The sequence below is a fragment of the Pinus tabuliformis genome, chromosome Q (assembly GCF_031772625.1).
Source record: "Pinus tabuliformis cultivar Carrire ecotype Pingquan chromosome Q, CPIR1, whole genome shotgun sequence".
In the NCBI taxonomy this organism is placed as follows: domain Eukaryota; kingdom Viridiplantae; phylum Streptophyta; class Pinopsida; order Pinales; family Pinaceae; genus Pinus; species Pinus tabuliformis.
In genome coordinates, this window is record NC_142296.1 from 1,301,115,416 (window position 1) to 1,301,187,326 (window position 71,911).

Sequence of the window (71,911 nt, forward strand, 5' to 3'; positions counted from 1 at the left end):
TACATGGGTGGGAATGTGAGCTGAGATCCATAAGCGAGAACAAGGAGATTCCCTAGGGGGAATGGGAGGATCTGGTTCTAGGCCAAGGAAATACCAGGAGCCACAATTCACTGTTTAATAAGTTGCTCCAACAGTATTGGATTATGAAGCACGTGGTAGCTCGAGCCATGGAAATGAACCAGGCAGTCCGGGAGGAAGAAGAGGAGGAAAGAAAGCAGAGAGAGGAGCAGCTAAGGAGCCAGACAATGGAAGAACTGGAAAATCTAAAGTCCATATTCCTGAAAGAAATAGCGGCCGTCCAGATTCAGGCAGCGAGCAATAATCTGATGCTGGGAAAAATGGAACAAATGATGCAGGAAATGAAATGGGTTCTGGAGCAGAAGAATGTGAATCCAGGGTCAAGTGCCATGGCGCCCACCCCAGTTAATTTGTCAGACGAGGAATGATGAAGCTAGGCCCTTGTATAGTTTTGTTTAATATGTTTTTAGAAATTAACTTTGTATGGTTGTTCCATTATAGACTAGTAGATAAAATAGTTAGCAGTATTCGAAAGCATAGATATGACAGTATTAAGGAGAAAAACATTTTTAAATTTTGGTCTGGGTATAACGCTGATAGGTGGCGGCCTGGTTTCTTGCGAGCAGGCCAGCCACCTGAACATAAGTTTGATGTAAGAATTTTGCTATCGTAATATAGAAAGAAGTAATGCCTAAGTTTACAAAAAAAAAAAAATCATATTTTTTTAGTTATTGAATTGAGGCTTCTATGATCCATAATATTTTAAGAAGAGTTTCAGCGTAAATCACATGTAGAAAACCTTTTTCGATGCGTTTCAAACCAACTAGTGTGGTTCATCGTCAGGACAAGTTGAGGACACAGATCATAGCTGTGAGTTAAATAGGGAGAGTAGATCTTCAAAACAACTAGGTGTGACCATTAACGGCTATATGAAAAAAAAACAACAACAACAACGGCTAAATTATATAATAATATTCTAATGTTAATTATGGGTCAATAATATAATATATAGTCAAAGTAACTCATTATATTCCTAATAAATAATTCAATAATTTATATAATATATTAAATAATTGAATCTTGTACTATTTCATTTCATTTTTTTTTTTTAAATTCAATAATTTATATATTATAATATATTATATATTTGAATTTTATACTATTTCATTTATCAATTTTATTGTTAATTAAATTAATTTAATTATTTAAGTTCAAACAGGATAAGATAAAGTCAATCAAGGTTAAGTAAAGGGGTATCCCTAACATTTTATTAAAAAATAAAATTATTTGGCTATTAGTTCATTTCATTCTTTTTAATATATTTAAATAATTAAATCCAATAGGGAAACCTAGAGTCAATCTAGGTCAAGTAAAAGGGTAATTTTTTTTTTTGGGAAATAATAAAAAATTATTAAATAGAATTAATAAAATATTTTTAATTGTTAGTTAAAAAAAAAATGTTTTTAATTGTTAGTTAAAAATAAATAAATAATAATTTTGGATTAAGGTAGGGGTAAAGAACATAAAATCAAAAATAATAAGAGAAGCCATCTAATAGATCTAGGGATGATAATATTAAGATAAGGTTTTCTACACGTGATTTACGCTAAAACTCTTCTTAAAAAAAATTAGTTTTTTTTTTTTTTTAATAATTTGAGTTTATTTTTGTTTTTTTAGTTTTTTTTAAATGTTTTTAATATTAATTTTAATAGTCTTGAATTTTTTTTCGGGTTAATTTTCTATTTTTGTGTAATTTAGTTTGTTTTTAATTTTTTTTTCCTATTTTTTTAATGTTTTTTTTAATTTTTCTATTTTTAGTTACTTAACTTTTTATATATATATATATATATAATTTTATTTTTTTTCCTAATTCTTTTATGGCTTATGAGATTAAAAAAAATGACAATTTTTATTTTTTTTGTTTGTCTTTTTTTATATATATTTTTATATTTGTTCTTTTTAACTAATCAACATTTAAAAAAATAAAAATAAAACAACTTGAAAATTCGTTAAGTAATCATAATTTAGAAAACAATTGGACATAATAAATTTTAAAGTGTGAAAAATAAGTCCTCTAAAAAAAAGGTATGCTGCATCAACACATTGCATCTACATGTTTTAAAATCAACGTGAAAATCACTAATATTTAAAAACAAATATTTATATTTGATACATAAGAAAATTTAAGATGTCAAAAATATACTTCCAACAAAAAGAAGTGTATTTTGCTTAACCACTTTTGAAAATCAGGTCAAATTTTTACTAACCCTACGAAACGGGTAATCATATCGGTTATTTAAAGTGCCAAAAACTATGCTCTAAAAAAAATATGTGTGTTCTGCATCGCCCCATTTCAAAATTGGGTCAATTTTTTGCTATCTCTACGAAACCGGTAATAGTATCAGTTCCCGTTTCAAAGTTTACGTTGTTCTTTACCTCCAGCTTTTCGACCTCCTCAGTTTCCTGCTCAACCTATGCCCAATCCTAACAATAATAAAGCAGTGCAAATGATCTATGTAACAAACCCACCTTTATTCAAGTACCAGTCTATTCTAGTTGGGGTTCATGATATTCAATTAAGATCGGGAAGGACTGTAACATCAGAAAATCAGAAGCAACCTAGAGTGATTGTTGAAGAGAAAGAAGAAGAGGAAACTCTTAATCATTCTCCGAAAGTTGTCACTAAGCAGCCCTTACCCTCTGAATCCTTGCCATCTTCTTCCAACCAGCCTCCCTTCCCAGAGAGACTAGTAATGGAAAGAAGTGAGCCTATTTCTGAGACTAGCTTGGCATCAGAGCTTCAGAATCTTTTCATTAAGATACCTCTGCTTCAAGCCATCAAAGAGATCCCCATTTGTACCAAGATTATTAAGGAGCTTTGTCTCAAGAAACCTGGGAGGAAGAGATTGGAACCCCAAACCATTCAATTTGTTGGTAGGGCAGCAGAGTTGATGATGGGATGTGTGTCTATGGAAAAATATACTGATCCTGGAAACCTTGTTGTCTCAGTTCAGATTGGTAATGTCCTTGTCTCTAATGTTCTTATAGACCTGGGGGCAACCATTAATGTCATGACTAAGCAAACCATGGATCAACTTCGGTTATCTCATCTTCGCCCTACTCCCACTATGCTTGAATTAGCAGATAGATCTAAAATTAATCCAGAAGGAGTATTGGACGATGTGATCATCTCATAAGATTCTTGGGAATATCCTATTGATTTCATTGTGCTTCAGCTAAAGAACCCAGTAGGAGGACATCCCTTGATCTTGGGTCGACCATGGCTTGCTACAGCCGATGCATATATTGGATGTCACTCCGGTGATATGTATATTTCGCATGGAGATTCTAGGAAGAAAGTTACCTTATACCCCCCTGCCAGATCCATTCAGGACCTTCGAGATACTTTATGGTTGGATCAAAGCAGTGATGAGGAGACTCAACCCATTTCCCTTATTCATCATTATATTGGGTCTTCACAAGAAGATGAGATTCAAGATTTCCTGAATAATCTAGACACTATGCCTAATTTTGAGCTATTGAGCTAGATTTTCAACCTAGATTTTCAAGATAATCATGATTCTCATTCTTTTGTACCACTGCATTTGACCACCCCCTTGAGTACTCCTGAGCCTGATACTACTCTTGTTGAGATTAGCCTCGGTAAATCCTTGTACATTAGTTCAGATTTGGACTTATCTCAGCAAGAGCAGCTTGTGAATTTGTTGCAAAACCATCTTATTGCCTTTGCATGGGGCTACGAAGATATGAAGGGTATTCCTCCTTAAACTTGTACACATCATACCTATATTCAAGAAGGAACTCGACCTGTCCGACAACTCCAAAGGCGAATGAATCCAACTCTAAGAGATATTGTGAAGGAAGAAGTAAACAAACTCTTGGATGTCGGTTTTATCTATCCTATTTCCAATAGTCAGTGGGTCTCTCCATTAGTGCTAGTACCTAAGAAAGATGGAAGATGGTGTATTTGTATTGATTATCGAGAATTAAACAAAGCCACTCTCAAAGATTACTTCCCTCTCCCTTTCATTGACCAAGTGCTTGATACCCTTGCAAGAAAGAAATATTTTTCCTTTTTGGATGGCTTCAATGGTTATAACTAGATACAGATTGCACCCGAAGATCAGGATAAAACTACTTTAACATGTCCATGGGGTACATTTGGTTATATAGTGCTTCCCTTTGGTTTATGTAATGCCCCGGCTACCTTTCAAAGGGCAGTCTTGGCCATTTTTGCTGATCTAGAATTTGTAGAAATTTATATGGATGACTTTTCTGTGTTTGGTGATTATTTTCAGGAAGCTCTCGAAAATCTGGAAAAATTACTTCTTCATTGTCAGGAATCCCATCTTGCCTTGAGTGACAAGAAATGTAGATTAATGTGCAAAGCAGAAGTGGTACTTGTCCATTTGATTTCTGGTAAAGGTATCCAGGTTGATCCAGCAAAGATAGAAGTCATTCTGCATCTTCCTGCACCCAAAACTCAAAGGGAAGTAAGAGGTTTTTTAGGACATGCTGGTTACTATAGGAGATTCATTGAAAATTTTTCTAAGATAGCTGCCCCTCTTTTCCGACTTCTAGCTAAGGATAGTGAGTTTTCTTGGACCACAACTTGCTAACAGTCTTTTGAAACATTGAAGGAAAAGTTAGTACATGCACCAGCTTTGAGAGGTCCTAACTGGTCCCTGCCTTTTCACATTTCCTCTGATGCTTCAGATTTGGCTATTGGCACAGCTTTAGGACAAGAGTAAAATAAACAATCCTATGCCATTTATTATATTAGTAAGAATTTGTCTTCCGCTGAATTAAAATATACAGTTACAGAGAAAGAGTTTTTCGCTATAATTTTTGCAATTAATAAGTTCAGACACTATATTACAGGATATGAAGTATTTGTACATACTGATTATTCCACAATCAAATATTTGATGAACAAGCCATTAACTAGTGGTAGAGTGACTAGGTGGTTACTATTGTTGCAGGAATTCAATATTACTATTGTTGATAGACTAGGAAAATCTAATGTTGTAGCAGATTTTTTGTCTAGATTAGATAATCCTGGTGAAGCAACTCCTGTTAATGATGATTTTCTAGATGAACATCTTTTTTCTATGTCAATAGATTCCCTGTGGTTTGTTGACATTGCTAATTATTTGGTTACTAGGAAAACACCACCCCACTTGTCCGCTCGTGAAAAGTGGAGTATTGTTCAAAAAATTGTTGCATATTCCTGGATTCAAGGAGATCCCTTTTACACTAGTCCAGCTCTGATCATCTGTAGGTGTGTAAGAGAGGAGGAAGCGTTTGACATATTGAAATCTGCTCATGATGAACCTTGTGGAGGCCACTTCGCTAATAAGCGGACTGCATATAAAGTATTACGTGTTGGTTACTTTTGGCCTTCCTTGTTTAAGGATGCCAAACAGTATGTCAAGCATTGTGATAGCTGTCAGTGAATGGGCCAGCCTAATCAAGCCAATGAAATGCCTTTATGCCCCCAAGTTATGATTGAGCCATTTGAAAAATGGGTTATTGATTTTATAGGGCCAATAAATCCAACATCATTAAGTAAAAAGTATATCTTGGTTTGTATAGATTTTTTACGAAATGGGTAGAAGCTAAAGCTGTTTCTTTTGCTACAAAAAAAGTTGTTGTTGATTTTCTTTTTACTAAACTCTTTACTAGATTTGGTGTGCCTATAGAAATTGTTTCTGACAATGGTCCACAGTTTATTTCTAATCTGGTACAGGGTGTGATGAAGCAATATAAGATCCGGCACAGGAAATCCACGTTGTATCACCCACAAGCAAATGGCCAGGTGGAATCCACGAACAAAGTGATCGAGTCCATTCTGACAAAGACAGTAAATATGCATCGAAAGGACTGGGCTGAAAGATTACCAGAAGCTTTGTGGGCATACAGAACCACTTGGAGAAATAGCACGGGACATACACCATATGAGCTGGTATATGGAAAATAGGTTCTGTTACCAATTGAATTCCAGATCAAAACTTTCAGAACTACAGTTCAATTAGGACTAGATCTCTCTGAGGCACAACAACAACGTCTTCTCCAATTAAATGAGTTAGATGAATTTTGTAGGGATGTTGTTCAGCAGAACATATTAATTCAACAGCAACGCAAAAGGTGGCATGACAAGTCTATTCAGAAAAAGTAATTCCAACCAGGTGATTGGGTGCTCCTTTATGATTCTAGATTTCAAATATTTAAAGGGAAATTCCACACACATTGGATGGGACTTTATGAAGTGACCCGAGTATTCGAGAATGGAGCAATAGAAGTTAAAACTATTGATGGATAGAATTCAGTATTCTTGGTAAATGGACATAGGTTAAAGAAGTAATTTCAGCCACTTACCAGGAAAGATTTTACACAACAAGTCCAACAGCAATTCGAGATGGTAGTGGTAAATGGTAATACCAACCTTTTGAAAACATGAATTCTTCTCCTTAAAAATAAAAAATTAAAAAAAAAAAAAGTAAAGAAAAAAAAACATTTTCCTGTAATTATGAAAATCAGTTCGCTGACATGATTACAGAAGGATCAACCTGAAAACCAGCTTGCTAGTAGGAAGATCAAAAATATCTAATAAAAATAAAATGTTTCTTGATCTTTAGATATGCTAGCGACCACCAAGTAAAAGCAGGTTTAGCAAAACCAACCTTTATACAATTGGGGTAATTAGCATGGATATTTTTGTTCAAGTAACGCTTAATTTTCGTTGCAGTTATTTTTTCTTGCACCAGTGCAGGCAGACCTTCTAGAAAATTTTCTGCCTTTCTTCATATTCCACTCCCATAATATTCCCTCAGTTTTCTTCTTCAATCCTAGAATGATTAACCTTCCCACATTCTTCTAAATTTACCCTGTCCGCTTCGAAAAAATCCCACTTTACCCTTGAATTTTTTTCCCTTATCCCACTTCTGTTTATTCCCTCTTTTGGTACTATTCCTGGAATCCCAGTAAAAAAATTCCTTCCCATTCTGAAATTTCCCGTTTCCCACTTCTTTATTCCCTCATGAATTCATTGCAGGATCTCGCACACAAAGAGCAAAAGGATATGCTCTGAAGCATTAAGAAAGGGCAAAGCAAATTTCCAGTATAAGTTGAGGAAGTCATGTCGAAGTCTAGCCTATATTTTATTTAAATTCTCTGTTTTTTTGATATTATGCTTGCACTAGTGCAAGCATGTTGTCCTATATGATAAAGCAAGAAAAATGGTACCAGCAGAATAGCATAATTTAAGCGGTGCAAGCAGACCAGTGCAAGCATGCACCCTGTCAGAAACATAGTACAATTTGTTCTTTTCATAGCATACGTCATAGGAAAGTGGTCATCATGAAAATTTATATGAAGTCCTTTCACTTAGCTAACGAGTACTTGTGCTATCATACTAACTAGGAGAAAATTATTTAAAGTACAAGGTGTTTTTAAGTTAGGAATCATGATCATTTTTTTAATGAATGCTAAGTTCTTTTTTTGAATTATGAAGGAATGTGGAAGTGTTTAACCATTGCTTGGACATAATTGCCCCCTTTCCGCCATAATCCTAGATGTCCTTCACTCATAATGATTACCTCACCTAGCCATTAAAACGCCACCACAAGTACCAATCCGGCCTGACCTCAAAGATGCCATGCATCTACGGCGAATGAACGGGTGATAAGATGGAAAGGATGGTGGACAGTTGGATCCCTATTTATAAGAACCGATTCTCTCAGTGTTGCATGTAAAATTCTCGACTGTTCATAGCTGTTAAGCAGCGATGCCACCTATTCGAAACGAACCCTCGTCTCTCAGTAGGGTAGAGAAAACTGCCGAGTATCGCAATAGTCTTGCACTATTGCAAGACTTGGGTTTTCTTCAGTTCTTGCAGAAGTTTGACGGGCACGATAAAGAAGTGGCTTTACAGTTTTCCAAAAGTTTCAGAAATGGCCGAGTGAAAATTAAACCTCTCAAATTTAAAGTCACGGAAGAATTTATATCAGTAACGACAAGTTTGGAAAATACTGGTGAGCAGTGATTTAAAAATCAGAAACTAGAAAGGAAGCAATGGCAGCGTTTTGTCATCAACAAGAAGATAGAGGTAGACTAGAACGTAGGAGTTCCACGCAGTGCCCTGCTGGGACAATGGAAAGACCTCCTTTTCAACCTACAGAAGTTTGTAACCTATGAGGGAAGATACACCCACACTTTGGTATATCATTTTAGGATGTTGCAGCATTTCGAAACTGGCCGGCACATCCAGTGGAGGATGAATTTCCAATATTTTCTGCTTAAGAGCTTGGAAAAAATGGCCAAAGGTGTGTAGGATGGACAGGCAGACTAGGTTGACATGAAGCTATACCACCACGGCCTGATAAAGATTTTGGTCCTGAAACAGCTAGAAGTTAAATGCATGACATAGGAGGCGTTGTTGAAACAGCTACATAAAAAGATAGTTGTGGGTAAGGAGACAAAGGACCCCGCCAGCACAAGCAAGGGCTCGAGTAAGAATGAAAAGGGGAGTCCTTCTTGCACCAATGCAAAAAAGAAACGATCGGAAAAAACAACAGAAGAAAAGGCCCCATCTTCAAATAAGAAGACAATTAGCGCACTTGTTGAAGAGACTCCTTCTACGTCACCACTACAGGCACAGACCCCCCAAAAATGACAACCTGTCAGTCCTTATGGATGCAGCAAAGTTTGCAGAGGTTGAAGATGATGATATGTTAGCCAATTTCATTAAAAAGCCCCAGAAAAAGAATAAAGTATCTGATGCAGACAAAGAACCACAGTCCTCATAGGGCATTGAATCCCCTCCTGCAACAGTACAAGAAGAAGCACCAGTACAGGAAGAAGAAGAAGAAGGAACAGAAGAAGAAGAAGCAGAAGAAGAAGAAGAGACAGAAGAAGAAGAAGCAGAAGAAGAAGAAGAAGCAGGAGGAGAAGAACTCACAGAAGAAGAAGCAGAAGAAGGAGAGGCAAGAGAAGAAGAACCAGAAGAAGAAGAATTGGAGGAGGAAGAACCAGAAGAAGAGGGACCAAAGGAAGAAGAATTTCCTGATGTAACCATGAGGGATATTGAGGTCCCTGAGGAAGACACAGCCCCTACCAAAATAGAAAAAGAAAAAGATTTGGTAACTCCTGTTGCTCGGGTAGTTGAACTAGAGCTTCAAGTGCAGAACTTAGAACAGCTTATAGCTAAAGCGCATGAGGATAAAGAACAGAGTAGAGGAGAATTGACGATGGAGATCCAAAAAAAGAAAAGAGAAGTTAAAGTCTGGAAGTACCGAGCTGCGCAATGTTTCAAGTGACTTAAAAAGGTGACAAAGAAACTAAAGAACATCAGAAAGAAGAAGTCTGAAACATTGCAAGTTGATGACAATATGCCAGAGCAGGATTGAGCTGGAATGCTCAAAGTTTTGAAGTTTTTTGCAGAGGTAAAGAGTTGTGTGAGGACACAAAACAGTTTAGGGATGGGAGGATGTTAGCCCCCTAATTTGCTCTGTTTTTTCCATTTTCGCCTTCCTAAATCATAACCATTTACCGTTGTTTTACCTCTCTTATACGCCCTCATCTTGCACCAGTCCAAGAACGGTGACATATTTCATATGCCCTTTATTTTTCATATTTTTAACTTAACTTAGCATTAATTAATCTTTTATTACATGATTTCTTGCTTATAATCACTCTTTGTAACTTATCGATATCTCCAATGTTTATTTGATAGTCAAAGTACTTACCGAGACCATTGATCCTAGTGCAGGATCGAATCTTGCACTGATGCCAGCACAACAAATCCTTGCAACAGATCTGAACCTCCTTGTTCACCGCCTCATTTTGAGCAACTTCAACCACGACAACAAGATCAATCTAAAGGCAACTGAGCTTCAACCACGACAGCAATATCGATTCAAAGGCAGTTGAGATCGAATTTATGATGAACGAACAACTAGAGATTGGCTACGACCAGTTTTGTTAAACTGTCTGATTTTGAAAGCCGAAAGTTAAATTCTGCATTTGGTTATGTAATTGGTTAAACGATCTATTTTGGCATTTGGCCAAAGATCTATAAAATGAAGAATGTAAATAGGACGAGATAGTTTTTGGATAGAAGTTTTTTATAGAACATAGATACAGCCAGAGAGGTGGTAGCAGGTTACTGTATTTTTTATCGCCCGAATCTGGGCTGGACTATGTATTCACGCATGTATTTGCCTCAGTGAATTAATAAGAAGGGAGCTCCGCCTCATGTTTTATAAATTGCATTTCTGTGTTTGAAGCTGATGAATTGATTAAAGTACTGAGCAGCGTTTTCATTTGAAAGGGAAACGCATTGGTTGGCTAGGGCCCAACCAACCCAGCACGTTTACCCTATTTCGTGTTTCTTGTAATTTGTGTTTATGTTGTCAAGTGTGATTTAATTTCAAGCACATGCATTCCTGTTTGAGTGAAAGCGGATCCGCTGTGTGAAGTAGCTAAATTTCCTTTTCCTGCACCTGATTTCGGATTGGTTTTCCCACCTGGTCCAAGCAGGAGAAATAAACCTACACCAGTGCACGTTGGTGTGCTATTCCCTTTCTGCAGTTCTGTTTGGTTGGTTTTCCCTGCCTGGTCCAAGCAGGAGAAATGAACCTGCACTAGTGCACATTGGTGTGATGCAGCAAGCCTTTCTAGTTTACTTCCCGCAATTTTCTTGCTTTCATTAAACACTTTATGACAGGATAAATGTATATGGATTGTTTATTTATTTCTGCACTCTGTCAAAGTCAGAAACATTCATTTTTATGTGTGCAATTTGACTTAATAGTGTAATAGCACTTGCAATAACTAAACACTTATTTTAAAAATTAAATGTTAAGTGCAAGAAGCTCTGATCTGGTGCAAGAACTAGTTTCTTGCCACGGGATCTGAGTGCTTTGAACCTAAAACGCCTTTAGTAAAGACACCACTTATACCCTCTGCATAAATCTTTGTTCCTACACTAGTGCAAACAGACTGCGATAGTGCAAGACAGATTAGTGCAAGAAGGAAATCTCTAAAGGAGCAGGTTTAAAGGGCCCATCTGATGAGACTGCTAAGTGTCTCTGCTAAAGAAAAACACACACTCAGTAGTTAAACAATAGTTAGCTAGAGTGATTGCCCCTTTATTTCTAATTCCCTTTTGCAAATGCATTCTTCCTTGTTCCAGTCTTAGATTATTTTGATGGTTCAAATTGCCTTTTTCTCTTTTTAGTTTGATTCTACAATCTTTCCTTTAAAGAAAGTAGGGATTTATATTAGAAATATTCATACCATCTCTGGCATTGCCTGTGCTTCATCTCTAAGTTTACGGATCCCCCAGGTTGACAATTTAAGTGTTGAGGAGTTTTCTTAAGTGTAATTCCTGCACCCAACAACAAGCAGCGACATGATCAACATCAGGTGCCACACAAGTTTCAGGTGTGCAAAACATCTAGTTGCATTTGCAAAATGAACGCCTTACCGAAGCCTATCGGAAACTCGGACCACTCCCATATGGTCCTTACACCATTACCAAGGTTGTGGGAGACAATGCATTTGAGATGAGCATTCTCTCATTCCTTGGCCTGCACCCAGTGTTCAATGTGGACCGCCTTTGGCCATACTTTCCACCATTACTAGACACATACAACATTGCAGAATAGCTCACATCCATAGAGTTAAATCCAAATTGCATGGAACAGGCTGCAATTGATCGAATCATGGACATATAGATCAAGCACACTCACCAGCAGAAGATCCAACTGTATTGAGTTGTCAAAGCAGGCCAACTCCTTCACCAGGGCAAGTGGCTCACTAGGGACCAAGTTCAGGAGAAGTTTCCTCATCTCATGGAGGAACTCAACGCAATGGGGACCATTGCTTCCTAAGGGGGGAGGAATGATCCAGGTGGATATTGGTGGCCACCCGCCAATTCCATTTGAAACCCCACCATTGTTTCTTTCAGTTTTTCAGTTTCCTTAATTGTAGCACAATTTACTATTTTTAGCAGTTTTTCGGGTCTTGAACTTCTAGAGCCATTTTGAGGCCCTAAAGGATGTTTTTTTGAAAAACTGGGAGTAACATGGGTCCATGGACCTATGTTTCTCTTCCCAAAGTTGTAGTCCTTGGATATATATTTCTAACGAGGTATTGTGCGCGTCAAACGGAGATCATATGCCAAAGTTACGACCCCGAGAAGTTGATGTACCAATTTACGCAAAACGGGGCCCATAGTTTGGCGCTTCGTCTCCTAGGGTTAGGTTTTTGGATGTTTAAGGTTTTCCATTGCTTCTCAACAGTAAATAGGCCTTCGAGCCTCATTGTAAGACAGTTCAGAGGCATGTAACCGCCACATCTCTTCTCAGAGATAAGCTACCATCGCCCTAGCTAGTTTATTTTCATTTCTGTTTGTAAGCATATTTCAATATTTTACAGTAATGAAATGAAGTATTATTTCTGTTGCATCTATGTATGTATGATTATATCTGTAATTTGTTGCGTTCCTGTTTAAATCTGGATCATCATCAGGGTTACAAGAACATGACATAACCACCAACGGGAGCTGAAATGCCTTAAATTCCTGACATTTCCTAGAGCCTTCATAAATTGAATAATAAAAATCTGAGCATATGGTCAGATCAAATTTGTGTGAATACATCTGTCACCAATTATTTCAGCAAGATCATTATGAAACAGATGGTAGTTGTTGGAATCAACCATTTCATCAGATGTCTCAACATCACCAAATGGATTGCCAAAATTGTAAGAAATATGTTCAAGGATTACCGCATCATCTTCTTCATTATCACCTTGTTTAAACTTCGAATTTGATTCATTAGATTGTAATTTTGAAGAACATGGGATATTTTCATCATCAATTATTTCATTACATGAATCACAACACAAGGGATGGTGATTTGTGGAAGAAATACTTGTGAGAAACTCTTCTATGATAAAAGAAAATGCAAGATCAAAGCTTTGCAAATCCAAGACTTCTTGATAAAACAAGATATCATCCAGAGCACTTGGGAATTCATCACCACATATGTCAGAGGAGTTATTAGTGTCCGAGTGATGGTTGTCCAATCCTTCATCTCGATTAAGAGGTTCGATTTCATTCAATCAATTTCCAAGATCAAAATATCCTTGATCAACCAAGAATGTAGAAACATCATCTTGGCATAAAGGAATTTGAAAGCAGGAAGAAAGATGGAAAGTGTCTTCACTATTTTTCTCCTCTACCTGTGTAATGTGACTACTTTGTACCTGATCACCATTTGAGCTAGTAACATGAGAATCAAGAGTATTTGAAGAAAATGGTGATGGAGCAAATTGATCAAATGAATAAAGGTACAATGGGTCATGATACATAAATAATAGAGGACGACATGTATCCCTTGAAGAAACAATACCTTTGATCATATTAGGTTCGAGATTTGAATTATGCACATTAATGTCACCTTGAGGAATCAAGGGATCAACATTCACCTGAAGATCCATGGATTTATTAGAACATTCAAAGTGTTTTTGGATAAAGTATTGACCATGGGAAGAAAATGCAGCACTTTTTGAAGCATTCTTAATGATTTTTGGAGAAGACTTGATTGAATTTTTTGGATAGACCTTCGTTACCTCTTGAAGTAGACCTTGGAGACATTGGAGCATACTCGAAACTGGACTTTTGACATGCTCTTTTGGAGCATATTTTGAGTTATTTTAATAAGTTTTTGAGAGACTTTTGGAGCAATCCTTGAAGATTTTAGAGCAAAATTTGGAGATTGACTTGAAGTTTAACTTGAAAGAATTTTTTGAGTTTTCATTGAAGAGGTTTTGGGGTGACCATTGAAAAATCATGGAGCAGACATTGAATAAATTTTGGAGTATATATTGAAGAAATCATTAAGAAACCCTTGAAGAACTTTTGGAGCAAACCTAAAGCCATATCTTTAAGTAATTCTTGAAGAATTTTTTGAAGTGTTTTTGAAGCAGAATTTGTAAAGGTTGGAGCCTAGGAGGATTGGTGTCCTCATATAGAAAGGTTGGTTACTAGATTAGATTGAGAGGATTGGCTTCCTCATATAGACTAGGTTGGAGCCTAGAATCTTAGGAAGAAGCCCTATAGAGAATCAAATTGGTTAGGATATAAAGAAATAAACTCATTCTCTATTTGATGTCCTCTCAACTTATAGCTCTTTCCAAACAATTAATCCGATTTGGTCCAAACCTCATGAGAAGTTTTACAACCCTCTAGATGAAATAAAATATTAGGGGTGATGGACAAATAGAAATCTCATAGGATTCATCCATTATATTGAAGTAATTTGATCTATCAACAACTAATGTAGGCTCAATTTCAATCCCCATTGTGATCCTATAAAGTTCCTTGCTACACAACAACAATTGGATCTTTGGCTTCCAATCAAGGTAATTGAAAGGAGTGAAGATCACAATAAGCTAATCCATTCTTTTTGGTATGTTTTAATCTTCTAAAATATACAAAAATATATCAAACATCACTTATGCTCTAATACCATGTTGGATTTTAAGCACAAGCACGTGATCTAAGTGTGAAAAAATATTAGACTAGCTACTCCAAAATAAAAGACGAGATAATAAAATTGTTGATAAAATTGACTAAATAACCCAAGAGACAATTTGAATTACTCACAAAACTCTAATATGATATTATTGTTAAACATAAATACAATAAATATCCTCCCCATGAGATAAAATAAATTTGAACTAAGTTGTGGTTCCCTTGTACTTACACATAGTTAACAAGTCAACATTCCTAGAATAGCTAGTGAGAGAAAAATGGAGTGGGGATCCTAAATTAGAAAAATAATTAATAATAGGTTTCACTGAGTGGAGTTAAAAATTAGGTAAATTTAATGTAATAACGATTAGATGTAATAGCTATTAACGAAAACTCCAAAAAAGATTAAAAGCCATAGATAAAATAGATATGAGTGGATAAAGTGCTTAGGTAAGTTATTTCTAAAATAAGAAAAGAAATTCATATTAGATCTTAAGGATAAGGAAATAAGTAATAATTGAAAAGAAATAATCATGTCATACCCTAGTCAGTTCGAATCACTACCACATGTCATCTGAGGTGATTCTTTATCTACATTAGATTTTCTGCACTCCATTCTCTTTGGTATGTTTTAATCTTCTAAGGAGTGAGGATCACAATAAGCTACTCCATTCTCTTTGGTATGTTTTAATCTTCTAAAATATACCCAAAAATAAAAAATAAAAAAATCAAACATCACTTATGCTATACCATGTTGGATTTTAAGCACAAGCACGTGATCTAAGTGTGAAAAATATATTAGACTAGCCATTGCAAAATAAGAGACGAGAGAATAAACTTGTTGATAAAATTAACTAAATAACCAAGAGACAATTTGAATTACTCTTGAAACTCTAATATGATATTATTGTTAAACATAAATACAATAAATATCCTCTCCATAAGATCAAATAAATTTGAACTAAGTTGTGGTTCCCTTGTGATTACACACAGTTAACAAGTGAACATTCCTAGAATAGCTAGTGAGAGAAAAATGGAGTGGGGATCCTAAATTAGAAAAATATTTAATGATAGGTTTAACTAAATAGAGTTAAAAATTAAATTAAATAATGTTACAACCCTAAGATGAGATAGCTATCCATGAAAACTCCAAAAATAAGCCTAAAAGTCATAGATAAAATAGATATGTGAGTGGATAAAATGGTCTTGTAAGTCATTTCTAAAATAAAAAAGGAAATTCATATTCAACCAGAAATAAGTAATAATTGAAAACAAATAATCATGCACTAGCATACTTAATTCCAAATCACTGCCACATGTCATCTGAGGTGATTATTTATCTACATTAGATTTTCTGCGCTCACATAATTCTTACTCTAGAAATTACCACAACCATAGGGGCTTTCTAAGAGAAGCGTATATATATACAGAACATATATATATATAGACACCAAGACAGGGTCTGGTGGGTGGCCTACCCGGCCCGCAGGTTTGGGCGGGAGCTGATAAATAACAGTTGGGAGTTCACGGCTCCGATGTGACACAACATGAGCGGCCCGCCGACAAAAAGCATGGGCAACACCACCCGAGAGGCCGCATCCAATGCACGCCCGCGCGCACACAGAGGACCTCTGAACAGGCGGTTTTCGGCGATTGAAATTGAAGTGGGGCTTGTCAACTTTTTATAAAGTCACTTTCTGCATTGAATTCATTCAAACAACTATATAATTTCTTAACTAAAACCAGTTCGTGCACACGTGTGTCCAAACCTGGTGTTCTGATTAAAGTTAGAATGTGTCGTTTCACGACAGGTCTGCCTTCCACACTGGTTACCTTACACCGCTGACAAAAACGCAGTTGTAAAAAGCAACTTCATTATCACTTGAAGGAACGCCTCAGGGTCACTTACCAGTTACCACCCTGGAAAAGATAAAAAAAAAAAGGAATAGTCTACGGAGGCAGTAGAATGGACCCTTTTCCGGCACCGGCCGGAAAATCGTCCGGCTCCGGCTGCCGGAAATCTCCCCCTCTTCCGCCACCATCGCTCCTCCCGTTCTCCGCCAACCTCCCGGTCCGCCCTGACATTCCCTGACCGATCGCCCTGACAGATCGCCGATCGCCTGACATCCTTCCTGCACAAGGCAATGCGCTGGCCGATCGGGGAGTAATTCGCCACGTACTCCCGCGCGCATTCATGCCTCCATTCATGCCTCCATTCGAATTCAACACCCGCGCGCTGTGCTCCCCTACCCTTACGCTGGAGCCATTCTACTGCAGCCATTGTGCTCTGATACTCTGCAAACTCCTTCGGCCACGTACTCCTCGCAGGTAACTAACTCGTGAAGCCCATACCCCTGTTGTGATTTGAACTTCGGCTTTGTGGTTATAAAATCAGAGTATTATGCTTTTAAGTGAGCATCTCCACCAATTTCTGCGACATGTTAATTCAGTCAAACTTGCGTTAATGATCGCATGTTTGTTAGCCAAACTGGATATACATTTCATGCTCTTTTTTTGATTTGGGGTTTAGATCTCCTCCCGAGTGAGCGGTTCAAGAGTCTCAATTCATAACCTGTTTAGGTATTCAGAGCCTCCCAGCAGAGCACAATCTGAGAGAAGGTTTTAGAAATACGAAGGAGAATCTGTTGGCATTGAATTTCTGAAGTTTCTCTTTGTATTTAGGTCTTCGAATTTTCATCCAGAAAGCAGTCAACTTGTCATCTTTGTATAGCAGGGTATATGCTCGTGTATTTGTGGGAGCATTGTGCTTAAAGCCTAAATCCAAGAACAATGAATTATAAGGCCTATAAAATAGAGAGAACGATTTTGTAGACAGCAGACAAGCTGAAAGGTAGCTATACTAGTAAAATTACACAACTCCAAACAAGAAAGCAAGCATAAGCATGATAAGATGGGTGAACAATAAAACAAACAGACAAAGCAAAATTGCTCGCAGATTGTACAATAAGATAGAAGTTGCAGTACAGGGACAGCCATAAATATCACGCCCTAAAGAGGAACTAGCTTGTGTTTTGATAGTTATAGTGTCAGACAGATTTTAATAACTTCAAAATCAAAGTGGAAGGACAAAACCTTGCAGAATATAATCATGGACAGGATTCAAATGAATGAAATAAATAAATTCCCCGCTACAGTGGCAACCAGTCATCCATACTCAATTGCATGAAATTGATATAAATAGAGGGAAATTTTTCTGCACTAGAATGGCAGCCAGTCCTGAATTGTTGACATCATATTTAAATGAATAAAGAAATAAGTTCTATTATTACAGTGCCAACCACCCTAAAGAACTCAACAGCATCAACTATCAAATGAATGAAGGAAATGCATTCCCCAAAGGACTGCTGTCAGGAACTCAATAGCATGCACCCTTTGACAAAGGGCATCAACTTCTGAAGAGTAATATTTATGCCTCCGTAGACTATTCCCAAAAGTGATAGCTGAAGTTTAGTTGATTAAGGAATCTCAAAAATAATATGGAAATATATTGAATGGAATACATACCGACTTCATCTTGCTAACCATGTCTGCATCTGGTATATCTGTGCCACAAAAACTGATCACTTCTTTCCTTAACGTTTCTTGCCATTCCGGGTTTATTGAGAGTAAGAATACTGTCCAGGTTAACAGAATGGATGTAGTTTCATGGCCTGCAAAGAAAAATGTCTTGCATTCATCCATGATTTCATCAATAGTCATGACTAGATCTTTTTGAGTCCCTCCCAATTCTTTCTGGTTGGCCGTCATCATAATTCCAAGCAGGTCACTTCCATAGCCAACGTGACCTCTTGTTGTTCTGGGCTCCAACCTACTTTGAATTATTGAATTCAGGATCTTTTTAACTCTTCTATCAATCTTCCATACATACCTGTTCTTTCTGGTAGGAATGTAACTGTCAAAAAGTCGGGAAATATAAGTCCCCTGTCTTTAGTTATAAGTACTCTGAAGCATTATGTTAGTGTAGAATGTTTATGGACTATGTATAGCACTCAGTAGAACGTTATGCATGGATCTATGGATTATGGCACTAGCCTCTAAAACCGCAGGTTTTAATGGACGTTTTGGAAAAAGCATAAACAAAAGAAGAAGTACTAATGAATTTGCAGTGACATGCAAAACTCTATAATTGAAGAGAAGTATAGAGTAATTACTGGCTTCCTGGGATGAAGACAGATTGTTCAGCTTTAGCAACCATTTCTTGCAATTCTCTCTGCAATACGAATACTTCTTTGCCTTCATTGTAACTGCTACCAAATGCAGTATGAGATATGATATCTGCTGTTAATGCTCTAAACTCTTTGTGAACATCAAACTCTTTGCCATTAGAGTCCGACTGAGCCATCATTTCTTGCCAATTCTTGAGCATGGATGAAGTGCAAGCAGCCATTTTCTTCACCATTGGCTGTCATTGGAAACATGAGCACATAGCTTAAGTCAATTGCATACTCTAGAAAGAATCCAAATCTCAAGGCCTCCCTAAGAAATCGTCTAGCTGATACACATCCAAGTCTCAAGGACTCTCATTATGAAATCTAGTGGATATGCACCCTTGTTTAACATAGGTAGGCAAATTCAAAGAGGAAAACACTAGCTGATACACATCCTTGGTATCAAGTCTCAAGGACTCTCATTATGAAATCTAGTGGATATGCACCCTTGTTTAACATAGGTAGGCAAATTCAAAGAGGAAAACACTAGCTGATACACATCCTTGCCAAATGGCATGGGTAGGCAAATTCACAGCATATAAAACATAATTTAATGTGCTAGAGGAAAACACTGTTGATAATAAGATATCACATGGTCATCAATAAAATTTTGCTGTAATTAATAAATCAAAACTTTAGTGTTGATGAATTTGATCATTTCTTTTAATTGCTTAATCATAGTTATCAGGTACCGTTATTAGACAGTCACGATACTCAGTATAATGAGATTTGGGAGTTCTGCACCAACCTTATATGTTCAAATTATAAGCATCAATTAACTCGATGCATATATTTACTTCCTTATTAAACACCCACCATTACATTGTAACTTGACATGGGAGGTATGCAGCAGTCTGATAAGGTCAAATTATAAACACAGATTGATAGTAACACCCTCATTTTCAACTATATGATAGATTTTCGCTATATGAGGACTGATTGCTTGAAATTCTCCAATCCCAGGGAACTTCCTATCCTCAATTCAATTTCAACTATATGAAGACTTTGAAGCCATATGTTGGACAAAGACCAACCTCTCTCTCAGTGACTATCCTTATTCCTCTCTCTACAGTGGCAACCAGTCATCCATACTCAATTGCATGAAATTGATATAAATAGAGGGAAATTTTTCTGCACTAGAATGGCAGCCAGTCCTGAATTGTTGACATCATATTTAAATGAATAAAGAAATAAGTTCTATTATTACAGTGCCAACCACCCTAAAGAACTCAACAGCATCAACTATCAAATGAATGAAGGAAATGCATTCCCCAAAGGACTGCTGTCAGGAACTCAATAACATGCACCCTTTGACAAAGGGCATCAACTTCTGAAGAGTAATATTTATACCTCCCAACCTCTTAAGTTGGTTGCACGAGCCACACGTTCCAGTCCAAGTGAGAATGCCCCCATTCGTAGATCACAATCAAGTTTTTTACACATATCCTTGATGTCTGTGAAAGCCCTCATCATATATGTCCATAGTTCATTATTAATTTGAGGTTCATCCCACCTAAAACCTTGGATATTCTGCAATGAAAGAGACACAGAGTAAATTCACAATAACATTTTTGTGTGTGACATCAGCAGAGAGGTGTGACCAGTATAAATAAACAGAATTGTCCTTGGAATTACATCAAACAGGACTGCAAGAGAATGAATGCAATACTTCTCATCCTAGAAAGACCTATCCCAAGATTCACCTTGAGTGGGGAGAGTAAGAAAAACACCATGCAGGCTGCCAAACTATTCCAAGTCACATAATATTTTATCATCTTCTAATTAACTATCAGAAAACAGAAAGTTGTTCCCATCTTTAGTTACCTGAACCCACTCAAAATAGCTGACAATTACACCGCCAGCATTTGCATATATGTCTGGCAGTATAACAACTCCTTTCTTTGATAAAATCTGTACATTAAAAGCCTAAAATCCTTTAATTTTAATCTAACACTAAATTTAAGTATCTTTGAAATAGTAAAAGGAAAAAATAAATAATTCATCTTGATAAGAATCCAGCCTACCTCATCAGCCTCTGGATCTGTGGGATGATTTGCTGCTTCAACTATGAATTTAGCTCTCAATTCACTAGCATTTTCCCTGCGATGAACATCCACTTTCATTCAACATCTGTTTCAAATCTATCTTGCAGCAATAGTATATACTTCAACAGTCATGCATCTAAAACAGTAACTCAGTCAAAAGTATTTGGCATAGAAGTGTCTTTCCTCGTCTTCCATATTTGCTATATTTAAGGCAAAATTTAAATAAAAATTAACCTGTTAAGAACACCTCCCAGAGCAGCTGGAATTAGTACATCACATTCTTCATGTAACAAGCATTCTGGGTCAATCGCCTCTGCTTCTGTGAAGTCCTTAATATTACCATTTTCCTTTGAATATCTTATTATGCTAGGAATATCAAGACCACTGGTGTTCTTTAATGCACCTGTGATATCACTTATAGCCACGACCTTTCCACCTTTCTCAAACTCTGAGTACAAAATCTTTTCCATTCGCATTTCCTCAATGAGATCAGGGGTATCCTCACAATTGCCATCCGAGCTGTTGTCCAAAGGTACAATGGTCCACCTTTATCAATCTTCAAGTACAATGGCTACAAATAGGATCCATTCCTGATGCCAATCCAAACAGAATTTATTGAAAAGAAGATTGTAGTGACTATAAATTGGGCTCAATCTCAAAATTTCAACTAGTTTTCCGCTAGAAAATGAGCTCAAATCACGGAAGTTATTCCAAGATTTTTAAAATTTAATTCATGGAATATTTTCAGAGTCCTCTGCAAAAGGATATAAGGTCAAGAAACACGAATTTGTGGACAATTGGCCAAGAATATCGAAAACTGAATATTATAAAACAAAAATAATCGTGCAACCGACGGCTCACTGACAGCCATGTAAGGATTTTTGTGGCAGAAGAAGAGCACAGCCTTCAAATAGAGAAACATACACTCTGTTGTTCAAACAATTTCGCGTGAATATTGCGGTGGGAAGCTTCAATTTCATTGCAGACCACGCTTCTCCTCTGTCTCTGTGTTATAGTATGTCCTGCTGTTTCACATTTGCTTAATATTTGAAAATTGGTAGACGGGAGTTGCTGTTTCACATTTGCTTAATATTTATGTTATGTTTTTTTGCTTCAGAGTTAGGTAAGCAGAAAACACGGTTTTGTAACTAAATCTTTGCATCTGTTCATGTTGTCAAAGGAATCTTTCCTTTAAGGAATGCCTTGTTGAAAATGAATGAGGCAAAAAGCAACATCTTAAAGGAAATGCTTGCATCCCAAATTTTTTGCATCCTTTTGTGCTATTTGTTTTTGTCATCATTGAGTGATTGATATTTTAGACCTCAAAAAAAGCATAAAAGAGGTTTTATATTTATATATATGTTGAATAACTTGCTAAGATCGAAATTTTGGTTTTGATGTCCTTGCATATTCTTTGACCAGATTAGTTCAAAATGGGCAAGCGAAAGAAATGGCAATATATCATGGATCTTGAGGTGCAAGACCTCAAAGGAAAAATGACTTTCTCTAATAAAGACTTGGTTTGGACAGAAATAAATACAAAAAACAATGGTATTGATCGTGTTGCTGTAATCCCGTTACGACGGGTTGCTGACTTTATAAAAGGAGAGGAAGAAAATCCTATTGCTCCATGTAATTTCGTACGAAAAATAAAGGGTAAACCAAAAGAAAGATCTACTGCTGCATTGCAATATGATATGTGAGTATTTAAAATATATATTGTTTAGATCTTTTGAAACCACGGTTATCTTTCTTTGTATGTACTAACAATTTAAATTTTTGGTTTAGCTATTATTGTTCATTTGGCCCAGAGGACAAAAGAGGAAATCTTTCAGCTAAACGAAGGACTTCATTTGTGCAGAAGAGGGGTTGCCAATGCCACTTTATTGTGAAAGTTATGCATGAAATTCCTGATAGAGCAATATTAACTTTCAATATGTATGAACATGTAGATGGGGAAGGTTGGGCTTGTCATGGTCAATGTGACACTTCAGGTGAGACCAGGGCCTTGCTTAGGCCAAGGCTTTCGAGGGACATTGTTGCATATGTAGAGAGTTGTTTCTTTTTGGGAGTGCCTATTGATGTAGTGTATAGAACCCACGTTAAGAGACATGTTGACATCGATGTGGCAACTCGAGATAGAGATTTCTTCTTATGCAGGAAAGATATTGTAAACATTTATAATAGGTTGGCGAAGGGAAATTATCAACTTCACAAAAAGGATGAAATGAGTGTAAACCTTTGGTATCAAAAGCATCGGGAAGATTTTTTCTTTTACCAAAAGCCCAATGGTGTGGAGGTCCCTTTTATAATAGGGATTCAAACAAAGTGGATGTTGGAGACAATGGTCAAGCTATCGCACAATAGTTTAATAGCCATGGATTCAACATTTAACACAAACAAATATGGGGTAAGTCAGATGCCAATGATTTATTGAATATATTTATTTAAGTTGTATCCATTCAAAATGATTAATAACTTGTATTTGAATTTATGTAATGTTGAAAATGACAGTATCAATTGTATACACTCGTGGCATTTGATGAACAACAAAGCGGGGTGCCTGTTGCATGGGTCGTGGCATCACGAAACACATCAGATGATATTGCAATATGGCTGGAGCAGCTCATGCGCAAGTGTTTCCAAACCCGTCCTGATTGGAAAGTCAATGCTTTCATGGTTGATGATGCACTGGCTGAAATCAGTGCCTTGAGGTAACTTTAACATTGTCATGATATAACCAAACATGCATTTTTTCTAAAAATATCACACTAAAATGCATTGAATATGGCAGGAGGATCACAGGTTGCGATGTGATCTTATGCGTTTGGCATGTACGGAGGGCTTGGTTGAAAAATGTCAATCGATTGGCCACTAGTTCCATAAAAGCCAAAGAGATGTTCAGTGAGTTAGGTTTCATCATGAAACACACTCTCAATTATGAAGTGGAAGATGCAATCAATCAATTTTTTATCAAGTTTGCAGATGAAGAGAAGTTCTTAGACTATTTCAACAAGAATTGGGTCACTGGAGATAAGATTCGTAAGTAAACATTTTTTTCATATTATATGTATTTTTTTCTTTTATAAAGGTGATAGAGTGAGACTGACATCGTTCTATTTGCAATTAGGTATGTGGGTGAAAGGTTGTCGGGAGTTTCCTCATGCAAATCAGGAGACCAATAATGCTGTTGAGTCATACCATTGTTACCTAAAAACAACATTTCTATCTGATAGAAGGAAAAAATGTGCCCGGAGGATGGATTGGTTATTGCATATGCTACTAACAACAGTTGAACCTTGTTATCGGTTCAAGGAAATCTTAAAAGAAGAAGGATTCCTAAACAACTACAAGAGAGAAAAGCAGCTAGAATCATCAGTGGAACGAGCAAGAAAAATTATGGATACTGATTGTTGTCCTCATGAGAACATAACACATGCTTATTGGGTGAGAAGTCAGACAGATCGAGATAAAAAATACCTTGTCACCTGGTATCGTAAGGATTTTATAACGTGTGAATGTCCATGGTCTATCCGTGGAAACATTTGCAAGCATGCCATAAAGGTTAATTGGTTGTATTTCCAATCGGATAATTCAAATCCATTGCTTCATCAGCATGCAGAGGATAACATATGCAATGACCCACCTGAGATCAATATAGAGCCTCAAAACCATGATGAAGATGTCGATGCTACTCTTATGGCCACAAATGAAGTTGACGCAGATGCCGAGGCACTTCATTTGGCAAGGGAGAAGTTGTTTAGCTATACCCATCTCATTTTAGATAACCCTCCTACTACTTTGGCAAAGACAATCCAATTGACTGATATGCTTGAAAAAATGTTGGATGAAGCCAATAATTTGCACGTTACTGATTTTGACTTCACACCTGGATTGGAATCTCTTGATCCATCTTTGAAGAGGAAGAAGAGTTTCCTTAGCCCCACAAAGAAAAGAAGAAGCAGCAGAAAAAACAATGGTTTGGAAATTGATTTAAATGTTGATCCATCAGAATATGAACCATTTGAGTTTCGATACCTTAATAAGCGAGGACGTCATCGATCAAATAATGCCGTTTCTATGGTTCCAGGTTAGTTTCATGTGTTGAATAGAGTCATGATTTTAGATTTAAGTATTTAATCATCACTATTCTTTAACATGTGGTATGTTTATTTTTACAGCAATGCAACAATCCCCAACCATGGTGATAACCCAAGACCAAAGGGAGATGCAAGACCATCCAACCTTACTTTCCATGCCAGGTACATTTGACACTCTTTCATTGTGTGTGCACATATACCTTGATGCTCTAGAAAATTTCTTTGCGATAACGTTTGACATTTTTCTAGGTAACTATAGAATAAGTGGAGAAGCATCATCTTCAACCATGACTGATCATCTACAGAAGGACTTCAACTCTAGTGGGAATCAATGAGGTATGCACAAATAATAGATAAGCTAGGTTATTATGGCGTCGTCAGGTGGCCCTTTATCATATGATAAGTATATTTATGTTTTTCCATTGTTATGTTGTTATAAAAATACCTTTTTCATAATCTGTTCTCTGAAAGTTCATGAAACTTTGTGTTTTGACATGGAATGTTGTGTTGTTTCAGAAGGCTCTAGGTACATTGAGAACATGGGTGCCTGCAAAATTTGAGGAAAGTTTGAGCCTTCATCAGTGCAATTTTAAAAATATGGGTGCCTGATGAGCACCGAGGAATGTTTGAGCTCTCATCAATGCAAAAGTAAAAGTTCAATTATATGCCACTACTCTCCTGAAGTTTCATGAAATTTTGAACTTTGACATGGAATGTCAAGTTAATTCACATGGCTCTGTAATTGTTCAACAAATTCAATTGTCGGTTCTTTTTATTGCAATGTTTCTGTATTTTCTCACGTAATTGGTCTAATACTGCAGACTAAGCTGTAACAATGATGTATACACACCACAATTTGGGAATGAATTATTGTTTTTGACATCAATCTAAATTGTTCTTCAAATATATTCTCAAATGTTAGATCTGTTATATGATCAAAACAAATCTGATTTTATTTATGGTGTTCATATTTAAGAAAGAAGCATATACTGTAAAGAAAATTGAGATAAAATAGATAACAGTGAGGATGACAATTATGTCTTATTCTGAGCACTAGGTGTCATCAATATGCATATACTGTATGCAAACATAACTTCAGCTGCTAATATTATTCTGCATTTTGGGACAGCCATATAAGAATGCCACAATTTAGTTATTGGGATCTCAATTAACCCTTATTTTAGTGGAAAAAGATCATCAAGACATCAGCTCATACATTCCATTTCCCCAATAAAATTTCTCGGCACTAGTAATTCTTCCCAACCCTCTTAAAATCATAATCTTATTATCATACTTTGCTGGTTTGAAATCTGAAGTTAGATATCATTCCTAGCAGCCTAAATGTACCAATCTGTGGGCCTAAATGGGAATTTGTATAAAAATAAATCAGCTGGTTTAGATATCCTCTTTCCCAGCAAAAGACTCCCTCTTTCGCTGTCCTAAAATCCAAAATATACTAACTTGTTCATAAAGTCAGAATTTTCTTTAAGCTTAAAAACGCTATTGTTTTATCATCCTTTGCTAGGCTCATTTGATGGGTAACAAATATGGAATTTACAGCAGTAATTTACATTAAAATCCAAATTAAAATTGAACCTAAGAAGCCTGCCATTTCACCATATCTTGTAGGCTCATTTTCTGTCTTGATAATTCTGGAATTAACAGTTGGATATCAGCATAATACAAGATTTACATTCAGTCCCTTCAAACCCCTTTTTATTCATCTTCTTGCCTCCAGGACTTAGAGTTTAGGGATTCCCTGCTTTGAGTTGGAAATCAACCAACCTAAAGAGCGGGAATGAGTTATTGAGGTGACAGTGAATGACCCCTTCAAAGTTACCTTTAGGTCTTTACCTTGTGAGCTAGGACTTCACCTTGTCTGAGCACTTCAGCAGTAACATCCTGGTGTCATTGACATGGATAAAGTCCATTTATGGGATCATGAAGAGTATGCTTCAACATCGTTGATGAATCAATCATTAGAAATATATTATAAGAACTCATCTGACTACTCCACAAGAAGAAGGTACACATAGGAGATACTCCACAGGAGGTTCATCTAAGAGACTTTTTCCTATTTCTGATCTGGAATATTACTATAGAAAAATAATTAAAAAGGCTTCTCAATCTTCAATCATAGAAGGCCAGTTTTCTGCGGGCCCGACCGGTTAGGACAGTTTAGGTACCAAACCAGCCAGTTTGGTACCTAACTGGTCCTAACCGGTCAATGAATCAGGTTTATTGCTCCACCTAGCAAGCTTGGGAGTCTTAGCAAGATCGGTTGTCTGACCAGCTGGCTTGGCCAATTTCTGGTACAACCCATCTGGTTTTTAAAACTATGCCATAGCCTTCTCTCAAGACTAGTACACCAACAGAAGTGAGGCACTACACTCTAAAATACATGTGTCATGCTCCAAGGTGATCTAGCTATGGAATGAAAGTCCACATCCGCACATCCTAACTCTTCACAGACTCCATTGATCCTTCTAAGTAATGTACTCCACTAGATCAGCTGTCCCTACAAGAACACTGCAGAAGCCACAAGTCTCCCTAAGCCATCTCCAATCCTCTGAATATAAATTTAAGCTGCCACATGCCAACTAGGGCCTGATGCCCTCCTCCAAATCACACATTATTGCTCATTCCATGTAGGGTGTTGTCCAAAGAAGTGGATCCTTCATGGGCCCCTAAAAAGGTATCCACCAAACTATCAAGAGAACTCCAACACCTAAGGGAAGAACACTAAGCCAGCAAACATCTAAAATTAAGAATCCACTGAGCAAGCCATCTCAACTATGCACATCTATCAAGAACTATCTCTCATGTGCCAACCCATCTTGAACCATTCAAGGGCTGAATATAAACCACATACCCCAACTCAAATGAAACATCCAAAGCATGATGTAAGCACTTTTAGAGTAACCCCAAAAGTTACTGTATTCTGAGCACTAGCTGTCATCAATATGCTAATACTGTATGCAAACATAACTTCAGATGTTTAACATTTAAATTTTAACAAGACATTCTTATACCTTAAACTCCAGGCATGTTCCATCAAGGGTGACTTGGATAGACTACCAACTGTCACCTCGGTAGCCTACATGTTTTATATCTGCGATAATGGTTTCCTTTCTTATGGTGTGTTTCCTCCGAGTAATAAGGATCAATCCATTAACACACTCTTCCTATGAAATTCTCTGATCATATTCTTATTTTTTCTTATATATTCAATGGATCTTCATATTGTCGAAGATAATTGCAGATCAAATTTCTGAAGACCGTGTTAAAAATTTAAATACAGTGTGTTTCTAGACTTAAATTGCATATAAACACATCATAATTCTTGAAATTAAGCATTGTATGTTCTGATGAGATGAATAGTCAGTGCAAAATAATCGGGTTGGAAGACTTTGGAAAGTAAAGACTCTGCTGACAGTTGGATATGCAACCAATCCAAGCCGCTCAATCTACTCTACTGCTGAAAGTGATAGTTAGAAACAAACTGAATGTGTGTATAACATTGTTCAGGTAAAACTTTAGCTAGCGCAGTCAACAAAAACAAGCTTGTAATCAGATAAAATCTCAATCATGGTCTGGTTATAAATTGTTCAAGAGAGAAGCCTCCTCTCCAGATTGTTGTGACTTTCAGTTGAGAGGATCTAGGTTTAATTGCACACCCTACACTCTTCTTAATTGGTCCATGTTCTAGGATGGCTTGGGGAAATTATGCAGATGTTATTGACTATAAAATCACTACCATGAACAAGTGGGAAAACGACTTTCATGACAATTGAATAGAAGGAGTATCTCCCAGACAGATGCCAAAAGAGGAAAACATCCAACCTGCAGTGCGTGCATATCTCACGCTAGGCAGTGTCTCCACCAAGGTTAAGACTATAATAGGCTGGTCCATGTCTAGGTTCATTTTTTTTTTGTGAGGAGGGAGGGGTGGTTAGCTGGTAAGATAGGATTTCCTTCTCCAAATTGTTGAATGTGAATTTCAGCTGAGAGGACCTGGATTAAAATGCACACCTTACACTCTTCTTCACTGGTCCATGTTCTAGCATGGCTTGGGGATTCTCTGCAATCTGCAGATATGATTGAATATAAAATCACTACGATGAACAAGTGGCATAATGGACATTCCTTTTATCATGTCGAAATGGCAAGCACTTTTCACAATTGAAAGAGGACACATACGTAAAGAAACCTTTCATCACTGATCAACAACCAACTAACAAATCACATGGCATATCAATATCTCTCCAACAACATAATTTATTGATGATAATCAGAAAATCATGAACCAGTTACTTTTGTCAAAATACATTTGTCCATGTACATGGAATATATTACATTTGTCCATTAATTTGTCTCCCATACAAGAAACTGTAATGATTGCATGTTGGGGAATAATAGGTTCTTCTTTAGTGAAAGAACCATGCTATGATAGACCCTAGAAAAATGATAACAACAACCCATTCACACAATGGGGATTTATATTGATGGTGATCAATGATTTCTGTTGCAATGGATGGTGATCCTATGTCATATTTGGCATCTACATATGTTCTTAAAAATGCCCTGGACATTATATCAGTGGACATCTTTTCAATATCTGCAGAGTGATTGATGGTAAAATGTTGAAATTGAAAACTCCAATTTAGTGCTTCCTTATGAAGAGGTTTTAAATTGTCCTTTCGAACCCGATAGATGCCTTTCATCTGATTACATATCAACTCCGAGTTGGTGAAGACTTCAATATCATTGACATCATGTTGTTTTGCCTCTTTTAACCCTTCAACAAGGGCAATGTAATATGCCTCATTGTTTGTCGTCATTCCAGGCACTTCTCTCTTTCCATAAAATAAATGATTTGTTGCCATATTGTAAAGGATGAATTTAATAACTGCTCGACCTGGATTTGGAAAGCAAGACACTTCAATGCATAAATGCCACTTTTGCACCATTTTTTACACTTCAAAAACCTGAAAAACAAATAACAATAAATTCATGTTAAACAAGTAGACATGAATTATAAGTTTCAGTGGTGTTCTTAAACATATGTAGCATAAACAACACATGATGTTAACAGAAATTAGAAGGTTAATAGCCATTCCAGAGTACATATAATTAAAGGCATACATCACAGAAAAATCGGCACGACACCGTGCAAAGCACTTCGAGGTCGATTATAGTGCCTGTGCGAGGCGGCCGTAAGTTGATTGATTCGGATCAGATTAAGTTACAGCAAAATCTTTAAGATGTTTAAAATGATCAGTAAAAATACAGACAATGTTCAACTAGTTCCTATTTTCTAATTCCTATGTCTTCAAAATCAATAAAAAAATCTGATAAAAACACATATGGTAAATTTCTAATTCTTGTATCTGAACTAACAGGAAGGTTCAAACACTGGTAAAATAAAGAAATAAGAGGAAAAAGATAAATGATCCCTTAAATCTAGCCTTTACACAGATTTTCCCCAAAATCCAAAGCTTTATGGGAATCAATGACATAATAGTCACTACAATCTTCTTTTCAATAAATTCTGTTTGGATTGGCATCAGGAATGGATCCTATTTGTAGCCATTGTACTTGAAGATTGATAAAGGTGGACCATTGTACCTTTGGACAACAGCCCGGATGGCAATTGTGAGGATACCCCTGATCTCATTGAGGAAATGCGAATGGAAAAGATTTTGTACTCAGAGTTTGAGAAAAATAGTATTGATCACTTCTTAAATGCACCATCCACTAAAGACATGGTTTTTAACCATTGGCAAGATGACGATGACAAAGTTGAAACCATAATCTGGCAAGTGACAATTATGACCATGATAACGGAAAATGTGGTGTTGCGCTTAGGATAGACTTAGGCCATGAAATACAACAGCCGGGAGTGAGGCATTCCAAAGAAATAATGCAGCCAAAACTAAAGGTTAAATCAATGGAAGATGTGTAAAAGAGCAAGACAGAGGATGCAGAAAACAATGATACATATGCAGCTGGTGGCACTGTTGATGTCAACAATGTCAATGGTGCTGTTGGGCAGAGGAAGTGATGAGTTTCCTGAGGCAGCGGATGGAGTTTTACAGTCACCCATTGATACAACTGATGATAGTCTAGGTCAGTGCCTACAATTTTGACAGGGTAGCAAATCTTCCAACAAAATGGAGCTGTCACCAAAGAGGAGGGTCCAGATCATTTCCTGATTAGGTATGCTTGTAATGTCATGAATAATCTCAGCCTTGTAAAACAAAATTTATCCACTCAAGAAGTCCTGCAGACCAGGAATGTAGAAGAGGAAGCTTGCAAGGAAAACGAAATTTTACCTTCTGTGAAATGGACATTAACTATGTCAACTTGCAGTGTTTCTCAGAGTCAAAAGAAACTTTTGAAAGGGATGATAAGCAGATAAAAATGCATGGCTGGACTGCATGTCAATTGTGTAAATTTAGGCATTGTAAACAGAAGTATGGTCTGGACAATATGACAGGAAAAATGCCACTGGTTGATGGTAAATATTTTATGCAAAGGTTCCTTTCAAACCTTGGCCCACACCGAGCTGCACAAACATGTCTCAATATGACTGGTGGGCTATCTTTCAAGCTTATTTTCAGCCCAGCACCAAAGAAGAAGCCAACCAGCAGGCATCAAAATTTTTACATTCTTCTGTTTTGGGAGATGAAGACCATGGATAAAGAACACTGCACCTTGGAGGTTTTGAGGTTGCTGCATTGGAAGATGGATTGCATTTTGTATGGATCTATTGTTTGGGAGAAAATGAAGTCTTTAAGTTTCCATGGGAAGATATGGCTAGGAGCAATGATCCAAATATTGTTTAGGAGAAGACATTGCCAAGGTTGCAAAGAAATATGTTGGAATTATCTGAGAAAGTATTGGAAAATACTAGCAAGCATAAACTTGAACCTAAAAAAACCAAAAAATAAAAATAAAAAACTGGCAACTTGAAAAACTTAGAAGAAGTTGGAAATATCAAAAGAGAGATCTGAGATATTCGCAACATTTCTTAGGAGAGGAAAACATATCATAAATAGTAGCACTTAGGTCAATCATTCCCTTTACCCTTTTAAAGATCAGGCAATGATAATGAAATTTCATCTTCTTAAGGAACATGGTGTTTTGGTATTCAATTGCTAGATTAAATTGCATTTTCAAAGAAACCGAATTTGCTAAACTAGCAAAAAATGTTGAAAAAATGGGTAACAGCTATAGCTCCTAAAGGAGTTGCAAATATCAGATCTTGCTCACGATGGTTATAGTTGGAATAGCAAGCAAAAAAATAAGCTTTTCTAAGAGGCTGTTACATCCAACAGCTTTTAAAAATCATAGCACTGAGAAACTTACTGTACCTTTTAACTGTACCTTGGGAAGTGATGGTCATTTTGCAAGTTTCTCTTGATGCTTATAAATGGACTTGCAAGTAAAAAAGTAGGGTTTTCTAAGAGGCTGTTTCATCCAACAGCTTTTAAAAATCATAGCTGTGAGAAACTACTGTACCTTGGGAAGTGATGGTCATTTTGCAAGTTGCTAGTTGGACTTGCAAGTAAAAAAATATGGTTTTCTAAGAGGATGCTACATACAACCGCTTTTAAAAATCATAGCAGTGAGAAACTTACTGTACCTTTTAACTGTACCGTGGGAAGTGATGGTCATTTTGCAAGTTTTTTGACTACCAAGGTTAGGTCTAATTGTGTTCTTGGATTTAGGCTTTAAGCACAATGCTTAGAAAATGAAGTTTATGTTTGTAGTCAGGAACAAAAATTCCACACAAGGGCTCTCCTATGGACTTACAATGTTGGTTTAGGCGCCTTTAATGAGATTAAGAATGATTTCTTAGAAGGTTAAAATATATCGAATTTGAATCCGTTGATTTCTAATATGTTGGTCAAGGCCCACGCGTAGGCTAAGAGGATCTATGATGCTACTTAAATGTTCAAAGTTATAAACAATTGAATTAGTCCCCTGTATCATTTCCTCAATGATTTGGTGGAACCCAATTGTACTTATCTATATTAAGAAACCATCAGGAAATCTATATTTGGATTGGCATCAGGAATGGATCCTATTTGTAGCCAAGCATTTGGTTCTAAGAATTGGAATCTCATAGGCCTTTCTCTGCAAAGGACCATACTGATTCTTCTGACAGCTAGTGTGCCTATAGGTCTATTATTTTATATTATTTTAAATTCTCATAAATAGTTTCACCTCTGAGCCCAAAACCAAAAACAAAATATGAGATGCAATTCTAATGATGCTAAGTATCTATCACAAAAAAATTCAAAAGGAAAGTACGTGTGGTAGCTAGTATGAAAACAAACCAAAACATCTGGTGAACTAAGCTCACTAAATATAATGAATTTTTGAAATGCATTGATATATATTTTTTATTAATTACTAGGGACTGTCATCCGTTGTTAATTACCAAGGATTCTCCATTGATTTAGAGAATAGATAAGTACTGTCTGTTGTATAATGCCTATTCCTGTGAATGATGTTATTATCATTTATATATTTTATCTTCTTGAGAGACTTTATGTGTTTATTATGATGAAATGATTGGATTGCAGACTACTTGATGAGAATAGTGCTAAAAGTATCAAAGCCTCGTGCATTCACTCTAGATGAGCTGAAGGTAGCCACAGAAAACTTTAGTGAGAAGATTGGAGAAGGGGGATTTGGATCACTGTTCTTTGGTAAATTACGTGTAGGAAAGGATATAGCAGTTAAAGTGCTTTCATTGTTCTCCCAGCAAGGAGCTCAAGAGATTTTAAACGAGGTAATTTTAAGATTTTCAAATCATTTAATTTGATTTTAATGTAAGCCCACTTCATTATATATGACACTGTTATACTTCTTCATATATCACACTAACATAATCACTTTGACAAACAGGTTGATCTTCTTTCCAGGGTCAACCATAGGAACTTGGTATCTTTACTGGGATGCTGTAAGGAAGCCAGAGAACTTATGCTTATCTATGAACATATATCTGGAGGATCCCTTAAGGACCACCTCTATGGTAAAATATTTCTATAAGAGATCATTTGTTGGAATCGTTAATGGAATAAAGAAAGTTACCAACACCCATTTGGTTCTTATTTTCTTTACCAGGTTCTAGTGCAGGCTCAGCGAGAAACAAGAGTCGAAATAATTTAAGATGCAGCTCAGGGTAAGTCCTCTTATCATGATGTACAATGGATTTTTCAGATTAGTTTGACTATCTGAAAAAGACAAATCATGCCTAAACATATTTCTATTTGATGGACTGGAGTACCTGCATCAGGGTTGCAGACCAAGGATAATTCACAGAAATGTCAAGACCTCCAACATCGTTTTGGACAGCAATATGAATGGAAAATTGGCCAATATTTGTCTGTCAAGAATGACAATAGATTGGGAGGATTCTCATGTCACAACTACTGTGAAGGGAAAGGCAGGATACCTGGATCCAGAGTATATGCACTTTCTTTGCAACATTGGAATGCAATTAATTACTGCATAGCAGTTTCATTCTGGTAAGTATTTCAACACACAAATGTAGCTGGAGAAAAAGTGATGCGTATAGTTTTGGTGTGGTTTTATTGAAAATAATGTGTTCGAAAACCCACAGATTTACATGTACAGGAAGTAAACCTCATTAACCGGGGAATGGCTCTTATCCAAAATTCTAAATATGCAGCAGAACTTATAGATTTCGGAAATATTCTTAAATCTGAACAAGCGAACAATCTGAAATATTCATAGAGTATTGTAATGCATCTTCTGCCTCATAACAATAATAACTCGCATATTTATATTGATAGGGGACACCGTTTGAGCTGCAAATTTTCCCGGCGTAATGGCAGAAATCATTGACAAAAGGTTGGAAGGCAATTATTAGATGGAATCCATCACTCGTGTTGCAGAAGTGGCGATTAGATGTGTTCGTGCTGAGCCGTCTTCTAGGCCCAGCGCGAGTGAGGTGGCAGGGGATCTGGAACAGGCTAGCAAACTGCAGGAGGACAACGCTTCTATTTCAACTTCAGGGGACATTGTTATTGAAAGTAAAGATTTGCAGGCCGGCCCCATAATGGACTGGCGTGATGACAGCTCCAATACTCTGATTTTATAACCACAAAGCCGAAGTTCAAATCACAACAGGGGTATGGGCTTCACGAGTTAGTTACCTGCGAGGAGTACGTGGCCGAAGGAGTTTGCAGAGTATCAGAGCACAATGGCTGCAGTAGAATGGCTCCAGAGTAAGGGTAGGGGAGCACAGCGCGCGGGTGTTGAATTCGAATGGAGGCATGAATGGAGGCATGAATGCGCGCGGGAGTACGTGGCGAATTACTCCCCGATCGGCCAGCGCATTGCCTTGTGCAGGAAGGATGTCAGGCGATCGGCGATGTGGTGTTGCGCTTAGGATAGACTTAGGCCATGAAATACAACAGCCGGGAGTGAGGCATTCCAAAGAAATAATGCAGCCAAAACTAAAGGTTAAATCAATGGAAGATGTGTAAAAGAGCAAGACAGAGGATGCAGAAAACAATGACAGATCGCCCTGACAGATCGCCGATCGCCTGACATCCTTCCTGCACAAGGCAATGCGCTGGCCGATCGGGGAGTAATTCGCCACGTACTCCCGCGCGCATTCATGCCTCCATTCATGCCTCCATTCGAATTCAACACCCGCGCGCTGTGCTCCCCTACCCTTACTCTGGAGCCATTCTACTGCAGCCATTGTGCTCTGATACTCTGCAAACTCCTTCGGCCACGTACTCCTCGCAGGTAACTAACTCGTGAAGCCCATACCCCTGTTGTGATTTGAACTTCGGCTTTGTGGTTATAAAATCAGAGTATTGGAGCTGTCATCACGCCAGTCCATTATGGGGCCGGCCTGCAAATCTTTACTTTCAATAACAATGTCCCCTGAAGTTGAAATAGAAGCGTTGTCCTCCTGCAGTTTGCTAGCCTGTTCCAGATCCCCTGCCACCTCACTCGCGCTGGGCCTAGAAGACGGCTCAGCACGAACACATCTAATCGCCACTTCTGCAACACGAGTGATGGATTCCATCTAATAATTGCCTTCCAACCTTTTGTCAATGATTTCTGCCATTACGCCGGGAAAATTTGCAGCTCAAACGGTGTCCCCTATCAATATAAATATGCGAGTTATTATTGTTATGAGGCAGAAGATGCATTACAATACTCTATGAATATTTCAGATTGTTCGCTTGTTCAGATTTAAGAATATTTCCGAAATCTATAAGTTCTGCTGCATATTTAGAATTTTGGATAAGAGCCATTCCCCGGTTAATGAGGTTTACTTCCTGTACATGTAAATCTGTGGGTTTTCGAACACATTATTTTCAATAAAACCACACCAAAACTATACGCATCACTTTTTCTCCAGCTACATTTGTGTGTTGAAATACTTACCAGAATGAAACTGCTATGCAGTAATTAATTGCATTCCAATGTTGCAAAGAAAGTGCATATACTCTGGATCCAGGTATCCTGCCTTTCCCTTCACAGTAGTTGTGACATGAGAATCCTCCCAATCTATTGTCATTCTTGACAGACAAATATTGGCCAATTTTCCATTCATATTGCTGTCCAAAACGATGTTGGAGGTCTTGACATTTCTGTGAATTATCCTTGGTCTGCAACCCTGATGCAGGTACTCCAGTCCATCAAATAGAAATATGTTTAGGCATGATTTGTCTTTTTCAGATAGTCAAACTAATCTGAAAAATCCATTGTACATCATGATAAGAGGACTTACCCTGAGCTGCATCTTAAATTATTTCGACTCTTGTTTCTCGCTGAGCCTGCACTAGAACCTGGTAAAGAAAATAAGAACCAAATGGGTGTTGGTAACTTTCTTTATTCCATTAACGATTCCAACAAATGATCTCTTATAGAAATATTTTACCATAGAGGTGGTCCTTAAGGGATCCTCCAGATATATGTTCATAGATAAGCATAAGTTCTCTGGCTTCCTTACAGCATCCCAGTAAAGATACCAAGTTCCTATGGTTGACCCTGGAAAGAAGATCAACCTGTTTGTCAAAGTGATTATGTTAGTGTGATATATGAAGAAGTATAACAGTGTCATATATAATGAAGTGGGCTTACATTAAAATCAAATTAAATGATTTGAAAATCTTAAAATTACCTCGTTTAAAATCTCTTGAGCTCCTTGCTGGGAGAACAATGAAAGCACTTTAACTGCTATATCCTTTCCTACACGTAATTTACCAAAGAACAGTGATCCAAATCCCCCTTCTCCAATCTTCTCACTAAAGTTTTCTGTGGCTACCTTCAGCTCATCTAGAGTGAATGCACGAGGCTTTGATACTTTTAGCACTATTCTCATCAAGTAGTCTGCAATCCAATCATTTCATCATAATAAACACATAAAGTCTCTCAAGAAGATAAAATATATAAATGATAATAACATCATTCACAGGAATAGGCATTATACAACAGACAGTACTTATCTATTCTCTAAATCAATGGAGAATCCTTGGTAATTAACAACGGATGACAGTCCCTAGTAATTAATAAAAAATATATATCAATGCATTTCAAAAATTCATTATATTTAGTGAGCTTAGTTCACCAGATGTTTTGGTTTGTTTTCATACTAGCTACCACACGTACTTTCCTTTTGAATTTTTTTGTGATAGATACTTAGCATCATTAGAATTGCATCTCATATTTTGTTTTTGGTTTTGGGCTCAGAGGTGAAACTATTTATGAGAATTTAAAATAATATAAAATAATAGACCTATAGGCACACTAGCTGTCAGAAGAATCAGTATGGTCCTTTGCAGAGAAAGGCCTATGAGATTCCAATTCTTAGAACCAAATGCTTGGCTACAAATAGGATCCATTCCTGATGCCAATCCAAATATAGATTTCCTGATGGTTTCTTAATATAGATAAGTACAATTGGGTTCCACCAAATCATTGAGGAAATGATACAGGGGACTAATTCAATTGTTTATAACTTTGAACATTTAAGTAGCATCATAGATCCTCTTAGCCTACGCGTGGGCCTTGACCAACATATTAGAAATCAACGGATTCAAATTCGATATATTTTAACCTTCTAAGAAATCATTCTTAATCTCATTAAAGGCGCCTAAACCAACATTGTAAGTCCATAGGAGAGCCCTTGTGTGGAATTTTTGTTCCTGACTACAAACATAAACTTCATTTTCTAAGCATTGTGCTTAAAGCCTAAATCCAAGAACACAATTAGACCTAACCTTGGTAGTCAAAAAACTTGCAAAATGACCATCACTTCCCACGGTACAGTTAAAAGGTACAGTAAGTTTCTCACTGCTATGATTTTTAAAAGCGGTTGTATGTAGCATCCTCTTAGAAAACCATATTTTTTTACTTGCAAGTCCAACTAGCAACTTGCAAAATGACCATCACTTCCCAAGGTACAGTAGTTTCTCACAGCTATGATTTTTAAAAGCTGTTGGATGAAACAGCCTCTTAGAAAACCCTACTTTTTTACTTGCAAGTCCATTTATAAGCATCAAGAGAAACTTGCAAAATGACCATCACTTCCCAAGGTACAGTTAAAAGGTACAGTAAGTTTCTCAGTGCTATGATTTTTAAAAGCTGTTGGATGTAACAGCCTCTTAGAAAAGCTTATTTTTTTGCTTGCTATTCCAACTATAACCATCGTGAGCAAGATCTGATATTTGCAACTCCTTTAGGAGCTATAGCTGTTACCCATTTTTTCAACATTTTTTGCTAGTTTAGCAAATTCGGTTTCTTTGAAAATGCAATTTAATCTAGCAATTGAATACCAAAACACCATGTTCCTTAAGAAGATGAAATTTCATTATCATTGCCTGATCTTTAAAAGGGTAAAGGGAATGATTGACCTAAGTGCTACTATTTATGATATGTTTTCCTCTCCTAAGAAATGTTGCGAATATCTCAGATCTCTCTTTTGATATTTCCAACTTCTTCTAAGTTTTTCAAGTTGCCAGTTTTTTATTTTTATTTTTTGGTTTTTTTAGGTTCAAGTTTATGCTTGCTAGTATTTTCCAATACTTTCTCAGATAATTCCAACATATTTCTTTGCAACCTTGGCAATGTCTTCTCCTAAACAATATTTGGATCATTGCTCCTAGCCATATCTTCCCATGGAAACTTAAAGACTTCATTTTCTCCCAAACAATAGATCCATACAAAATGCAATCCATCTTCCAATGCAGCAACCTCAAAACCTCCAAGGTGCAGTGTTCTTTATCCATGGTCTTCATCTCCCAAAACAGAAGAATGTAAAAATTTTGATGCCTGCTGGTTGGCTTCTTCTTTGGTGCTGGGCTGAAAATAAGCTTGAAAGATAGCCCACCAGTCATATTGAGACATGTTTGTGCAGCTCGGTGTGGGCCAAGGTTTGAAAGGAACCTTTGCATAAAATATTTACCATCAACCAGTGGCATTTTTCCTGTCATATTGTCCAGACCATACTTCTGTTTACAATGCCTAAATTTACACAATTGACATGCAGTCCAGCCATGCATTTTTATCTGCTTATCATCCCTTTCAAAAGTTTCTTTTGACTCTGAGAAACACTGCAAGTTGACATAGTTAATGTCCATTTCACAGAAGGTAAAATTTCGTTTTCCTTGCAAGCTTCCTCTTCTACATTCCTGGTCTGCAGGACTTCTTGAGTGGATAAATTTTGTTTTACAAGGCTGAGATTATTCATGACATTACAAGCATACCTAATCAGGAAATGATCTGGACCCTCCTCTTTGGTGACAGCTCCATTTTGTTGGAAGATTTGCTACCCTGTCAAAATTGTAGGCACTGACCTAGACTATCATCAGTTGTATCAATGGGTGACTGTAAAACTCCATCCGCTGCCTCAGGAAACTCATCACTTCCTCTGCCCAACAGCACCATTGACATTGTTGACATCAACAGTGCCACCAGCTGCATATGTATCATTGTTTTCTGCATCCTCTGTCTTGCTCTTTTACACATCTTCCATTGATTTAACCTTTAGTTTTGGCTGCATTATTTCTTTGGAATGCCTCACTCCCGGCTGTTGTATTTCATGGCCTAAGTCTATCCTAAGCGCAACACCACATTTTCCGTTATCATGGTCATAATTGTCACTTGCCAGATTATGGTTTCAACTTTGTCATCGTCATCTTGCCAATGGTTAAAAACCATGTCTTTAGTGGATGGTGCATTTAAGAAGTGATCAATACTATTTTTCTCAAACTCTGAGTACAAAATCTTTTCCATTCGCATTTCCTCAATGAGATCAGGGGTATCCTCACAATTGCCATCCGGGCTGTTGTCCAAAGGTACAATGGTCCACCTTTATCAATCTTCAAGTACAATGGCTACAAATAGGATCCATTCCTGATGCCAATCCAAACAGAATTTATTGAAAAGAAGATTGTAGTGACTATTATGTCATTGATTCCCATAAAGCTTTGGATTTTGGGGAAAATCTGTGTAAAGGCTAGATTTAAGGGATCATTTATCTTTTTCCTCTTATTTCTTTATTTTACCAGTGTTTGAACCTTCCTGTTAGTTCAGATACAAGAATTAGAAATTTACCATATGTGTTTTTATCAGATTTTTTTATTGATTTTGAAGACATAGGAATTAGAAAATAGGAACTAGTTGAACATTGTCTGTATTTTTACTGATCATTTTAAACATCTTAAAGATTTTGCTGTAACTTAATCTGATCCGAATCAATCAACTTACGGCCGCCTCGCACAGGCACTATAATCGACCTCGAAGTGCTTTGCACGGTGTCGTGCCGATTTTTCTGTGATGTATGCCTTTAATTATATGTACTCTGGAATGGCTATTAACCTTCTAATTTCTGTTAACATCATGTGTTGTTTATGCTACATATGTTTAAGAACACCACTGAAACTTATAATTCATGTCTACTTGTTTAACATGAATTTATTGTTATTTGTTTTTCAGGTTTTTGAAGTGTAAAAAATGGTGCAAAAGTGGCATTTATGCATTGAAGTGTCTTGCTTTCCAAATCCAGGTCGAGCAGTTATTAAATTCATCCTTTACAATATGGCAACAAATCATTTATTTTATGGAAAGAGAGAAGTGCCTGGAATGACGACAAACAATGAGGCATATTACATTGCCCTTGTTGAAGGGTTAAAAGAGGCAAAACAACATGATGTCAATGATATTGAAGTCTTCACCAACTCGGAGTTGATATGTAATCAGATGAAAGGCATCTATCGGGTTCGAAAGGACAATTTAAAACCTCTTCATAAGGAAGCACTAAATTGGAGTTTTCAATTTCAACATTTTACCATCAATCACTCTGCAGATATTGAAAAGATGTCCACTGATATAATGTCCAGGGCATTTTTAAGAACATATGTAGATGCCAAATATGACATAGGATCACCATCCATTGCAACAGAAATCATTGATCACCATCAATATAAATCCCCATTGTGTGAATGGGTTGTTGTTATCATTTTTCTAGGGTCTATCATAGCATGGTTCTTTCACTAAAGAAGAACCTATTATTCCCCAACATGCAATCATTACAGTTTCTTGTATGGGAGACAAATTAATGGACAAATGTAATATATTCCATGTACATGGACAAATGTATTTTGACAAAAGTAACTGGTTCATGATTTTCTGATTATCATCAATAAATTATGTTGTTGGAGAGATATTGATATGCCATGTGATTTGTTAGTTGGTTGTTGATCAGTGATGAAAGGTTTCTTTACGTATGTGTCCTCTTTCAATTGTGAAAAGTGCTTGCCATTTCGACATGATAAAAGGAATGTCCATTATGCCACTTGTTCATCGTAGTGATTTTATATTCAATCATATCTGCAGATTGCAGAGAATCCCCAAGCCATGCTAGAACATGGACCAGTGAAGAAGAGTGTAAGGTGTGCATTTTAATCCAGGTCCTCTCAGCTGAAATTCACATTCAACAATTTGGAGAAGGAAATCCTATCTTACCAGCTAACCACCCCTCCCTCCTCACAAAAAAAAAATGAACCTAGACATGGACCAGCCTATTATAGTCTTAACCTTGGTGGAGACACTGCCTAGCGTGAGATATGCACGCACTGCAGGTTGGATGTTTTCCTCTTTTGGCATCTGTCTGGGAGATACTCCTTCTATTCAATTGTCATGAAAGTCGTTTTCCCACTTGTTCATGGTAGTGATTTTATAGTCAATAACATCTGCATAATTTCCCCAAGCCATCCTAGAACATGGACCAATTAAGAAGAGTGTAGGGTGTGCAATTAAACCTAGATCCTCTCAACTGAAAGTCACAACAATCTGGAGAGGAGGCTTCTCTCTTGAACAATTTATAACCAGACCATGATTGAGATTTTATCTGATTACAAGCTTGTTTTTGTTGACTGCGCTAGCTAAAGTTTTACCTGAACAATGTTATACACACATTCAGTTTGTTTCTAACTATCACTTTCAGCAGTAGAGTAGATTGAGCGGCTTGGATTGGTTGCATATCCAACTGTCAGCAGAGTCTTTACTTTCCAAAGTCTTCCAACCCGATTATTTTGCACTGACTATTCATCTCATCAGAACATACAATGCTTAATTTCAAGAATTATGATGTGTTTATATGCAATTTAAGTCTAGAAACACACTGTATTTAAATTTTTAACACGGTCTTCAGAAATTTGATCTGCAATTATCTTCGACAATATGAAGATCCATTGAATATATAAGAAAAAATAAGAATATGATCAGAGAATTTCATAGGAAGAGTGTGTTAATGGATTGATCCTTATTACTCGGAGGAAACACACCATAAGAAAGGAAACCATTATCGCAGATATAAAACATGTAGGCTACCGAGGTGACAGTTGGTAGTCTATCCAAGTCACCCTTGATGGAACATGCCTGGAGTTTAAGGTATAAGAATGTCTTGTTAAAATTTAAATGTTAAACATCTGAAGTTATGTTTGCATACAGTATTAGCATATTGATGACAGCTAGTGCTCAGAATACAGTAACTTTTGGGGTTACTCTAAAAGTGCTTACATCATGCTTTGGATGTTTCATTTGAGTTGGGGTATGTGGTTTATATTCAGCCCTTGAATGGTTCAAGATGGGTTGGCACATGAGAGATAGTTCTTGATAGATGTGCATAGTTGAGATGGCTTGCTCAGTGGATTCTTAATTTTAGATGTTTGCTGGCTTAGTGTTCTTCCCTTAGGTGTTGGAGTTCTCTTGATAGTTTGGTGGATACCTTTTTAGGGGCCCATGAAGGATCCACTTCTTTGGACAACACCCTACATGGAATGAGCAATAATGTGTGATTTGGAGGAGGGCATCAGGCCCTAGTTGGCATGTGGCAGCTTAAATTTATATTCAGAGGATTGGAGATGGCTTAGGGAGACTTGTGGCTTCTGCAGTGTTCTTGTAGGGACAGCTGATCTAGTGGAGTACATTACTTAGAAGGATCAATGGAGTCTGTGAAGAGTTAGGATGTGCGGATGTGGACTTTCATTCCATAGCTAGATCACCTTGGAGCATGACACATGTATTTTAGAGTGTAGTGCCTCACTTCTGTTGGTGTACTAGTCTTGAGAGAAGGCTATGGCATAGTTTTAAAAACCAGATGGGTTGTACCAGAAATTGGCCAAGCCAGCTGGTCAGACAACCGATCTTGCTAAGACTCCCAAGCTTGCTAGGTGGAGCAATAAACCTGATTCATTGACCGGTTAGGACCAGTTAGGTACCAAACTGGCTGGTTTGGTACCTAAACTGTCCTAACCGGTCGGGCCCGCAGAAAACTGGCCTTCTATGATTGAAGATTGAGAAGCCTTTTTAATTATTTTTCTATAGTAATATTCCAGATCAGAAATAGGAAAAGGAATAGTCTACGGAGGCAGTAGAATGGACCCTTTTCCGGCACCGGCCGGAAAATCGTCCGGCTCCGGCTGCCGGAAATCTCCCCTCTTCCGCCACCATCGCTCCTCCCGTTCTCCGCCAACCTCCCGGTCCGCCCTGACATTCCCTGACCGATCGCCCTGACAGATCGCCGATCGCCTGACATCCTTCCTGCACAAGGCAATGCGCTGGCCGATCGGGGAGTAATTCGCCACGTACTCCCGCGCGCATTCATGCCTCCATTCATGCCTCCATTCGAATTCAACACCCGCGCGCTGTGCTCCCCTACCCTTACTCTGGAGCCATTCTACTGCAGCCATTGTGCTCTGATACTCTGCAAACTCCTTCGGCCACGTACTCCTCGCAGGTAACTAACTCGTGAAGCCCATACCCCTGTTGTGATTTGAACTTCGGCTTTGTGGTTATAAAATCAGAGTATTGGAGCTGTCATCACGCCAGTCCATTATGGAGCCGGACGATTTTCCGGCCGGTGCCGGAAAAGGGTCCATTCTACTGCCTCCGTAGACTATTCCTTTGGGAAGAGGCAAGAGATTCAATTTTTTTTAGCATTTACAGATTTAGAAATAAGATGGATTTAGTATGATTTAATTATTACTCATAATTTTAATTGAATCAAGAGGTTCATTCTACAACGCAGTATGATGCGTGCTCATATCGGCCAAAATAAAAAATCTAAAATATATATATATATATATATATATATATACAAAACATTTAAATAATATCGGCTAACATGCTCATGTTAGATCCTTATTTAAGATGGATCTATGCTGGTTATAAATATAACTATTAATTTCATGATGTTTAAAAATTATTTTGGAATAGAGTGTAGAGTCGTTGAGGTGTATCATGTTTCAGGCAAACACTTACTTCATCAACCTTCAATCTTAGCTTTATGTCCTTGAAGATGGGTCTGTCTTTAAAGATGAGTGAAGTGTTCACCTGGAAAGGTCATAACGATTCTAGACAGTGTTCCAAAAGAATTTCTCAATAGGATACTATTGGCTATGAAAATTTGCATGCTAGAATTATTAATTTTTTTTTTTTAATCTTAATTTTTTTACTTAGCCAAAATGTTAAATAATACAACATCTTTACACTATTCACTATGAAAATTTACATGCTAGAATTATTAATTTTTTTATTTTTTTTTAATCTTAATTTTTTTTTACTTAGCCAAAATGTTAAATAATACAACATCTTTACCATGCCGGGCCTCTTAGCACAAATATATATTCACTTTAAAATGAGTTATGGTTTTTTTGGGCATATGTTATTGATAACCAATAGTTCCATAATATTATAACAAAGTCTATTACAAATTAAAACTTTACCTCATAAAGTGGAGATAAATTTCTATTATATATATACACACACACACATGTATATATATGTACACATATGTACATATACATATAAAATAAATTATAATCTAATTATGTTTTTAATATTAATAATGTAAGATGCATTAACGTAATTATTGTTTCCAACCTTGGGGAGAGAATTAGTGTATGATTTTGATTATTAGTTGTGTTGTAAATAGATTCTAGCAAGAGATGAAAACGAAAGGATCTGAGACGATGGTGAAGGTCTGCGGCAATGGAGGGTCTGTGGATCTCTTCTACGAGACAATGTGAATCAGATCACTGATTGGTTTCAAAGGATGGAGAGTGCTCGAGCTTCACTGCTCTATGCAACTTAGGGGATTGTCGACATTGGGGCTGCGTTTCTCAACCAGTATGTTGAAGGACAAATCCAAAACCACTACTCTGTGTCGGATGGGTTAGGGCCTTGGGATCTCTCTCCATTTTATTTCGAGCATCCAATCTGTACCCTCTATTATATGCGAAAGAGAGCAGAATTTTTCTCTTTTTATCATTCTTTTGTTTTGGGCCAAATATGCTCCAACAATGCCATGACATTCACCCAGATCTCCCTTCTACATTGCTTTTGGGTGGATCAATGCATCCGTGACCAAACTCATTGGGAACTCCCAACAAATTACTGGCGACGCTCTTCTTGTCAACGTTGTGGCCCGATTCACCCAGGTCTTACGAGATGAGCGGAAATTTGTTCAAAGATAAGTCGTTACATGCTAGATATGTCTTTACAGAGGCTAGCTGGAATAGATCCAAAGATTCCTTGGCCCCGGTCTCCTGTCTCAACAGATCACCCACAAGATCTTAATCAATAGCATGAATACAGTGCAATGATATCTCCCATGTCGGATCTAGAACCTTCTCCCATCTTGTGCGCAATAAACCATAGGCAAGATGGATCGAGACCAATACTGAGGCTATTAGAACCCTATTCGTCGGATCCGCCATCAATCGTAACAGATCACAAAACAATATGGATTTCATAGACGCAGAATGTGCCCATATTGTAATCTCCAATACAGGCATCGAAAACACCATATGACATTGATCCCAAACCCGTTTCTTACAGAGTTGTCTTTAGTGCAACTTTTTAGACTTTCTCATGCCGGAATCCGGTGGAAAAATTTGAGGTGAAATCTTGATTTGTGTTATTTAAACTCATTTTTTTACTATATATGGATTTGGGACCCTGGAAAACCCCTAAGGCACTTCAATTGTGCAGGGGTTACCTATCAAGATTTTGATTTCAATAAATTCCTGCCAAATTTTAGAGAAATTAGACTGGAAAAACCCAAAAGCTTCAACTCGGTTTCTTACGACCCCCTGAACCATGAAGAACAAAACATTTTCCAATTTTTTTTAAAAACCCCGGCAGGTAAATCTACATCAGTTTGGGTATAGGCTTCTGATAAGGTATTACAAATGAAGCAGAATATCATGCACAATCTAGGCTATCCAACAACACCTACAAATCTTGAATTGTGGTCGTAGATCCTTGTAGGATGATCAAAGTCTTCATGAATAAAACATTCTTCCTGCGACCACCATCATCCTAAATCTGAGGCTGAGATGCGGTGCAGTGGGATCAAGTAAATCAAAGGTAGTAGGAGGGATTGTCGGCACTAGCTTACCCAAGGGTTTAGAACTGAACCAAGAACATATAAATGGTGGTATCTCCTACAAAAAATTCTCCACGGGGAATCAGTAGCTACAGCAAAGTCAGAAAATACACACAATACTCTGAGTCCCTACATAGTGGAGCAATTGAATCATGTCCTAGAACTAAACATAAATCTTCCTGAAACAAAGGATCTCTCAACAACTTATGAAGCGCAAACCATCATCTGCAAATTTAACAGTTTCTAGCCAAAACCAATGGATCTATTCCATTGGATCTTCACAAATTGCACAACTAATTGCGAAATACACCTTTGCTCCAAAGGATTCTTCATCGTAAAGTTTTCAACATCAGAGGATCGTGAAATTATCCTTCAAGAAGGAACATGGTTTTGGGATTCGACAAGACTGTTTATTAGCCCATGGTTCCCAAATTTTGATGCAAACACCATGATTGTATCAAGAATGTTGGTTTAGGTTAGGCTTCATAATCCCTCCCTTCACTTTTTGCATCTCCAAGTACTAGAAGGCATTGGGAATCTCTTAGGAAGATTCATTAAGAAAGAAACTCAAAGAATGGAAGAATGAATTTATACATTCGCACAAGTATGTGTGGAGGTGGACCTCAGTAAAGACTTGCCTTTCGCTTGTCACACAAGCAAAGCTGGAAACAACTCCTAGATTTCGAGAATACAACCTTCAGATGCAGAATATGTCGACAAACAAGACATCTTCAAAACACATGCCTTAACGCCAAGAAAGAGTTGCAAAGGAAGAAGAAACCAGGAAAGCAACCCAAAGGATGGAAATTTCCATCTTATGAGCCAGATGAGGAAGAGGATGAATCTGAAAAGGTTCCCAATTCCAATTTGGAAAATAAAAATACACAAGGGAAAGAAGAAAAGGGGGAAGCATCTCAAGGACCAACAAATCTACAGTTCATTGTGGCACAACTAATAAGGATACCTAAAACAAAGGACACTAGCGGCTACAAATGGCACCATGCATCCAATCATTATGATTCGGATAAGGAAATTACAAGAATTGAAGAAGGAAATCAACTAGCTATCGTCTCATCCATGCCATATGAAGAAGAATGGCGGAAGGTCGAAAAGAAGAAATAGAGAAAAGATTAACCTTTCATCTTCATTTGTGTTGGTTTGAGGGGGCCTAACCCAAGTTTGGAGTTAATTAGACAAACAACTCCCTACACTACTGGCCCTTTTGGCATCAGCCCGCAGAGCATGAACTGAAGTCTCACCTAAAGCAGTATGGGGGGATGCTGGAACCAAGTTTCCACACCCTTGAGATGTCTGAGGTGTCGATTTAGTCCAACTGTGCCTACCTTCACGCAGGTCACTTCGTGCACTATCCTAACCTTCAATACCTTCACGATCTGTTATAATCACCTTTCGCACAGCCCTAACCAGGGGCTGAGATGCTTTCGCACTGCTATGGTAGCGTCCTGCGCTATTTCCCCAAATTACACTGCGTATCTTACTTATCTTCTTAAAGATCTTAGTTAACTTCGCATAAACAGATATTCTATCTTGTATTCACTTATTCAACACATTCATACATATTCGTGCATCATATAAGCATTAAAAGTGCAATATATATTCAATGTAACAGATGCATAAAACAGGAAATAAATATGCAGAATGGATATGAAACTTCTCTTTATTAATGATCCAACTGTTACAGACTAGACTCGCCCTACACACTCAGCTGTAGGGGTCTGCTCACTCAACTACAAACTGCTAGGCCTTTGCGCACTCAGTTGTAGAGCCTTCTCCTATTCTACAACCAAAAATAGACTTTACACTTCAGATATTCTGCTATGCTTCTATTCCATGATCATCAATTGATGTCTTAACTACTTAGTGCCTTTCTCTATTTATACAATCTCGTGGTCTGCGAACCATGGGTAGATCTCTACAGATATTAAGGGATAAATTCCCCTAGGGTCTTGGGTTGATACCCTGGCAAATCAGAGGTTGTGTATACAGAGAAACACACATTCCATACAGCCATAATGCTAATATAAGAAAACTATACGATAAGGGGCATACTTGGGGGTCCTTCGTTTGAGAAGATCCTGCCAGGGTCCAAACCCTCTTGGAGTTCCTTTTGCTCCTTCAACCTGCAAAACAATCAATTCAAGAAAGTACAACAGTATATGGACTAAACATCATAAAGAAATCATCTTCATAATATATTGAAAGGTAGTTAGTTATGCAATTAAACAACCATTCATATATGAATCATAACATGGATATCATAAACATGAATAAGATTTATATCAGGAACAAAGAAAAGTGTTTCTTTTATTATAGACAAATAAAGTACGGAAAGGAATAATTTTGAACACCTGATTCGTCCTTTCGCAGGCTCCAAGCAGAACCGTCCTCCGGATTTGTCCATTCTCAAGCCTTTAACAAACTCCTTCCATGACTTACTCCATGATATCTCAAGTAGTAGATAGACATCATCACACAAGGAAACAAGGGTTTCCTGTAAATGGGGGAAGTGCAGGAGGCACTAGGATCTTTAGACCTGGTCAGGGAAATCTCAACATAGTAACCTTTCTCTCTCTTCTCTCCTCCCTTAGGCCTTCCCATTGAAGCCTTTTTATACTTCTCCCAAAGTAGTTTTTTAGTTGGGAATTCGTTGGGAACAGTTGGGCCACGGGCACTAATAGGTAATCAACAGGTGAAACCCGTGATCTCCACCCGAAATTAAGGAAATTTATTTTCTTTTAAAGTGTTTTAAGATATATACGTGGGTTAGGTATACACAGACCCACGTACACACGCGTTTAGCTCAGGGCAATGTCACGTATAGGGAATAAAACATTGTTTTTTAAATTTTGGACCAGGTTTGGAAGGAGGCGTTGCCCTAGGCCATGATTGTAGCATCAAAAACATTAAGAGTGAGGTTTGGAGCTATAACAGATGCCCCCTAATATATGAGGTCACAAGGGGTACATGATGGCTGAAATGTATTAAGGCAAGTTCATGGAAAGGAAATCTGTCAAAAACTGAGAAGGCCTTCACCAGAGTTCAGCCTGCCAAGCCACAAAAGGAGATCAGAAAGAAACACTGTCTAAGGCGGGCATACCCATGCTCAGAGAAAGTAAAGCTTGTCCGCATATCAAGTACAAGCAGATCCACTAAGTATACAAGTATACAGAATTGGAAAATACATAATGGATCATCTGATCATGATCGAACAAGTACATGTCTGAATATCACATATACAAATGTCAATGATGCTGAAGAATGAACCAAATCACTGATATCAAAGACTGATCACAAAAGGTACCAAATGAACATGATGGAATAGGATGGTACTACACTGCAAACTCAGGTGCCAGCATATAGAATGTCGCCATGACTGACTGCAACATATAAGGTGGAATGGTATCAACTAGCAGCAACAGGAGCAACTGTCAAGTGAACCAATGAATGCTGATGCAACCTGAGGTCTTCACCAACTGCTATGGTACATTTCTACACCATGGGAATAAATGATCTGAAGTCGACCATGTGAGAAATCGTTTGATTACCGGTCATTGATGTATACCGTTAACAAATGCGTGACTACTCATCAATAATGATAATGAGTGTCAAGGTACCCAGTACAATATAACAAGTGTGAATGGATGAGCTAAAGTCGAACACCTGTAAGAATCTATCAATCAGGAGACAATGATGGTTTCCCACTATCGATAGCGAAGGATCTACCACTAATGACTGCAAACCCCAAGGTACTGCCAAATGGACTCTAGATCTTTGCCCCAGAGCAATGAGTCGAAGTCGATAGGGAAAGATCCACTAGAAGGAAGGCATTAAGGCATCCTTCATCAATCTAGCGTGAGTGTAACCCGTAGGCCAATAATGTGGAAGGAATCAGATGAAAAAGATGTAGTAACCCGACCAAAGTACGTTTCCGGCGTACACAAGATGTGGCTAGCGCACGACAGAAACCCTCTGAACCAATCAATAATGAAAGTTGACACAAAGGAAAGGTATCCACCAATAGGGTCAAATGGAAACCAAGGTACTACACGAATCCCAATGTGTGATAATGTAAGCTGATGTCGAACACAAGGGAAACCACTCACTCAAAGACCCATGATACTGATCGATGCTGAGCATAAGGTGACCTATCAATAATGAAAATAGGGCGAGGGTGCAGCTATAGGCCTATCCTTAGAGTAAGATTTCGTCGTCGATAAGGACAAGACCCGCTAGCAAGAAGTCAATGGAGACCTTCTCAAACCGGCACGAGTAAAGGACCAATATAGCTGATGTGATGATAGACATGATACTGACAACCAGGGATGGCTGACTGAAAAATGAGTCAAGAGACACCACAGAGAGGCCGACTCAGGCTAACTTCCCTTGAACAAAAGCACAACTCAATGTGACTATGTGGCAGCATATGATGACTCTGTATAAGTTCATCATGCAGGAGGCACGAACGAACCCTCCATATGATTGGAAGAGATAACCAATCGAGAGAGAACTGACTCAATAACAAGGTTAAGGCGTACCTAAGTCAAACTAAATCCCACCCAAACTGAGGAGACTTTGTTTTTGAGTGCTTTGTTCAAGGGCGACACGACTTACTCTAGCTGCCAACAATAAATGGAAATATTGTCCCGTTCTCGCTTTTTTTTGGAATATATAATTTTTTTTGTCTTTTTCTTTAAGCTGGAAAAAGAATAAAAGAATGCTATAGTACAGTGGAAAGAACGAGTTTCGGTGAAGCAGATGATCTAGTTCCTGGGATTGGAACATTCCTATGCTCAATGCAGGGACGTGAAAACTGGTCAAAGACACTCAAAGGTGTGTTCCTTCCATGGGTCAAGGTGTGTCAAGTTGCAGAAGTTAAAGGTATGCAAGTTTGATTTTGCAGTCATCATGGTCAAAAGTTGGCTTAAACACGAGTCCAAATGAAGCCGGCTCAAGGCCAAAAGGTGCAAATAGTCAAAATGCAACGCAGTAGTACAACTCAACACAAAGGAGCCTCTAGGGTACAAGGCCAGAATGAAGCAAAGAAGCAAAGAGAAATGAGTCTTCATCGCATAAGTCATGGTGGGACTACAGAGGACTCCCGAGCCTACTCAAATCGGAGCAGCATGGGCAATAAATTTCAGTGAGGTGCTAACTACGATGCCCATGTAAAGGATGGCTTCTACCATCATGTCATGATTTAAAGAATCGGTGAGTGAAGATGGTTTATGAACCATAACACGATGGGATCGACCCTATGGAAAATGTATCGACAAATGGAGGCTAGTATGCATAATGCAATGGAAAAAATGGTTTCCCTAACCTATATGCCAGTGAGAAAAGGATACCTGCCATGAAGGGTCAGCAATCATGGAACCGTCCCGAAACCGTCGAAAAAATGTCCAAAATGTCTTGAAAGTCAAACCATTCTTGACATTCCAAGCTCCCAAGTTAAAAGTTACATGAGACCAAATAAAATTAAGTTTTGAAAAAAAAATTGCATTTTCAAAGCCTATAAAAGATTTTTTGGACTCACCATTTTCACCATTTGAGTTTGAGAGCAGAGAAGTGGAGCAAAAGGAGCAAACTTTTCCATACGCCAAATTCAGCCGTTCAGATTCTTCCAAAATCCCTAGGTAACTCTTATACTTGTCTTGAAATCAATTGTGACTAGTTTTAGAATTTTTAATTTATGTTTTACCGTTGAATTTTTTTGTCAAAAATTTCCCCTTGGTGTATACACAGGTTGGATATATTAAACCCGCGTACACGCGGGCCCTACACGCGACTGTGTGTAAATGGACCTGCGTATACGCCGCGAACATTTCAACCAAAAAAAATAATGGTATAAAATCATTTTTTCTTCAGGATTCCCATCACTTGGTGAGAAAGAGAGCATACCTCAGTGGATGATGAGATCATGAACGATCCTAATGCTTTGGATGCCTTACGGGAATGTGGTTTGCTAAAATTCTTCAAATTGCCAAATATGAAAGCAAACACACGTCTGCTTGAGATGCTCATTGATTACTGGAGTATCGAGGATGATGCATATATGATTGACCAGATGCCACTCAAAATAGAAGTGGAAGATATTTATTTCATCACAGGCCTTTCCTGAAGGGGAGAGGTAGTACATTCCAGGGGCAGGACACGAGGCAGTCTCTATGTACATATATATTGCCCGAGACATCCAAAAAAGGTTGGAAGTCAAATTTCAATCACACATGTGGAGAGTTTATCGCTGAGGATAATCCTGTTCACCATAGCTAGAGTGAATGGATCAGCTTCTCTGCACCAGGCATCACGGCTAGCCATGAGCTTGGCGGTAGACTGTCTCACCACCATATTTGACTGGTGTACTCCTCTTCTGGCTAGCTTGAAAAGCTAGCTCACTTCCATCAAGAGAGGGCAGACCAAAAACTTCGGATATGGGACTATTTTGTGTTCTTTCTTTTTTGAGAGGGTCCCTGCACTTCATCCTAGAGTACCGGTTTCAATCAACACCCCACGAGATCCACGAATGGGCAGGTGGGCTGACTTGATGAAACGTCTAGGAGGTGGGGACGTCCCAAGGACTGAAATTAACGATGACTTCTTTTCCTGGAGGGATCAACAGATCATCACCATAGATTACTACCCTTATGCTGGGTTGGATTTCCGAGGAGATCCCGATCTAGTATTACCACCGACCGCAGCATGGGGCGACATTGGTAAGTGTTTTTTTTTATGATTTTTTTTGGATTTTTCAAATATAATAATGAATTTTGAAAAATGTTTTTGATAGGATTCAAATGACTAATATGATGATCATGTTCCAGATATTGGGCCGGTACGACTAGATGAGTTCCCACAGCACAGATGTCACGGCTGAGGGGCTGAAGAGGCAGCGTTGGACACAGAGAGACTACTTCACACAGTTCAGTGGCACTTGGTGAGACTGACTCACGGAGTATCGATGACAGCCGTAGAGGATCTTCCAGTAGATATGCAGCATCATGTGGTTGGCATGCCACGAGATTGGGTCTGCACTCTTAGGTGTGTGGGCAATGCAGTAGTTGTCTACTTAGCCGCTAATCCTGAGCCGGGGCATTAGATGTACTAGACATGATTATGGGAATTTGAGTCCCAATTTTGTATATTATTTTTGGACAGACATATGTACACTCGAGATGTTTTACGACATATATATACAGTTCGACTTTTTGATGCTTCATTTTATTGTGATGAATGATTGATGTGCCAGTCTAATGCTTGATTAGCGATAGAATCACCTAACCAATTATGAGACCTTGGAATGTGCAAATAATTAATATAAGTAAAAAATCTTTGCAACAACCTCACCCTTAAATATTGGCGATATAAACATGGATCCCTTACTCGATAAATGCTATTCAATTGTGACACTATCAATTATGAATCAAGATAAACTACCAACGAGTCGATTTCGTGAGAAATTACCTCTGATAGTAAATCAATAGCAGCAGTATACTCAGCAATATTATTTGAAGTGGGACCAATGCATACTCCCCTTGATACCATCAACTGACCAGTTGGATAGTAGAGTACCCAAGCTGCAGAAGCGAGGTTCCGTGTGTGTCGATTAGCACCATTGGCGAATCTAAAATAGACCAAGTCATCCATCAACACCTGCCACTGCAGACCAAAAAGTGTTGATATCAAAAACTCTCGATGAGATATGTACAAATATACACAATGTAAAAAGAAGCCATTGCCTAGTTACTAAGAAAAATACTTCTTAAGGTAGAGCCCGTCAGGGGGCTCCGCCCACTTGCTCCTAGGGATGTTTATCGGTACCATTATCGAACCAATCAATATACTTCCTTCGGCGAATAACTGTGTTGGAGCCAAAGGAACCGTACAAACATCACTAGTCAGATTGGAGGACCTGGATTCAACTTCATGCAAGGGGGGACGAAAACATGACCGACAATGTAAATCTTCCAAAGTTCGATCTACAACCGTCATTGCTTCGAATATCACTTCGTCAGATGGAAAAACAATATCCAAGAAATCCAACGCAGAAGTGGAATCAAGGGTCCAAGGATGAGCCACATCACCATCTATCTCTTTCTCAGAGGAAGGAGTAGAATGGTTGTCTACAGACTTGATGATAGATTCACATCTAGGTTTTGCTGCAGACATAAGAGATTTTTTTCCACCCACCTTGCCATCATCTAATGTGGTCACAGATGAAGATAAGGCTCCAAGATCCAAAAAATAATGAGCTTGAACGAACTCTTTCCATAAAGGGTCTCTGGAGGATGAAATTGTATATATTCTAGCCGTAGGAGGGGGAAGACCAAACGTACCCATCAATGAAGAGTACATCCCGACTCCTAAATTCTCAATAGGCGGACGAGGGTTATCCACTAAAGGAAGAGTAGGGTCTGAAGTTGCTTGAGGATTGACTGGACAATAATCCAATTGATCAACCTTAACAATTTTCCCTTCATGAGGAAAGCAAGTGACATGAAACAGAGTCGAAACAACGGCGTCCATTTCGTATACCCAGTTCCTTCCTAAGAGAAGATTGTAGTCTAGGTTAGCATTAATGACTTCTACTTCAATATCAACGACCTTCCCTCCAACACATATATGAAAGGCCGGGATAATCCTATATGGCCTATGAGAATGACCATCAAACTCTGTCAAGAGGGTAGGTGAAGGAACAACCGAAGGTGACCCAATGGCCTTCCAACATGACATAGACATGACACACGTGGAAGCTCCTTCATCAATAACCGTCCGAAAAATATTAGTTTTCGGTAGGTAGACTTTATCTGGAAAGCCATATGATGAGGGAGTCTCTTTTTGACATTATGCATATCAAAAGTGAGAGCTAAAGAATTATTTGGATCCACTGCCCCCATTGTCGACAGCAAGGCACTTCTTTGAGCGGGACACAACTGGAGCACCTCTAAAGTGGACATAGCACATGGACTCTGCGCCAGATCCTCAACAATGGAGTAATTTTGGGCTGCCCTAATATTAGGGTTCATAGTCGCGCGTTTAGCGGAACCTTTCGATACCCGTGGTATAGTCTCAACAGAGGGTCGCTCAATATGAAATGGGTTGTTAGTTTCGGGAACTGTTTTATCCTGGGAAGTTTCGGCTTCACCGTAATCACATGACTGAGTGGCCACATGGATATTAGAACCCATCATGAAAACATTTGATGATTTCTCCCCTTCCTGGTTGCCCCCTAAGGAGGTACCAGGGTTTGAACTCACGCCAGCAAGAAGTTGTTGCCCTTGGGGAAAAGGGTTTGTTAACACAGATTGAGAGCTAGAAGTCCCTTACTGCCCTAACAAGCACTGAGCATCTTGAATCTTGGGCAGAGATGAGTTAAATGGTCTCCATTGCATAACTTGCATGGAAACTTAACTTTCCTTTTAGACTCATTTCTACCACCACCAACATTATTGCTGGATTTATTTGCATCAGCCTTCCCATCCTGACTCTTTTTCTTACCTTGTCCTTTCTTTTTCCCAGTGGAATTTTGATTTTCTTTGGGGTTATCAGATTGGACGACATTAATCGAAGAGGGTTGGGAAGACGAAGGGTTAGACGATGTGACTTGGTTGTTAGGATCAGTTTGCAAAGACAACTGCTGCAATTGGCTCAACAAGTTCACCGCATTTATGTCTACCGAACCAACGATACCATCCGCATGGGGACCTGGCTTTGACTTGGCTATATCAACCTTAGACCTAGGAGCATCTGGCAAGATTTTTTGTAGGATCCCAGACTGAGAGTAAATCAATTCTAATTGTTGGGCCCTAAAAATAGCTTGCTCCTCAGAATAGACTCCGGACATGGAGACATCCTTAGAGATTTCAGGTTGTAAATATTTCAAAAACCATTCGAGATGGTATTTTGGAGGGATTTCAGCTTTGATGAGCATCTTTCTCTGTCTCCATTCCTAAATATGGTCAGAAATGTGAGTTGCCATGTCCTGACGAAAAGTGGCCAGAAGTTCAATTCTTGCATCATAACGGACAGGCAACTAGAAATGATTTAAGAAAATATTAGCTAAGTCAGCGAAAGATGTAAAGCTACCCCGTGGAAACTCTATATACCACTTGGCCGCATTACCAGTCAAGGTGCGTTGAAAAAGTCTCAACCTAATCAAGTCATCAATAAGGGAGTTTGATGAGCACCACAAATGGAATGTGGTTACATGGTCGCCTAGGTCTTCACCACCCTTCCCTTCGAATTTTGGAATGTCCGAAGGGAGTTTGGTTGGGACTGGAGGCCAGGCTGGGTTGTATTTGATTGGATCATTTGTTAATTTTGTGAGATCTGGCAAGTTCAAAGTTGCCAGAAAAGGAAGCCTAGGAGGACCTTAGGGGTTCCACCCTGACTGGGTGGAGCTCCCAAAGTTCTGAAAAGATTGGCCTGGATTTTGAAAGGCACCAGGCTGCTTGAAGTATCTAGCAGAACCAACTGAACCAAAAGGCAAGCCTTGTGATCCAGTGAAACTCAGAGTTTGACCAACTCTGACTGCAAAACCTCCATAACTGGCGAAGCTTCCTCCTAAAGGATTATAAGGAGTCGATAGCCCCTGATAATGATTCCAAGCAGAAGCTAAGGGAGGAATACTTCGAAACGAACTAGCTGTGGAGTACGACCCATTCCCTTGTTGGCTAAAAAATGGATTCCTAGTTCCCATGCCACTAACCGCAGGGTTAGTCCAACCTTGGAAAGGATTGCTACTTTGTCTTGTAGAAGAAAAAGGCATAGATCCTACTGTCAGGTTGGAATGTGGTATATGACCACTTCCGAAAGGAAAACCCTGGAATGAAGTCGATCCACCCATCATGGATGTGGAGGCACTAAACGGAACTGATGGAATACCCTGTGAATGGGTGCCAAACGGAAAAAATCCAGAACTAAAAGCATTGGTTTGGGAATTTCCACTCGTAGAAGGAATGGAGGTAGACCCAACTAAGGATGTGCTAGCAAAAGATCCAAATAAAGAAGCAGAGGGGATGGAAATCGTTCCTCCCCCTTGTACTGATGTTGGAGTCTGCATAGTTGTAGCACTTGTAGTAGAAGCCATGCTTCCAGTAGTGGTCATCGATGGTAAGTGCGTAATGTGCCCTGGACTTGATGGTCTATGTGTCGGAGACCCAACATATTGTAACACGTCTAGATAACTAGAAGGTAGGGGACAATTCGGAGCCTCTAACGACTTTGGGAGTTCTTCTACCTCTATGTTATCTTCCGTCTGAAAGAGAACTTGAGAATGAACTGGAGTGTTCCTCTCTTGTTCTATGGAAGTACTAGGCCTATTCTAAACACTAATGCCCCCGAGAGGAGGATCAATCCCCGATGCGTCAGCTTCCACGGGATGAAACCCACCGACAGTATAACCTCTACGCCTTCTAGGAGAAGGCTCTAAAATTGGTGGTGAAAGACCACGAAGTCTTCGAGACTGTCTAAGTGATCGGTCAACCACTTTGAATTTTTTATTAAGATCTAGCTAAAGACTCAAAAAATTGAAAGCTAGGCCAACTAGGAGCACAGAGCACACACTAAAAAGTCCCTAAAAGATATCAGCCAGTCAAACAACTTTCGAGTATTTCTGCTCCGGGTGATGAGGACCGGACACCAAAATACAAGAAAGTGAAGTAAGAGGCCTTCCGAAGATAGTCTGGGATAATGACAACCCAGTACCATCAACGAAAGTAACAGAGGAAGTTACGCTGACCTCCTAACAACAGCCTGCGCTGGTGCAAGCCCCCAAGATTCGCAAGGGTACCCTCCAGTAGTACCGTTGAGAGTGATACAACGTCGACCTCAAGTGCCACTGGATTCCCCTCCGCACCCACCTATGTAGATCCCTAGGAGTAGCAACTGAGGTTACCAACTCGTATCAGAAGCCAGGCGTAACAGTCTTGAGGTTAGATCCGACAAGTAGGAGAGGGGGTATCTCTCTTCCCTATCTTCAAAAACCCTCGTGCTTAACTCCCAGGTTCGGAGCTTTCCTGGTCTCCCTAACACTATTGGATTTTCACTCACTATTCACACTCCTATGTTTGACAATTCGAATGGCCTTGGAGAGTTATCTCTCCACTCGCCTAATCCAAGGCCCTAAAATATCCTAAAACTTGTTGGTGTGTCTAACTTGACAGTTATAAAAAGTTCTAGTATATTTTAATTAGCGCTTGTTTTTAAATGGGATGTTCTTTAAGTCAAAGGATAAGCGGAAGTGAAACTAGTGGTGTTTTGACGCAAAATAAATTAATAAAAACCAAACTATATGCAAATGCACTTGTTTTCATTTTTCGATGAAAGAAATTTCTACTAGGTTCAGAGGAACTTCAAAGAAAGCAACAAATTTTTATTTTCTTTTCTTTTACTCACGCTTCACACTCACAAAAATTAACAAAACTATGGATGCCTAAAAAGATGCACAAATTTATCCTAATGCAACAAGTACATGCTGATGCAAAACTCAAAACTACTCTTAAATGAAGAAATGAAAGTTACTTGTTTATCAATTTTTAATTTGCCACTTAAAATGTTTAGATGGAATATGAGTTGCTAATGCTCATTTTCGTCTCTACACTAAAAGAAAGTTTCAAGACAAACAAAAATGCACTTTCATTCACTAAAAGGAACTAAATCAAAACCAATTTCAAGAAAGCAAAACCAAGTTTCAAGAAGTTTTCTTCAAAAGAAAAACAAAAAATGACTTTTCAAAAGTGCTCTAAACAAGACTGAAACTTTATGATCGAAGAATAGGCAATGAAACTCTTTGCGAGTTTGCAACACAAAACAAGTGAGAACTCAACAAAAATGTGTTTCAAAATGCTCTTAACAATAAAAAAGCAGCAACAAGAGCTTGGCAACAAAGACCAAAAGATTGAAAAGACAACTTTCAAGAAAGTGTGAACCAACAACTTTCGGAAAGCAAGAAAAGCAGATGGTCATAAAGATATGGTTTTGACATGAAAACCAAAAAGTCACCAAAACAAAACTTGACACAAAGATTGAAATCAATCTTTCTACCCTGAAGACACAAAGCAACCAAGATTCCTAGCAAGAAATGTTGTGTGCTTAAGCAAAAACGATGACGTTTGCAAGAAAAACAAATAAGACCAACACTTTCCACAATCAGAGAGAATTTGAAATCAGATACTTGTTGTAAAACTAAAGACTGACATAGAAAAGTAACTGTTCAGTACTAAACCAGACCAGCAGACAAACCTTCAGAAACAAAAAGATTTGAAAAATCTTGAAAATTACAAGATATACGAGACTGTATTGATGCACAGCTGCGTGTATACAAGACTGAGCCTAAGGAAACCTGCGTATACGTGGGTTAACTTGAGGAAAAATGCGTATATACGCTTTTGTAAACAGGAAAAACAATGTATATAAAATATTTCAAGAAAAAACAAGAAACAGTCTAAAGAAACTGATCAAACTTACAATTCAAGTTCCTACAGGAACAGACTACACAGTAACAGCAAGCAAACAGATAGCTGAGCCCTGATTGGCTTGAATAAACCCAAACTAGGAACAACAATATTGTTGTCCCCAGTGGAGTCGCCAATTCTGTTTAGGGATAAATCCCCCTAGGGTCTTGGGTTGATATCCTAGCAGATCAGAGGTTGTCTATACAGAGAAACACACATTCCATATAGCCATAATGCTAATCTAAGTAAACTATACGATAAGGGGCGTACCTAGGGGTCCTTCGTTTGAGAAGATCTTGCCAGGGTCCAAACCCTCTTGGAGTTCCTTTTGCTCCTTCAACCTGCAAAACAATCAATTCAAGAAAGTACAGCAGTATACAGACTAAACATCATAAAGAAATCATCTTCATAATATATTGAAAGCTAGTTAGTTATGCAATTAAACAACCATTCATATATGAATCATAACATGGATATCATAAACATGAAGAAGGTTTATATCAGGAACAAAGATAAGTGTTTCTTTTATTATAAACAAATAAAGTACAGAAAGGAATAATTTCCCCTGATTCGTCCTTTCACAGGCTCCAAGCGGAACCGTCCTCCAGATTCGTCCAGTCTCAAGCCTTTAACAAAGTCTTTCCATGACTTACTCCATGATATCTCAAGTAGTAGATAGACATCATCACACAAGGAAACAAGGGTTTCCTGTAAATGGGGGAAGTGCGAGAGGCACTAGGATCTTCAGACCTGGTCAGGGAAATCTCAGCATAGTAACCTTTCTCTCTCTTCTCTCCTCCCTTAGGCCTTCCCATTGAAGCCTTCTTATACTTCTCCCAAAGTAGTTTTTTAGTTGGGAATTCATTGGGAATAGTTGGGCCACAGGCACTAATAGGTAATCAACAGGTGAAACCCATAATCTCCACCCGAAATTAAGGAGATTTGTTTTTTTTAAGTGTTTTAAGACATATACGCGGGTTGGGTATACACAGACCCATGTACACACGCATTTAGCTCAGGGCAATGTCGCGTATAGGGAATAAAACACTGTCTTTTAATTTTTGAACCAGGTCTGGAAGGAGGGGTTTCCCTAGGCCATGAGTGTGACATCACAAACATCAATAATGAGGTTTGGAGCTATAACAACAGCTGACATTACATTACAAAATTGAGGGCGGAAAACCCTATGACTCATTTACAAGCTACACACTTCGCGCCCACAAAATGCGGATTCTTTACATCAGGGTTACAAATTTTGACCAAAATATGGACTCTAAGCCCAAAAACTTCCCTTGGGGGATCCTGCGCCCAACAGGCCCTGAACACAAACATCATGACTCGCCCTCGAGTCACTGTATCGGTGCGGAGATCTTTGTGCGAAGACCTCCCAATTCTACCTGGATCACTGCAAGATCGGAAACACACTGAGCGACTGCCTGCTGCGCTTCCTAGACACATTGTTCAGAGGCCGTTGTAGTTGAACTACTTCCCTAAAACTGTTCCTATGTTCCTTGCATCTGCGCAATATTTTCTTCAATAGAGGTGATAATGACGTACGCCTCATCAATCCATGGTTGTAAGCACGCCTTCAAAATTGTTTCCTTATGTCGAGAAACTTCCACCATCACCTTGAGCGCTTTCACCTGTTATAATCCACGTGAGCCTCTGTGTAAGGGCAATCATCTGCGCGATCCCTTTTACTTCATCATATTTCTGTTGTAGCTCACGTGCCTCTGTTTCTAGGTACTATATGTTCAGGTCCTCCTACAGAGTGGTGAGAATCTTGAACAACCTTGTGCAATCTTTCACTGCACTGTTGAACTCCGCTATTGTTGTTGTAATCACACTGGAACGTTATTTCTTGACCTCTGGTGGATTTGAAGGTTGCGCCTTCAATTGCATTTTGGCTATTTGGAGGTTCAATTCCTGCTAAACCTTGGCCATCTCTTCCTTTGCCTTGCGCACCCCTGCTGTAAGTTTCCAGGTGCGCACCTCCGCTAGTTCCTCTGCTTGGATGGCCAGCTCTGGGACCATTTGGCAGGCTTCCTCGACCACATGCACTAGCTGTTAGTTCTATGCCACTACCTCATCGCGCTGCAGGCTCAACTGTTCAACATTGATGCACTTCTCGCTCATGACCTGGAGCGCGCGACCCTCCCTGGCTCATAGTCCTGTAGTAACTTCGTCCTGCAAAAAATAGAGCATCTCTCAAGGGAGCGCAACCATATTTATCCTGATCCCCTTCAGCCCACTGACCATAGGCATGTTGGCCTCATTTTCTGTAACGAGTGCTCCCTCTGGTAGCACTATAGTGTTGGTCATTCTGGCACGCAGCATTTCCTCAGCCACAGATGTGCCTAATGCGAAGCTGGTTGACAGAGTGCCAGCCTATGGAGTGCGCACCTAAAAATCCTGTATCTGTGCCCGCAGGGCCACCAACGCCATCTGGTTCTCCTCTGCAAACTACTGAAGGGCCTCCGTGATGACGTCCCTCACCATCTCCTCAATGTCATGTAGATCCCCCTTAGTGAGCGTGATTGGGTCAAAAGAAGTTTTCAAAGCCTTCGACTTCTTCCACGGCCCTATCTGCTCTCTTGGGTGTTGTTGTTTTAACTACGTGGATGCTGTTTGCAGGTGCACGCCACCTTGCTATATATATGTTTCATGTTCAGGTGAAGGAGACTTCTGGTCTCCATGCTCCTCCTTTGCTACCTTCTATTGCTCTTCCGCCGCCTTCACAGTGTCGTGCGCCTCCTAGGCCTTGGTTGTTGCTACTTCATTCCTTCGCTTCTCTACCAACTGTGCCATCCGTAGTTTTGCCTCATCCTTTTTCCTTTGCACAGTGAACTTCTCTGCTTCCACCACGAAGCTAGCCGGAGCGCGCCACTTTGGTGGCCACGACTCAAGGACGGTGAATATGACATCATCTGTCACCAGAGAAGGGATCTTGTGCCAAGTCTTCGTGGGGTCCTTCCTAGCCCTGATGTATACATGGTGGAAACCTACTTTGAACTCCACGAAGCTCTATAGACTGTTATAGACCATGGGAAATAACCACGGCTTGCGATTAATCCCCATTCTGATGTTCATCTCCATGAACACCGAGAATATCTTACTGTCCCTGATTCTCTACGCATCTCTAGTTGCCCACAGCGAAGCATACTTCGCTGCCCCCGGAAGGTCCTGTGCAATCGTCGAGAACTGGCTGTCCTCAGGGAATTCACATGCCACCATCACGATGGACAACAAAAACCAGGCACAATGAAAAGTCTTCCCCTGCTCATGTGCCTCACGGTAGTTCTCCAAGAATTCTCTGCATAAGTAGTCCACCCAATTAAACTAGACCCTTTATGGACATTGTGCGGCAAGTGAAACCACTGGCGTGGGCACCTTATCCATGTGGCACTTCCGCATAACCTTTCCGAGCAATATTTACATCGCAACTTTGACCGCAGCATTGTTGATGCTGGAAATCGCATATCCTCTCTTCTTCTTCTACAACTTTAACTTCTTCTTCATGGCCTCCGCGATGGCCAAATCATCACTTTTATCCTCTGAGATGTTTGATGGGCTCTCCTCTTTGCAAGGGAGCCGGGTAATTCTGTGAATTAAGTGGTCTGTGATATGGATGGGCTCCTCCAGCCACAAGCACCCATCATGCACCAGGAAGAGTAGCTGCCTTATGACAAAAATAATCACTGGGGCACGATGGTAATGCGACACCCAGGGCAGGTTTAATAGTCCTGCCTTTTGTAAACCCCTCATCCACTGGCGTAGCTCCAACTCAATGACTCTGGGCGGTGTGTTTTTCTTTTGCTGCATTAGCTGCGCGATTGCCAAATGTAGGAACTTCTCATGGTCCACGAGATCCCAGTCTTCAAATTTTAATATGGAACTTGCCCCAAGTGTGCTCCATCAAAAATTATGTCATCGGGGAGCAGTGGGATCTGTAGAGAGCTCTTGCTCTCATCTAGGTCCTTGGGCACCCTTGCTTTCCCCTTCCGCAGAGGAACATACGCATGCAACCTAGTCAAAGGGTCCGCACTCTGGGTTTCTACCTCCATCTTTACATCCTCTTCCTCTTCTACAAGGATTTCTTCAAAGTCTTCCTCCTCCTCATCGGCTTCCAAATTGATCGCCTTCCCCTTTTCTTCCATGGTGAGTCGTATCCTTAACGGATTCCCAGGGGACACGCACACTGGTACCATAGGTTGCTTGTCTTTCTTGGTTCTCAGCGTGCACGGCGATTTAGGGATTTCTGCAACTATCTCAGCATTTTCTAGGGCTTCTCCTACCATCATGGCCTGTGTGGCCTCCTCAACAGTTATTTCTCTGGTAACCATGGCTTCCTCAGGCACTTCCATAGTGCTATTCCATATCTATCTCAATGGTTCGGGTAAGTTCTCAAACAACGAATTCGCCTTCAACTCATTGAACAAGTTTGGGTTCATGAATGTCTAGGCGCACAATAGCTTAGTTCTCAAATTGCCAAGTGTTGTTTGTTGGACACCTCTTTGTAATTTATAGCGCCTTTTGAATTTGAATTCGACTGTCCCCCCACATTCGGTCCATTAATGCTCACTTGGCGGTAAATTTTCAAGAATCTAGCCCATAAAGTTTGCCTTAAATGCCTGTCGCCCACTCCATTTGGTCTCAAACCAAGAATCACATCATGAATAGTGACTATAACGGTCACTTTCCAGCTGACCCACGTGGCAGCGCAACTACCCTCACACTGTCACGGACCCTTTGACACTTCGCTACTACGCGCAGTCCTAACATCGCACAACTCCTGGGCAGAGTAGTTTATAGTCCCACGCCTCCTTTCAGCTGCTTGGAGCTCTAAGACTGTGCTTCCTGTAGCTAGTTAGATGGTCGAGCCACCTGTGTACACCTTCAAATGACTGCCATTGAATTTTCCTGGGAAGGGTTCTCCATTTAACTTTACCAACTGCACCGCGCCACCATCTATGATCTCCTTAATAACATATGGTCCCAACCAATGCATTCTGAGATTCCCTAAGAATTTATTGAACTTACTATCATACAACAACACATTCACCTTGAATGTGTGCAACTTAATATGTAGATTGTGCCAAGCCTTTTTGCACTGCTTTTGCACTTGCTGGTGGAATCCAACCAAAACCGTTCTTCTTCAAGCTCCTCCAACTGCGCGAGCCTCTCCTCTAGGGCTCTGTGGTCTGTCATAGCTGTGAGCGACGCTATGCTCAAACTAGGTACGATGTACTCCATAGGCATTACAACTTCTACTCTATATACAAGCTGAAAATGTGTCTGTCCCGTCAATTTCTTGCATGTTGTCCTATAAGCCCATAATACTGCAGGTACGTGCAGGTCCCAATCACTTCGCTGCACATTGCATACCTTGTTCAATGCGTTTCATACCTTGTTGAATGCTTCCACATGGATAACCTTCTGTGCGATTTTTCTTCCTACGTAATGTCTCCCCAACATTAAGATCCATTTGCACATGTTTATTGATCATACCTTTCAACGCGGAGTTCATGTGCATCCGCGTAGTTTGTTTTCCATATGCCTACATCCACCTGGCCAGACTCACGTACAAATCATCCCATCCTTTGTATTTGTCTGTCAATCACACCTCAGGCTTCCCAAATCGCGTGTGCATCATTCTCCTACATTCGCACCAGTCATCAAAGCTCCCTTTGCGCGTACCCCACCACCTCGCGGGTGTATCACGCAATACGCAATCCAAGGCCTGGAAGCATTGCTTTGTCAGCACCTCCCTTTCAAATTTATTCAAGAAGATGTCTACCTCACTTAGACCATCATAAGTAGGCAGGTCTCTTACTTATGTCAATACGCAGCGTAACAGCCTTGTCATCATATCACAATTCAGTGTAGTTACCTTATGTCACTGATTCTTCCATCGCTCTGTTTCCTCGTCTAAATTTGAAGTACAAGAGCTTTCACACTCCCATGCAAGCCACCCATCCATGGTGGGATTGACCCAATCCTGGTTTCGCGTTGTTATGTTATAGATGCAGTCCAAGTCATCATCAATTTCATAGTCCCACACTGGCTCCATATAGCGCAATCCTTCAACAGGGTCCAGAGGTATAATTATGCGTAGTGACTTCTTTTCAAAAATCATTTTCCGCTTTTTTAAATTATTCACCCCTTTCATGTCAGTGGCCAAATCAATTCCTAACAGCGCGAGGTAGGGATTGTTGTCATCAATAATCTATATCACTTCAAAGTCTGCTAGCACGCACGCTCCCTCAATGTCCATGGTTATGCCATGCAATCGCGCCATGGGTATTATTCTTTGTTGGTTCAACATTCACAATTGAATAGGAGACCACTGCAGCGTAGGTCTCTCCATTCGATCCCATGTCTGCTTCAACAGAACATTCGCATCTGATCCTAAATCCAGGATGACGTGATCCATCTCATATTCTCCGATCTGCGCAATTAGTCTCATCTCTCTTCCCGTTCTTGTCTTATGTTTTCCAATCTTCCTAACTACACACGGTTCTCCTGGTGCGGTCCCAGCGCATCTGTTAATGAGTTCTTGTAACCATTTTACTGCTTTACTATCCCGCAGTAGCTTCATATATGTCTCCAGGTATGTTGTGAGCATATGTGGTTCCATCTCTGGCTTTGATTTATCTTTGCTTCCTGAAGTGGAGGCCTCAGCGAAGCTCTTATTAGCTTCCATGAAGGTTTCTTAGGTGTGCTCCAAATCAAACTCCGCTTCTTGCACCGGAGCTTTGCGAACCCAAGTACTATCTTCTGGTTGTTTGACTTTGTCATCTCCCATCGTGATTCCACTTCGGAGCACAATGTTTACATTCGGAACTTCCTCACGCATCTTAGACCTCATCATCTGCAGGTTCTGAGTCAGCAGAGGCGGTAGCACTCCTTTGTCGCGTATCCTAGCTATCAGTGTAGGACAATCTTCGGTCTCATGATGTTATGTAAAAAATTAGTTAATTTTAGGTTATTTTTTAATTCTAGGTTTAATGAGATGAAAGGGCACGATCATAAGATCATGCCCTTTCCCAAAGGGTGCCCATGGTGGTATATAAGCCAGGTAACCCATTGTAAACATCATCATCTGTAATTCATCATATTAATAAAATATTTATATATATCAATTCTGCATATATATTAAATTTTCTGTTTCATTGGTATCAGAGCGGTTCGGTTCTCAGGCAGTTCGCTCAGTCCAGCTGCATCTTGCTGAATAGACGTGTGTTCCCAGCGGCAGTGGAAAATATATACATATAATTTGTCAATTTAGTATTTAATTGTGTGTGCTTCATCTGGTAGGACAACCAGTTTGGCATCTGCAACAACCGTCACCGGTCCGTAGCCATCCGGTGTCTCCACCACCACTGTAATTTGTTTTGACGCCTGTCACAACTGTAATACCCCGGCATCGCTCTTCCATTCCACACCTGCCATTTCCTTGCTAACCCGCCGCCGCTGTTTATTTCTTCCGTCTGCGTGAGTATACAAAACAACAAAACGTCTGCAGGTTAAACAACTGCCGTCGTGGAAAACTCTGCAACTGTTGGTAAACAAGAATCTCGTGGCCACAATCAGACAGGAAGGGCCACAGTATTTCTGTGCAGATACGGGGCATCGGACGTGACGTTAGGGTGTATGTGACTCTCCGTGTCAGCCATCGGGTTTTGGACAGTCAACCGGTTCCAGCAAGAAACGTGACGGTCGACAAAGAGTTGGAATAAATATAACATGACGTATATTATATATATAATATATAATATAATTATATATATATGCTATATATAATACGTAATTTAAATTAGTTATAAAGTTTTTTATATATATAAAAAGTTGATTTAATAAATTAAAATTATTTTAATTAATTAAAAAGTTATATATATATATATATCTATATATATATATATATATAGATATATATATGTTAATTTAATTAATTAAATTTATTTTAATTAATTAAAATTTATATGTATAAAATTTATTTTAGCTAAAAAAAAAAAAAGGAGGGAGGAAAAATATTTTAGTTGGCAAATAAATACATGCCCCAGCAAACCCGCTCAATGTCGACAATGACAATGGCGGATTTCCAAAAAAGGTTGTTGGATGTAGAGCATAAGATAAATAACAACCACGACGAGGTCAGTAAAAGATTAAATGAAGTCGAGAGCAAGCTGGGGGAGCAAGCGGACAAAATCAAAAATCTTGAAGATACGACAAATCGAATAGAGATAAAAATGGAAAGTCAACATGTCCAAACAGGAGTAAACTTCAAAGAGGTCTTAACAATGCTAAAAGTTCTGTGTAAAAGGTCAAATTGTACGCCCGAACAACTACTAAAAGAAGGTGAAGAGAATCAAGAACACCTTTCGTCAGATTCAACTAAGTCCACAGACTCTCATGACAAAGTTGAATCCCCAAAAAAATCAGTGACACCCCACCAAGAAGCGAGTAACACAGCCTTTACAAACAAGCAACTCTGGGATAACTTTACCAATCAACACCCTTTTTTCGCTCAACCAGTAGCAACATACCAGCGACCGGCAAAAGTCGAGATGCCTAAATTCGATGGAAACGAAAAAAACAATATTGCATGGATAAATAAAGCAGAAGAATACTTTGAGATATATGACATCACTGACGATGACAAAAAGCTCAGACATGCATCCATGAAAATGGAAGGAGAAGCATATAACTGGTATATGTGGTGGAAAAAGACAACACATGTCATTAGCTGGAGGAAATTTAAAGATGCATTCTTCAAAAGATTCCAAGGTGTAAAGGAAGAAGAGTTCTTTTCAAAACTCATCAAACTACGACAAAAAGGAAGTGTCGATGAATACACTCAAGAATGGGAGACCTTAGTAACACGAGTACCTGGGTTATCAGAATCTCGTCTAATTCAGTCATACATCTCGGGACTCAAAACCCATTTACAAGCAGAACTTGAGATGCATGATATTACATCTATAGAAGAAGCAAGACGAAAAGCAAAAACAGCCGAAAAGAAATCCGAACCAATATTTTGGTCAACAGCAGAAAAAGCTTATGCAAGACGACGGATACCCCAGTATGTGGACTCAAATAATACCAGATATGTTCCACCACATCGTCGTGAAGATGAAAAATCTAATGTGGAAATGCAAAGGATAAAAGAGGGTAAATGTAAACGCTGTGGTGAGAAGTGGGACCCCAAACATAGATGTGCTAAAGGAAAAGAACCAAAGAACCTATATAATTGTGAAGCAACCAATGATTCAAACAGTGAAGATTATGACGTAGAAGACACAGAAGATGCCCCAGAATTCTCACCAGAACTAGATAATGGAAGTATTCCACAAGTATCATTATCAGCTATGACAGGTATATCACAACCTTAGACTTTAAAGTTAAAAGGACACATAAAGAAGAACAACGTAGTGGTTCTCGTCGACTCTGGAAGCACACACAATTTCCTAGATGCAACTGTGGCAAAGAGACTCAATATATTTTCATTTCCCTTACCAAACATGAAAGTGATGATAGCTAACGGTAAGAAGATTGAAAAGGTGGGAAAATGCCATAAGGTTAAATCGCAGATTCAAGACTTCAGTTTAGAGTCTCCGTTTTTCACAGTACCGTTAGGAGGAGTAGATGTAGTCTTAGGTATCCAATGGCTACGAACTTTAGGTACTTATGCCACCAACCATCAAGTACAATTTATAAAATTCAAATGGGGAGGTCAGAAGTACAAACTACATGGATTCCAAGCACCAGAAAATCATGCTGTATCATCATCTCAGATGATGAAGCTGAGTCGAAGAAGAGCACCTGCTTATGCAATACAATGTCACCAATTAGAAATGTTATGTGCAAATATGACCAGAGAAGAATCACTAGAGATTCAAGACCTACCTATGAAGATGCCGCCTAGTAGGGAAATTGAGCGTAAAACAGACGTTAAAGCAGGGTCAGACCTTGTCAACATCAAGCCATACTGATATCCACATCTCCAAAAAACGGAAATTGAGAGATTAATCCAAAACCTTTTACAGTGTGTGACATTGATTATCTTGGAATATTTGCTCAAGTGGAAGGACTTCCCAAAGAAGAGGTTTCTTGGGAGAATGAAGCATTTTGTCAACAACATCCGTCGTTGCGCATGCTTTGAGGACAAAGCATTCTTTCGAGAGGAAGGCAATGTTATGTAAAAAAATTAGTTAATTTTAGGTTATTTTTTAATTCTAGGTTTAATTAGATGAAAGGGCACGATCATAAGATCATGCCCTTTCCCAAAGGGTGCATTGCAATACAAACATGACGAGAACGTTGGATTTGTACAATCACGGGCATAATGTCCTGGCCCTCTGCAATTGTATCATATCAATTGTTTGTGACCTCTTCCAGATCCTCCTCCACCTCGACCTCGTCCGCACCCGTGAAATCCTGTTCACGCCATTCCTGCATTTTCTTCAAGGGGTCACATTTCGGCCTGAACTCTGTAGGTGGGAGTTCTATCCATCATTAGCTCATAGCTTCTACAAGTGTTCTCATCGTCTCCCACTAACCTACAAAAGTTGCAGAACAACTATTGTGAATTTTGCATATACTTCTGTAACAAATGGCAATTTTTTGTGGCATGTTTTCCAGCTATTTGACAAATCGTGCACCATAAAGCAGGCGTCGCGCTAGGTCCTGCTTATGCTTCTGACCTTAAGGGAATTGGTCCTCCTCCTGCGAGGTAATTTATGAAAATTGGGCGGTGGTCCTTATCATGAACCTAACCCTTTCATTTTACGCACCACACCTCTTCGCGCACTTCTCGTCGAGTTGTCCAGTCCTGTGTCAGACTCTGCATCTCAAGGCATACATACTTCAGTTATGCGTGGATCTATTGAACTCCCAAGTTAGGATCTTGCATTGGGGTATCATGCAACCTCATCGCGATCTCTAATGCCTCTGCCTAAGTGTTATAGACATTTTTGTGCCTTACAGCTATAAGCATGAAATGTCCATAATCTAAGGGATCCAAAGTCCCTAAACATGTTGTTCCTACTCCTAGAGGAACAAGGCTAACAAACCACAGCAATTCACAGAAGTTCTCCACCAGAAACTGCTCAAAAACAAGTCAATTCAGGATCAATTCAGAGGCTCCACTAGCTGTCTGCGCTGAAATGCAGAGATTGCACTGGCTAGGTGCACTGCAACGCAGGTAGAAGCACTACCAGGGTGCGCTGAGCAGGAAGTGACAAATGGAAAGTTCATTCAACGAGGTGGAAAGACCCTGGAAGCTTCCAGAATCTTCTCCAATGACACTTGCCTCAAGGAATTTGACTAGTGATGAGTAAGAGGCTCTTAGTCTCCAAGTGGAAGTAAGAACTGACAGAGGGAGAGGACACTAGTCAGATCTCAAGCTGACTCATCCTCTCTCCAAACATCTATATATGGATCTCTCCTCCATGAGATCTAGAGGCTGGAATTTTGTTATTGCAAAGAATTTTTGTTGGTTTGAGACTGGAATCATTGGGTGCTTAATGCTTT

At 38.9% G+C, this 71,911-nt stretch overlaps 5 protein-coding genes across 7 annotated transcripts; 2 read left to right on the forward strand and 3 right to left on the reverse strand.

Moving 5' to 3' along the window:
* Positions 1-16,525: 16,525 nt before the first annotated feature.
* Positions 16,526-25,835, forward strand: LOC149224596 (uncharacterized). 2 transcript variants are annotated; one of them, XM_089386174.1, is made up of 9 exons: positions 16,526-16,909; positions 22,278-22,554; positions 22,644-23,265; positions 23,370-23,569; positions 23,650-23,897; positions 23,986-24,945; positions 25,037-25,117; positions 25,205-25,291; positions 25,472-25,835. In XM_089386174.1, the coding sequence occupies exons 2-8, from the start codon at positions 22,289-22,291 to the stop codon at positions 25,288-25,290; spliced, it is 2,463 nt and encodes an 820-aa protein (XP_089242300.1). In that variant the 5' UTR covers positions 16,526-16,909; positions 22,278-22,288; the 3' UTR covers position 25,291; positions 25,472-25,835. The 2 variants fall into 2 exon arrangements, with proteins under 2 accessions (XP_089242300.1, XP_089242299.1); XM_089386173.1 differs by lacking the exon at positions 16,526-16,909 and having other exon boundaries at positions 21,442-22,554.
* LOC149224597 (cytochrome P450 709B2-like) lies at positions 17,686-19,000 on the reverse strand. Its single transcript, XM_089383578.1, has 2 exons — positions 18,754-19,000; positions 17,686-18,494 (listed from the first exon to the last, which is right to left on the reverse strand). Exons 1-2 carry the CDS (start codon positions 18,987-18,989, stop codon positions 18,068-18,070), a joined length of 663 nt encoding a protein of 220 aa, XP_089239704.1. The 5' UTR covers positions 18,990-19,000; the 3' UTR covers positions 17,686-18,067.
* LOC149224598 (glutamate dehydrogenase B-like) lies at positions 19,907-21,362 on the reverse strand. Of its 2 annotated transcripts, none has more exons than XM_089386175.1 (4): positions 21,090-21,362; positions 20,835-20,910; positions 20,635-20,736; positions 19,907-20,340 (listed from the first exon to the last, which is right to left on the reverse strand). In XM_089386175.1, the coding sequence occupies exons 1-4, from the start codon at positions 21,329-21,331 to the stop codon at positions 20,155-20,157; spliced, it is 606 nt and encodes a 201-aa protein (XP_089242301.1). In that variant the 5' UTR covers positions 21,332-21,362; the 3' UTR covers positions 19,907-20,154. The 2 variants fall into 2 exon arrangements, with proteins under 2 accessions (XP_089242301.1, XP_089242302.1); XM_089386176.1 differs by having other exon boundaries at positions 20,635-20,721; positions 21,090-21,346.
* Positions 25,836-32,184: 6,349 nt separating the features above from the next.
* On the forward strand, positions 32,185-35,153 carry LOC149224599 (LEAF RUST 10 DISEASE-RESISTANCE LOCUS RECEPTOR-LIKE PROTEIN KINASE-like 1.1). The gene is made up of 2 exons (XM_089386177.1): positions 32,185-33,758; positions 33,875-35,153. Exons 1-2 carry the CDS (start codon positions 33,558-33,560, stop codon positions 34,016-34,018), a joined length of 345 nt encoding a protein of 114 aa, XP_089242303.1. The 5' UTR covers positions 32,185-33,557; the 3' UTR covers positions 34,019-35,153.
* A 591-nt stretch (positions 35,154-35,744) lies between these two features.
* LOC149224600 (LEAF RUST 10 DISEASE-RESISTANCE LOCUS RECEPTOR-LIKE PROTEIN KINASE-like 1.1) lies at positions 35,745-38,713 on the reverse strand. Its single transcript, XM_089386178.1, has 2 exons — positions 37,140-38,713; positions 35,745-37,023 (listed from the first exon to the last, which is right to left on the reverse strand). Exons 1-2 carry the CDS (start codon positions 37,338-37,340, stop codon positions 36,880-36,882), a joined length of 345 nt encoding a protein of 114 aa, XP_089242304.1. The 5' UTR covers positions 37,341-38,713; the 3' UTR covers positions 35,745-36,879.
* Positions 38,714-71,911: the final 33,198 nt, after the last annotated feature.

Coding starts and splice junctions, on each gene's coding strand:
- LOC149224597 (XM_089383578.1), bottom strand. CDS start 18,989: ATGGCTGCTTGCACTTCATCCATGCTCAAGAATTGGCAAGAAATGATG. Junction 18,495..18,753: donor GTCTTCATCCCAGGAAGCCA/GTAATTACTCTA, acceptor ACTTTTTGACAG/TTACATTCCTACCAGAAAGA.
- LOC149224598 (XM_089386175.1), bottom strand. CDS start 21,331: ATGCGAATGGAAAAGATTTTGTACTCAGAGTTTGAGAAAGGTGGAAAG. Junction 20,737..20,834: donor CAGATCCAGAGGCTGATGAG/GTAGGCTGGATT, acceptor AAAGGATTTTAG/GCTTTTAATGTACAGATTTT. Junction 20,341..20,634: donor GCTATTTTGAGTGGGTTCAG/GTAACTAAAGAT, acceptor CTTTCATTGCAG/AATATCCAAGGTTTTAGGTG.
- LOC149224596 (XM_089386174.1), top strand. CDS start 22,289: ATGGGCAAGCGAAAGAAATGGCAATATATCATGGATCTTGAGGTGCAA. Junction 23,266..23,369: donor TTAACACAAACAAATATGGG/GTAAGTCAGATG, acceptor TGAAAATGACAG/TATCAATTGTATACACTCGT. Junction 23,570..23,649: donor GCTGAAATCAGTGCCTTGAG/GTAACTTTAACA, acceptor TGAATATGGCAG/GAGGATCACAGGTTGCGATG.
- LOC149224599 (XM_089386177.1), top strand. CDS start 33,558: ATGAGAATAGTGCTAAAAGTATCAAAGCCTCGTGCATTCACTCTAGAT. Junction 33,759..33,874: donor CTCAAGAGATTTTAAACGAG/GTAATTTTAAGA, acceptor TTTGACAAACAG/GTTGATCTTCTTTCCAGGGT.
- LOC149224600 (XM_089386178.1), bottom strand. CDS start 37,340: ATGAGAATAGTGCTAAAAGTATCAAAGCCTCGTGCATTCACTCTAGAT. Junction 37,024..37,139: donor CTCAAGAGATTTTAAACGAG/GTAATTTTAAGA, acceptor TTTGACAAACAG/GTTGATCTTCTTTCCAGGGT.